The sequence below is a fragment of the Diplotaxodon limnothrissa genome, linkage group LG13 (assembly GCF_057381915.1).
Source record: "Diplotaxodon limnothrissa isolate DT_005_m linkage group LG13, D_limnothrissa_male_GT1.1, whole genome shotgun sequence".
NCBI lineage: Eukaryota > Metazoa > Chordata > Actinopteri > Cichliformes > Cichlidae > Diplotaxodon > Diplotaxodon limnothrissa.
The window spans coordinates 27,394,641-27,450,425 of record NC_140608.1 but is presented as its reverse complement, the minus strand read 5'-3'; the positions used below and the strand labels follow the sequence as shown (position 1 = coordinate 27,450,425).

At 40.1% G+C, this 55,785-nt stretch overlaps 2 protein-coding genes across 2 annotated transcripts; both read right to left on the bottom strand.

The window, feature by feature from the left end:
* Positions 1-18,911: 18,911 nt before the first annotated feature.
* On the bottom strand, positions 18,912-40,281 carry LOC146620400 (uncharacterized). The gene is made up of 8 exons (XM_085368947.1): positions 39,980-40,281; positions 31,932-32,077; positions 31,244-31,826; positions 29,774-30,338; positions 26,578-26,636; positions 26,388-26,484; positions 26,180-26,295; positions 18,912-20,091 (listed from the first exon to the last, which is right to left on the bottom strand). Exons 1-8 carry the CDS (start codon positions 40,181-40,183, stop codon positions 19,531-19,533), a joined length of 2,331 nt encoding a protein of 776 aa, XP_085225073.1. The 5' UTR covers positions 40,184-40,281; the 3' UTR covers positions 18,912-19,530.
* A 2,799-nt stretch (positions 40,282-43,080) lies between these two features.
* Positions 43,081-49,538, bottom strand: tslig3a (tRNA splicing ligase complex subunit 3A). Its single transcript, XM_085369594.1, has 8 exons — positions 49,425-49,538; positions 48,572-48,720; positions 48,196-48,330; positions 46,918-47,099; positions 45,388-45,468; positions 45,186-45,302; positions 44,196-44,363; positions 43,081-43,956 (listed from the first exon to the last, which is right to left on the bottom strand). The coding sequence occupies exons 1-8, from the start codon at positions 49,460-49,462 to the stop codon at positions 43,357-43,359; spliced, it is 1,470 nt and encodes a 489-aa protein (XP_085225720.1). The 5' UTR covers positions 49,463-49,538; the 3' UTR covers positions 43,081-43,356.
* Between the last annotated feature and the right edge of the window lie 6,247 nt (positions 49,539-55,785).

Here is a 55,785-nt window from a genome sequence, read left to right as displayed (position 1 = left end):
ACAGCGAATATCTACTGTGTATAAAATCACAAGAATTATAAACTCACTCAGTTTACATACTGAGTTGGTCCTCTGGAAGTGTTTTTGCGACTAAGCTTTTTTTCTAGGTCAGTGTTAACTGACTAAGAAAAAAACGAAATCTTATTTATTTTGTATGTCTTCACTTTATTTTCTTGGTATACTCTTGTATTCTTCAGCTATCTTTACCTGAGCTGTGGTAACGCACAAATTTTCCCACCATGGGATCAATAAAGTCTTATCTTATCATTTCAACCTTCTGATTATTAGCGAAAACGCCCCAAACGCCCTTAATTTGACGCGTGCACATTCGCACCTCCACGCGTGTCCAAGAAAAATCCATCGCGCCTCAAAATATGCAATTTTGAGGCGCGTGAACCGGAAATGTGGGAGGGATGTGGGAGGAAGTTGTGCCAGACCAGTATCTTTGCTAGATGGCAGCTGTCGAGCTAGCGTTTGAAGAGAGAGTCTCCTTTCTCTATGTACTGTGGAGAGCAGAACAGCGGCGTTAAGGACGTCCTCGCCGTACCTGGGTCCATCAGGTCCTCCAGACAGGTGAGCAGTTTGGTGAGTTTCACCACTTGCTCCAGGAGCTGCACCTGGATGACATTCGATTTCTGCGATATCGCCGTCTTTCCCTCGCCCAATTTGAGGACCTGCTGTCCCACGTTGGTCCAAGTATCGCCGCCTAGACACCAACTACAGGCGCTCAATCCCACCTGCAGAGCGCCTGTCCGTCTGCCTGAGGTTAGTAAAAGTATTTAATATGGTAGTCCTTTATTGATACCTGTGCTAATATATGCTAAACTATCGTTTATAGACATGCTATCAATGAATGCCGTCAGTGTTTACTGATAGCAAACTGTGGTACAGAGACGACTGTTTATAATATTTCTAGTGATACTCGAAAGGTCTCATCAAGTCCCGATTTAATTCGACTTATGCTGTTATCAGTGTTTGCAATGATAGCATGGCTGTGGTGTCACATCAATGTATGCTCTCAGTGTTTGCTGATATCAAACTGGTACGAGGACCACTGTGGGTTAATCTTTGTAGTGATACTCACTCCTTTTTATTTAGACCTGGGGCCCGTTCTTCGTACCTCGCTAAGTAAGTTAGCTGGATTTGATTGTTGACGATTTCGCGTGATCTTGGATCGTTCGGTTCCCCGAAGCTCATCCGGGACTTGCTGCCATAGCAACAGAGCCGTAAGCGTAAACCTGCTCGGGAGCAGGTTTACTTTATGTAAACAGGATTAGATCGCGGCCACGCAGGTATGTCCGCTTCATTTATACGAAAGCAACAGCGATATTCCACCACTGTTTCACCATAAATAAATAACATCAATATAACTAAAGATAATGCAGCACTTGATCCATTTATTGATTTCACACAGATACATACAGGTCATTTCCTAAAAAAGGGAAATGTACTATTAACATTCTATTACATGTATGTGATTATTACAGATGTAATTCATATTTCAGAGTAGTAATTGTAAATTACTTTGTGTAATCAAGATGAGAGACCACGGCTATAAAAGCGAAGGTGGATTTGGGAAGCCTGTCGCAGCCATGTCCTGTCCGTATACGCGAGCCACCCATTGCGGAAGGTGCAAGATTGATAAGGAGAGTCCTCAGTATATATTGCGGGATAGACAGGATCCTTTAGCTCAGCGCGACAGTGTGCTCATAGAGAGATATCGATATTCCCGTGAGGGTATTATTTACTTAACCAACTTGTTGACGAGGGGGTGCAGGACCACCACCTGTCTGTTTTTGCTCTGCCCTTTTCTTGGTTGCTGTTATGAACAAACAAACAGATTATTCCAGGGTCTCTTTCCAAGAGACTAAAAGCAATATAAGTGATAAATATTACCATTCTGTAGAATATTCTTATATTTCACTTTTACCTGTTCCCATGTTCTAGTGGGTCCTGTTGTGGCTCTAATGTGACAGAGGATAAAATATAACATATTATAATATAATATAATGTAATATAATATTGGATATTATAGTGTAATATAATAAATCTACCCTACCGCCTACTGGTGTTGGCCAGAGGGGCCGATGGCGCGATATGGCAGCCTGGCTTCTGTCAGTCTGCCCCAGGGCAGCTGTGGCTACAACTGTAGCTGCCTCCACCAGTGTGTGAATGTGAGAGTGAATGAATAGTGGCATTGTAAAGCGCTTTGGGTGCCTTGAAAAGCGCTATATAAATCCAATCCATTATTATTGTTATTATTAAATTACTTACGAGTTTAATTTGTCAGCAACTTCCTGCCAGCCCTCTCTCCTTGCTTTTGCAGCCTTTGCAGTGTTCCCTTGCGTTCTGATTAAACTCTGAAACTCCTGAAATCCCTCACTCAAGAGTTCTTGCTCTGCTGCCGAAAAATACAGAGCGCGCTCCTTCGACATTTTCGCCGACCAATCAGAGGGTTGCCGATCAATGTTTCTACTATCGATGCGTAGCCCCTTTTACGACACCCAGTGATCTCACATTACTTCATCCAGCTGTACTGATCGTCAACAGCAGGTGTGTTCGGAGAACCGGATTAGCGAGCTCACGGTTAGCGCGATGATTTGGTCTTGGATGTAGTAAGCGACGTACGAAGAACGGGCCCCTGGTTTAATTCTGGGATAGTTGAATATTTGTATATAATTCCTGCAGCTGTCAGACTCTATAGCAGGGGTCACAGCCTTTCTTAAAATTGAGAGCTAGATAAAATTGTGAACAGTTTGGTTCATCTTTAGTTACATGGTTCTATCTTGATAAGCTGTCTTATCACAGATTAATTTTTCAAAAATATTAATGATTTAAGCAAGGAAAGGGCTACATGTCAACATACAACTCTTTATTTCTATTAATGTCTTACTTCATTCCTACCTGATTGACATGTTTAGGAATTATGAGTGATTGGCTCACTGTAGTTGTGAAAGTTGCTACCAATCAAATTATGATATGTTAAAGTTAAAACCAAACACAACTGTTTAATATTATATCTAATATATATTATGTAATTATCCTTATAATTACAAAATGTTTTATGTAAGATTCATGTTTTGTAATTTAAATCTGACATCACAAAAGTGTTTTGGAATTTGAATAATGTATTTTGTAACTGCAGTACACATAATACTAATTTTGAACAATTTTGTCCAGGTTCCTTGTCACCGCGGACTCCTTCAGCACCAAGCGTTCAGTTTCAGAGTCGGTGTGTCCACGGTGAGCCAGATCACCCCCCAGGTAGCGACGGCCATCTGGGACTGTCTAGTGGACGACTCCATGGCTGTGCCTTCAACTGAAGACTGGCGGTCCATCACAGAGGGATTCCAGGAGCGCTGGAACTTTCCTCTGTGCTGTGCAGCTCTGGATGGGAAGCACGTCCAGACAAAGGCACCCCATATATCATATAGGAGACACACACATTGATATACACTAAATATTTATTTCATTTCTTTTTTTGTGGTACCCAAATTGATGCAGCTGCTTGATTTTGTTTAAACAATTATTGCACACTTTCTGTAAATCCAGTAAACTTCTTTTCACTTCTCAAATATCACTGTGTCTCTCCTGTATGATATTTAACTGACATTTTTATTGTAACAACCAACGATTTATACAGGAAAATAATGTCTATTAACAAGGTTGCCCAAACCTTTGCATCCCACTGTATTAGTATATTTTGTCATTAGTATAATATGAAATAAATTCTACATGTGTCAAGTCGTGTGTAGTAGGACATACGTGTAGTAGAACTGAGACATTAGTCATTATAAAAATTTATTTGAAATAATATTAAAATTCTCACACAGAAAAACATTAAACATAAAATATAAGTATTTACAGAGAGACAGGAATAAAAAGGACCAGCTGCTCTCAAGAGCAGGAACAAGGCTGAGGAGGAAATGCTCCATTGGAGACTGGTGTGGCCTCTTCAGGGACTCCAGGATGGCCAGCTCCACCGCCGATGGACCGTCCTGGGACCGTTGTTCCAGATCTACTGGCGTTTAGATCTACTGGCGTTTAGATCAACTGGCGTTTGCCACACATCTGTTCGACCAACGCCAGTTGATCTAAACGCCAGTAGATCTGGAACAACGTCCCTCATCTGCCTTGGAGCCGTCCTCCTTTGTGGGCCTGTAAAACAGCACAAAACACAAAGAAATGAGAAGACTGCTACTAGATTTTAATTTCAAGATCGAAAAAAACAAAAAAACAGGATATAATCAGATTGGTTGTAGATATTTAGTAAAGGTGATCACAAGGCAATCCCACCGACTAAAAAGCTATCAGTGCTTGCTGTACATCTGATGCTACAATTACATACCTGTGGTGCAGCAGCAGCAGCTCAGGGACTGGGGATGCTCTGCTGCAGAATCAGTTGGTTCTATCAATACAGTATTAAATGTTAACAGGTTGAATATAATAATCATAGAGTAGACAGTGGTCCCTCATTTATTGCAGCAGGGGTTCTCAGAATAACTAGCCCCTGGCCACGCACTTTATACACTTTTTTCCACACACACACATGAACATTGGTCACAGTTCTCACAATTGATTCTCAAAGTGCAAACCTTTGTAGATTGCAAAACGTAAAAGTATTATTATGCCGCGGTTTGTCTTCATCTGCCCGCCACTTTCGTGCGCCTTTTTCCCTCGCGGTGCAGGTGTCTATTTCCGAATGAGGCTCATAGTTATGGGTGTTTTTGTGCTGTTTTTTCTATCGGACGTGATGGTTATCAAAACCAAACGTGATAAATTTGGCAAGCGCAGGAGACACGACACGGAGGAGATTTGTCAATCAGGCTGCAGATTGCAATGCTGTACTGTGCAACAAAAAGAAAATGAAAAAGAAAATCAGCGAAAAAGCGAAGCAGTGACGGATGAACAGCGGGACCACTGTGTGCTGTTTATTAATAAACAATAAAATATATTCCTAAATGACAACATGCATAAAAGCAGAACGGTATTTGTACGTCAGTGGGAAAATAGCGGTGGCTTGCTAACTTTTGTGCGGCTTCCCCGGGTCAGTGAAAACTTTCAAAAGAGAAATGAATGAACTTACCAGGTTGCCCGTCTCTTCACATATCTTCCTCCAAGCTCGGTCCTTTATATTCCTGTCTCGGTACAGAAAGCAGCTGGTGTCGTACAGCTCCGGGTGGTTTGCTACTGCGTTGATTAGCCTTCCCTCCATTGAAGAATGAAGGGCTTTGGCTGGATCTGCCCCTTTGACCTAGGTCAGAGCACGTCACCAGGCTCCTGATTGGTTGTCGCGGTGCGATTTGACACTGGAGTTCAGATTTTTCCAACTGAGCGGTAGACGCGAAACGCGTGTATGCACAAAATGCAACACAAAAACTCACGCGCGTGTTTTTTTTCGCGAATCAAACGCGCTACACTGACACGCGTTTCACGCGTTTTGGCGTTTTCGCGATATGGCAAGCCATTAGTATGGCAAGCCATTAGTGCCAAAAATCGCCACTTTTCTAACCCGTTTGGTTAAGAAATGGCGTAAAAAACGCCGTTTAATTATTCAAAACGCCGAATAAAAGGGCGTTCTGTTCCGACAAACGCAGTTTTTTCCGACTCTCACGTGGCACCCTGAACGCACCATCCGAGTGACATAAAAAGCGGCATTCAAAGACAGACGGAAACGCCGTTTTTTCCGCCACTCGGCAGAAAACGCCGTTCAAAGATGCATAAAAACGGCGTTTCTTACGGCGTTCTGTGCCAGCTGTAACAGCGTTTAAAGCTGCGTTTTATTGAAATTATGCAGGGCACTCCCCATGGTTCCCTCATCCAATAACTTTCAACTCATTTCACCCAATCAAAGAAGAGGAAGTGCAGACCACACTAATGCATCACCGATTCACCTTGCTGCTAAGTGATTGCCTATTCGGTACCAGTGCTTGTTACCCACTATGCATTTTGATATGTTTAAAGCATGATCAAACAAGCAAACAACGGCATTCTTTTTGTGAAACAAGACCTTAACTGTGTGGCACATGGGTCCCTTGTTTACTTGAGGGATCAGCTATTAGCGCTGCGCTACCGCAGTGTAGCATCATGATGCTAACGGAGTCCTGGCTAACACCGCAAACTCCGGACATGAGTGTGGAGCTGCCCGGTTTCCAGCTGCTGCGGGCTGACAGGACGAGATAGCGGTGAGAGGAAAGGCAGTGTTTGTGAACGATGAGCTGATACTTAATTTAAAATATTGCATACATAAATCATATATATCATAAACTAAACTTGCGTAAACGTTACAGCAGCTGATAATGATAAACAACTATAAAACATTTACAGTAAAGAATTAGATGAAGAAAAAACGGTATAGTAGGTCTTGAAGTGGCTCAGTACAGTGCAGTGGACATAAAGTGATTTGGTGTGTGTTTGGTGTTGTGACAGTACACAGCTGAAAAAAAGTGTTAACATTAGAGAGCAGATCACTTTTCTCCAGACAGACTTTGTACAAACCCAGTTCTGAAAATACTAGTCTCCTGTGTAAAATGTAAAAAAAAAAAGAGAGAGAGAAGAAAGCAGTGATTTGCAAATCTCAAAGCCATTATTTATTCACACTGTAACATAGAAAATATGTCATGTGTTTAAACCTAGACTATGTCGTTAAAAATAACTCCTTTTGAATTTGATGGCAGTAATATGTTTCAAAACAGTTGGTATGGGGTGAGAAAAGGCTGGAAAAATAAGTGGTTCTAAAAAGAAACAGCTGGAGGGACATTTTAAAAGTAATTAGGTTACTTGGCAACAGGTCAGTAACATGATTCGATATTAAAATAACATTTCAGAGAAGCAGAGATGATCTGAAAGAAATGTGGGCAGAGGTTGGTCAATCTGCAAAAAACTCCATTAACAAATTGTGCCAAAATTTCAGAATAATGTTTCTCAGGGTTAAGTTGGGAAGACTTGAAATAGTGCATCCTCTGGAGGTATCAAAATATATTTTATCAAAAGATTCAGTGACTGGAGAAATCTCTTTGCAGAAACAATGAGGCTAAAAGCCATGATGTCAGTGATCTTCAAACGCTCATAGGAAAGTTATCATCATGGAGCATTAAACAGACATGATTCTATCATGGAAATCAGTGCATTTCCTGTATCCTTTTGGGCAACAGACCCGAGTCACACTTTTAGAGAAGTACCTGGTGAAGTGGATTGAGAGGAATATCCATAATGCATGGCAGTTTGTTTGTTTGATTCTTTTGTCCCCATGACAGAACAGAGAAAACCGACTCATAGTGTGTTAAAACATTTATATTTCTTTTTATTCAATCATCTTCCGGAAGAGAGAGACCCCTGCACAGTTCAAATGCCAGTTGCAAGAGCTCTAACATTAGAATCATAAGCTGTGCCTCATATAGGTGTTATTTTGGTACTTTCCATATAAGCAATGTTTCAGACTGTGTGACGTGCAAAGTTCCTCTTTTCTGTATCTTGTCTATTAATATGCCTGTGCACTACAACTTCCTGTTTTTTAGTCTGGCTGAGCACTTAGTTTGTGAGTCAAAAGTGGCCTTGCTCTACAAGCCTTCATTATTAAAGTACATAAAACAATCTAATGAGCAGATACACATTAAAAATATTTCTTTTGTCCTTAACAACAGGTAAACTAGTTATGTTATGTGCAGCGCTGTCATGTGCCACTGTCAAATTCGTGTAAGACATCCAGAGTACTCTGATGACATTGACAAGGACATCTCCAGTTTAAATGGGAAACAATTATTTCATGTTCTTGAGATTACTTATTTACATCACTTTTCAGAAAACGTACAGGGAGTGCAGAATTATTAGGCAAATGAGTATTTTGTCCACATCATCCTCTTCATGCATGTTGTCTTACTCCAAGCTGTATAGGCTCGAAAGCCTACTACCAATTAAGCATATTAGGTGATGTGCATCTCTGTAATGAGAAGGGGTGTGGTCTAATGACATCAACACCCTATATCAGGTGTGCATAATTATTAGGCAACGTCCTTTCCTTTGGCAAAATGGGTCAAAAGAAGGACTTGACAGGCTCAGAAAAGTCAAAAATAGTGAGATATCTTGCAGAGGGATGCAGCAGTCTCAAAATTGCAAAGCTTCTGAAGCGTGATCATCGAACAATCAAGCATTTCATTCAAAATAGTCAACAGGGTCGCAAGAAGCGTGTGGAAAAACCAAGGCGCAAAATAATTGCCCATGAACTGAGAAAAGTCAAGCGTGCAGCTGCCAAGATGCCACTTGCCACCAGTTTGGCCATATTTCAGAGCTGCAACATCACTGGAGTGCCCAAAAGCACAAGGTGTGCAATACTCAGAGATATGGCCAAGGTAAGAAAGGCTGAAAGACGACCACCACTGAACAAGACACACAAGCTGAAACGTCAAGACTGGGCCAAGAAATATCTCAAGACTGGTTTTTCTAAGGTTTTATGGACTGATGAAATGAGAGTGAGTCTTGATGGGCCAGATGGATGGGCCCGTGGCTGGATTGGTAAAGGGCAGAGAGCTCCAGTCCGACTCAGACGCCAGCAAGGTGGAGGTGGAGTACTGGTTTGGGCTGGTATCATCAAAGATGAGCTTGTGGGGCCTTTTCGGGTTGAGGATGGAGTCAAGCTCAACTCCCAGTCCTACTGCCAGTTTCTGGAAGACACCTTCTTCAAGCAGTGGTACAGGAAGAAGTCTGCATCCTTCAAGAAAAACATGATTTTCATGCAGGACAATGCTCCATCACACGCGTCCAAGTACTCCACAGCGTGGCTGGCAAGAAAGGGTATAAAAGAAGAAAAACTAATGACATGGCCTCCTTGTTCACCTGATCTGAACCCCATTGAGAACCTGTGGTCCATCATCAAATGTGAGATTTACAAGGAGGGAAAACAGTACACCTCTCTGAACAGTGTCTGGGAGGCTGTGGTTGCTGCTGCACGCAATGTTGATGGTGAACAGATCAAAACACTGACAGAATCCATGGATGGCAGGCTTTTGAGTGTCCTTGCAAAGAAAGGTGGCTATATTGGTCGCTGATTTGTTTTTGTTTTGTTTTTGAATGTCAGAAACGTATATTTGTGAATGTGGAGATGTTATATTGGTGTCACTGGTAAAAATAAATCATTGAAATGGGTATATATTTGTTTTTTGTTAAGTTGCCTAATAATTATGCACAGTAATAGTCACCTGCACACACAGATATCCCCCTAAAATAGCTAAAACTAAAAACAAACTAAAAACTAATTCCAAAAACATTCAGCTTTGATATTAATGAGTTTTTTGGGTTCATTGAAAACATGGTTGTTGTTCAATAATAAAATTATTCCTCAAAAATACAACTTGCCTAATAATTCTGCACTCCCTGTACATACAGGTCTAATTCAAAACTGCATACCTATTTTTTAATGCATGTTGAAAGGGCAAAAATATCCCTGAGATACTGTTAACATTATTAAATTTGAAGGCTATTATACAGTGGTATTAATTTAAACTGAACACAAAAGGATTTTGATCAAAGTTAATGTCTCCACTTGTTTCAAAAAAATAATTCTGTCATTTATTTGCTTTTATTATTTATTTATATGCCCTCCGCGGACCATCTCTGTAATGTGTGGGTGATTAGTGGCTCCGTGCACACTAAAGGCTGCACACAGGGACAAGGCGCACTAGGTTACGATCAGATCGGAGAGGTGATGAACTGTATGCCACTTTTTCATTGGCATACATTAAGTACAATGTTTTATTGCCTACAGTGGGACAGGTCACATACTGGGTGAAGGTGGGCAGTGTAGAGTCCAGTGAGACATGATTAAAGTCCCCTGATATTATAAGAAGAGCTGTCGGAGATTGCGTTTGGAATCTGCGGACCACAGAGATTCACAGGCTGCCTCCACGGATGCTAACGCTATCAGATGGGATTATTTTAACAAACCATTAACATTTTGGCTGATAACTATTTTTATTCTCCTGTAACTTTACTATATAAAGAGCTAAATCCTCCAAAGTTTCAGGAGTAATGCGTCATAATAAGAGGTGTTTGTGAACTAAAAATCAACAATGTGGGATACTGTTTCCTGTGATTTGGACAGTCCAGCGTGTGCTCCCGACGCAGGGGAAACAAATTCTGTCGGGGATACCTAGTTTGGCACGACACCTGTATACTGCCACTGTGACCGGGTTAGCGTCATTAGCTCCTCAATCATATCAGGGAGCAATCTCACATTTACAGTGATTACAGGAAGGAGAGATGGTGTGTAAGGTGTCCTTCTCGGGAGACATCACCCCCGTCTCTTTCCTCACTGGGGACGTAGGGTCTGTCTGCCGGTAGCGTAGCTGCAGGGCGCAGCGCTAACAGCTGATCCCTAACGTAAACAAAGAAGCCATGCACCGAGTGTCCAAATACGGGTGAAAAAAGTGGAGACAAAAGAAGAGAAAAGTCAACATAACTAGCACGAAGCGGTAATGCATGATGGCAGAATCTGATTGCTAAGACATAAGTTAAAGGTTAAGAAAAGTAAAGAGGAAAATAAGAAAGAAGCTAGCTCTGCTTATTACCTGTTAGCTGCCATAACATGTAACACAGTTAAGGTTTCAGAAAAAGTATTCTGTCGTTTGTTTGCTTGATCATGCCTTAAACACATCAAAATGCATAGTGGGATTATAATACAAGTCAATACTGTGACAAGCACTGGTACTGAATAGGCAATCACTTAGCAGCAAGGTGAATCGGTGATGCATTAGTGTGGTCTGCACTTCCTCTTCTTTGATTGGGTGAAATGAGTTGAAAGTAATTGGATGAGGGAACCATGGGGAGTGCCCTGCATAATTTCAATAAAACGCAGCTTTAAACGCCGTTACAGCTGGCACAGAACGCCGTAAGAAACGCCATTTTTATGCGGTAGCTCCAGCTCCAGAGAAATGAGTGAATATAGACTGCCAAATCATAACCAAAGAAGGAAGTCTCACCTCAGAAGCGATGACTAAAGTGCCAAAAAGTGCGAGCCAAGCAGTCTCCATCTGTGTAAATGCTCTTTTTTTAATATTCCCTGCACATATATGATTGTAACCAATAATAATTAGAAGAATTCGAAATATAGACCTATATAGACAGCAATGATCTGAGTCCGAGCTCAGCCATCCACATTCAGAAGATTTCAGTCTCTTCCTCTTCCTGATAATGTGTCTCTCACTCCCCGTGTATTTCTCACCCATACACACACACTGAAATTCAGACTTTAGCCACAGTTGTTTACTAAGAATCACTAAAAAAATCATATGAAACTGTTATGAAACAGCCTCAAAACCACCAGCATCTGGGCATCAGACACTGCATGCTCAGTGTTGAGCAGGCGACCACATGCCATATAGCATGTGTAGGGGATTGGGTTTGAGTCTGACCTGCGGTCCGTTGCTGCATCATCTCCCTCTCTTTCTCACCAGCTTTCTGTCTATATTCACTACTACACTATCCAATAAAGGTTTTAATCCTTTTTAAAATAATCTTAAAAAAAGAGAGACCAGATGATGTGTGCTCATTTTGGACTCTTTCTTAGTCAGATCTGAGTTACTTTATTTGTGGGGTCTCAGCTTTGTGTGAGGTGTGTCATTGCTGATCCCAGGGCATCAACCTGCTGGATCCTTTGTCTTTTAGAGATTTAGAAAAACTCAGAATTTATTAACATGGCTGTGCTTTTTGTTGATGTTTTTTAAGTTTAGTTTATAATCTTGGCCTCCTGTGGTGCACACTTCTAAAAGTTGTGTTTAGTTAAATTGATATCAGTAGAAAAACACAAGCATATTCTGCTTCGTGTGGCTCTTTCATACTTATACTTTATTGATCCCCGTGGGGAAATTCATCTTTGCATTTAACCCATTCACTCAGTGAAGCAGTGGGCAGCCATTGGGCGCCCAGGGAGCAGTGTGTAGGAACGGTACATCTTTGAACACTGTTTTCTGCCGAGTGGCGGAAAAAACAGCGTTTCCGTCTGTCTTTGAATGCCGCTTTTTATGTCACTCGGATGGTGTGTTCAGGGCGCCATGTGAGAGTCGGAAAAAACGGTGTTTGTCGGAACAGAGCGCCGTTTTATTCGGCGTTTTAAACAATTAAACTGCATTTTTTACGCCATTTCTTAACCAAACGGGTTAGAAAAGTGGCGATTTTTGGCAATTCATCTTTGCATTTAACCCATTCACTCAGTGAAGCAGTGGGCAGCCATTGGGCGCCCAGGGAGCAGTGTGTAGGAACGGTACATCTTTGAACACTGTTTTCTGCCGAGTGGCGGAAAAAACAGCGTTTCCGTCTGTCTTTGAATGCCGCTTTTTATGTCACTCGGATGGTGTGTTCAGGGCGCCATGTGAGAGTCGGAAAAAACGGTGTTTGTCGGAACAGAGCGCCGTTTTATTCGGCGTTTTAAACAATTAAACTGCATTTTTTACGCCATTTCTTAACCAAACGGGTTAGAAAAGTGGCGATTTTTGGCACTAATGGCTTGCCATATAGCGACGCAAATCTGCTTCCGAATTTTCGCGGGAGCCGCAATCGCAGGTCATCTCGCTTTTCCATTGACTTTACATGTAAACCTGACGCTGTGTTCGCGTCTATCGCGGTCGGTGTGAACACACCGTTAGGAATATGGGACGTGGTTTGTAAACTGAAACATGCTGAAATTAACAACATTTTTCCACATGTAGCTCCAATTTTGCAATATGATTGTTTTTTTTAATTAGTGTGTGCTCAGCAGCTAGTCTATACAGAATGGCTACCCATATGGAAAAGATATATATAAACCTTATAGAGTTTGTATCTGTCTTGCATGAAACTTGTATGAAAAGCATACAAGAGTGAAAACAGATATAAGATCCCTTGAAAAATTATATAAATGAAACTTGTATGTTTTGGATACTTACTAAAACAATATATGAAAGTAATGAGAAAGTGGCCACTTTCATGAGTAAATCATATAAGCCTTATATGATTCACTATATTGAAGTAAGCAAATCTTATGCAAGTCTTTTATAAGTTTTTTTCTATTTCTTTTCCGTATGGGTAAAGTTGGGTTTTGATTTTTTCATTTTTTATACATATTAACATTTATTTTATTCAAATTGGTATGTATTTAAATGGTTACACTAACACATTTCAGTCAATGTGCAAATCTACTGTTTATAAGGTTGGGGAAACCTGCAGTCAACTGAGACTGAAGAAGTCTGAAGACTTGGATGAGTGACAAAATGTTTCTCCCACTAAAAACGTTACGTCCAGATGAACAGAATCAAATTTTGGGGAGTTATGAAAATTAAAAAAAAAACATTAAATGAAAAGGTGTGTCCAAACCTTTGACATGTAGTGTATTAGTTCAGAGGTCCTAAATAACATGCTGTTTGGAATCATCACATCATTCCCTAAATCTCAACATGTTGTCATTACAAAAAATGGCAGTAAAAAAACAGTTTAAAAAAATAGCTCTATAATGCATTATTATTACTTTGACATTCAGATTAATCTAATGACTTTAAAGGAGAGGTGAGAAGTCAGACATGATATTTGAAATCTTCTTGCGATACTTTCTTTATGGTGACAACAGACACCACACTTGTAAGAATCCTAGTGTCTACGTTATAAAGTTTTCAGTCAATTTTCAACCAATTTTTCAATAAGTTAACCTTCAAGGCCTTGGTAGATGTGAGCCAAATTTTAACAGATTGTTTACTCGGCTTTTAAAAAGAAATGGTGCTGTCAAATTCAGTGAAACAAGTAACAAAATTCATTTATTTTACGTAACTTTAAACAGAATGGGCAGTAAGAGAAATGAGTGAATATAGACTGCCAAATCATAACCAAAGAAGGAAGTCTCACCTCAGAAGCGATGACTAAAGTGCCAAAAAGTGCGAGCCAAGCAGTCTCCATCTGTGTAAATGCTCTTTTTTTAATATTCCCTGCACATATATGATTGTAACCAATAATAATTAGAAGAATTCGAAATATAGACCTATATAGACAGCAATGATCTGAGTCCGAGCTCAGCCATCCACATTCAGAAGATTTCAGTCTCTTCCTCTTCCTGATAATGTGTCTCTCACTCCCCGTGTATTTCTCACCCATACACACACACTGAAATTCAGACTTTAGCCACAGTTGTTTACTAAGAATCACTAAAAAAATCATATGAAACTGTTATGAAACAGCCTCAAAACCACCAGCATCTGGGCATCAGACACTGCATGCTCAGTGTTGAGCAGGCGACCACATGCCATATAGCATGTGTAGGGGATTGGGTTTGAGTCTGACCTGCGGTCCGTTGCTGCATCATCTCCCTCTCTTTCTCACCAGCTTTCTGTCTATATTCACTGCTACACTATCCAATAAAGGTTTTAATCCTTTTTAAAATAATCTTAAAAAAGAGAGACCAGATGATGTGTGCTCATTTTGGACTCTTTCTTAGTCAGATCTGAGTTACTTTATTTGTGGGGTCTCAGCTTTGTGTGAGGTGTGTCATTGCTGATCCCAGGGCATCAACCTGCTGGATCCTTTGTCTTTTAGAGATTTAGAAAAGCTCAGAATTTATTAACATGGCTGTGCTTTTTGTTGATGTTTTTTAAGTTTAGTTTATAATCTTGGCCTCCTGTGGTGCACACTTCTAAAAGTTGTGTTTAGTTAAATTGATATCAGTAGAAAAACACAAGCATATTCTGCTTCGTGTGGCTCTTTCATACTTATACTTTATTGATCCCCGTGGGGAAATTCATCTTTGCATTTAACCCATTCACTCAGTGAAGCAGTGGGCAGCCATTGGGCGCCCAGGGAGCAGTGTGTTGGAACGGTACCTTGCTCAGGGGTACCTCAGGGTAGCCATTCAGTGGATTTGAGCCCCAACCGTCTGGTCATGGGGCCACCACTCTACCTACTGAGCTATCCCTGCCCCCTCTCATTTCAAAATGATGTTTTAGTTTTCCACCACTTGAGGATGCTGCAGGGCAGATCAGAAACTTGTACCCCCCTCCTGGACTAATCTTGCCACAAATCATGTATATTGTCTCGATACTGAGTTTAACATATATGGACACCCCAGTTTAAAAAAAATGAAAATGCTCTGGAAATTATTTCATGGTTCTGCCCTTACAGTATGTGACCCACCTGCCGCTGAGACACAAATGTAAGTACAACAGCTGCAAATTTAGGTCCGGGTAATGAGTAATATCATTAAGAAAAAGAAATGTTTCTGCTGTGTGATCTTTTAACTGCAAATAAGGTAATAGTTCGTTGTCTTTGTTTCAGTGTAATCTATCAGAATAGGAAAAACAGCAATGTGACTTGCAGTGTAAATTATTTATTTCATTTTATGCAGGTTAAATGTCGCATCTGTTCTGCATTTCTTACACAAAAAAGCACCTCATCAGTGTTTAGGCATTATAGAGCCAAACATGAAAATGAGGACACAAACATACCGAGAATGAACACAGGTCGGCCTATATTGACACTGAACAGCTTTATCATCATTTTTTTTTATTAATATGTGTTTTATTATTTTGAAATCAAGCATCTAGGAAGACTGTTCTGGACCAGGCAGTCCTGAATTTTATTATAAAGGACTGCCAACCCCTTAGTATTGTGGAGAGTGTCGGAGAGAAACATTCCAAGATCAGAGGATCCTTTAACGTACTGGGGGAATAGGAAGGCATCTAATCTGAACCTTTTCCACCTGGCTTTACAGTTTTTGTGTACCCCAGCTTCATCTATGCCTGTGAGTTTTCCAAAGCTGGAAAAACATTGGATAAACTTATTTTTCTGAATAGAAATTTATAATAAACTCTGTGTCAGTTACATTTAAATGAGTAATATTACATTCACAATACTTTCATTTTAATTTTCACTTAATGTCATTCACAATATATTTTAAAGATTTCTACAATATTTGAAATGTAAAAGATACAAAATGATTCCATGGAAAATACAATACCTTACAGTGTACAAGTATGACCAGGGGCCCGTTCTTCGTACCTCGCTAAGTAGGTTAGCTGGATTTGATTGTTGACGATTTCGCGTGATCTTGGATCGTTCGGTTCCCCGAAGCTCATCCGGGACTTGCTGCCATAGCAACAGAGCCGTAAGCGTAAACCTGCTCGGGAGCAGGTTCACTTTATGTAAACAGGATCAGATCGCGGCCACGCAGGTATGTCTGCTTCATTTATACGAAAGCAACAGCGATATTCCACCACTGTTTCACCATAAATAAATAACATCAATGTAACTAAAGATAATGCAGCACCTGATCCATTTATTGATTTCACACAGATACATACAGGTCATTTCCTAAAAAAGGGAAATGTACTATTAACATTCTATTACATGTATGTGATTATTACAGATGTAATTCATATTTCAGAGTAGTAATTGGAAATTACTTCGTGTAATCAAGATGGGAGACCACGGCTATAAAAGCGAAGGTGGATTTGGGAAGTCTGTCGCAGTCATATCCTGTCCGTATACGCGAGCAGCCCATTGCGGAAGGTGCAAGATTGATAAGGAGAGTTTCCAGAATTCAGCGTATATTGCGGGATAGACAGGATCCTTTAGCTCAGCGCGACAGTGTGCTCATAGAGAGATATCGATATTCCCGTGAGGGTATTATTTACTTAACCAACTTGTTGACGAGGGGGTGCAGGACCACCACCTGTCTTTTTTTTGCTCTGCCCTTTTCTTGGTTGCTGTTATAAACAAACAGATTATTCCAGGGTCTCTTTCCAAGAGACGAAAAGCAATATAAGTGATAAATATTACCATTCTGTAGAATATTCTTATATTTCCCTTTTACTTGTTCCCATGTTCTAGTGGGTCCTGTTGTGGCTCTAATGTGTAAGGGGATATAATATAACATAATATAATATAATGTAATATAATATTGGATAATATAGTGTAATATAATAAATCTACCCTACCGCCTACTGGTGTTGGCCAGAGGGGCCGATGGCGCGATATGGCAGCCTGGCTTCTGTCAGTCTGCCCCAGGGCAGCTGTGGCTACAACTGTAGCTGCCTCCACCAGTGTGTGAATGTGAGAGTGAATGAATAGTGGCATTGTAAAGCGCTCTGGGTGCCTTGGAAAGCGCTATATCAATCCACTCCATTATTATTGTTATTATTAAATTACTTACGAGTTTAATTTGTCAGCAACTTTCTGCCAGCCCTCTCTCCTTGCTTTTGCAGCCTTTGCAGTGTTCCCTTGCGTTCTGATTAAACTCTGAAACTCCTGAAATCCCTCACTCAAGAGTTCTTGCTCTGCTGCCGAAAAATACCGAGCGCTCTCCTTCGACATTTTCGCCGACCAATCAGAGGGTTGCCGATCAATGTTTCTACTATCGATGCGTAGCCCCTTTTACGACACCCAGTGATCTCACATTACTTCATCCAGCTGTACTGATCGTCAACAGCAGGTGTGTTCGGGGAACCGGATTAGCGAGCTCACGGTTAGCGCGATGGTTTGGTCTTGGATGTGTCATTTGATCTTGGATGTAGTAAGCGACGTACGAAGAACGGGCCCCAGGTCATTGAATCAGTCTGTTGTGAGTCTCAAGTAAGTTGTCCGCAATTATATTTAAGGTCCAGCAGGTGTCAGTATGGAGCAAAACAGCAACACTGTGTCGACACAGTATCGATACAGTTTGGGGAATGTGCTGAAATGTTTCACGAGGCCTCATCTACCCATCACTAGTAGTTAGTGAGCTGATACAAGACGGTGCTGGTGCGAATGGGGTGAATGTGGCATGTTGAATAGAGAGCTTTCAGTACCCTGGGAGGGTAGAAAAGCGCTATATAAGAATCACTCCACTTAACATTACTCAAAGCTTTGCAACACGGTCATATCTGGTGGCCAAAAATATGAACAGCTTGAATCTACATATCACAGTTTACTGCCTACTGTACAGAGTGGAGTTCACATTTCTGTCTGATATTGGCCCACCCTTGTGTGTGAAAAAAATGTTGTCTTTTTGTTTAATAAATAAATTAGATCAATAAACTTTCCGTATTTAAACATGTACCATGGTGTGGTCTTTCTTTTCTTGTGACTTCTTGATGTTGGTAAATACAATAGAAAAAAGATACATATGATATACCTATAATAATTTACAACAAAATATGGAGTGTGTTCCTCCATTTTTGGATGGCATATTCATCTCTGATAGATGAGCTTCGACTGCATTACATTAGACACAGGCAAAAGCCTTAGTATGTAAAAACAGTCAAACCAGTCAGACCTTTTTTTCTCCACAGACGTCAAGAAAAAATAACTTAGCTTACGAACTTAGTAAAGTAACTTTGAGTTACTTGTAGTTTCACTATTTCCAATTTGTACTAGAATTCTAAACTACTCTTTAGATGCAGGTTCTTTGCCATTTACCTGAATAAATTTGAACATTTCAGATATTAAAAACAAATTGTGGTAAATTTAAAATTAAATCAAACACGCATATGATCACTTCAAATGTATTGATACAATTCAAATTCCCTTTATTTATCCCCAAGGGGCAATTAAAAAGGCACAGAGACCACCACATAAGACATAGAACATAAAAGCATCAGTATAAAATGACCAATCATAGTTCAGATTCAATGATCAGTTCAATTACCAAGGAACTGAATGTGTGGGGAAGGAAGCAAGAAAAGGATGCAATACTGGGGTGGGAAAGGCTTACAGTTCAGATGTTGAAACGCTGTAGGGACATTAGTGACCCTTTTTTTTGTGTCCTACATCCTGGAAGCATAGTCTACATGTACTTCCTGATGGGAGCCACTCAAACATAATATCAAACATAAAATCAAGAAAGAAAACCCCAAAAACTAAGGAATAGTACACATTTGTTTATTTTACGTCTTTATTTGAGATCAAAATGAATACAAGATGTCAGATACATGTATACCTTTTCTAAAACTACAATGCTGTTGGTCCAATGAAATGAAAAAAATTTCTTACTGCTTATTTTCTTACTGCTTATTTTATTGAACATTTAATTAAAAAATAGAACCAAGATGTGATGCCATACCTGAAACGTGGCAGACTTTAATACAGTGCTGAAAACTGTGCAGAATGTGTAAAAGGAACAGACGTCTTGGAAAAGGTTTTTGTTTGCCTGTTTACTGAGGAACACATGAGAACATTTCATTCCACATGAGAATTAATTTGACCGAGCAAACACGCTGTCTGAAGTGGGGGAAAAATACCTGAATTAACTGAGAAAATTCAATCTTAGTTCTAAGTGAGGTAAAGACCACTGTACTAGATACACAAAGACAAAAGTAATACTAATCTTCTTTTAGAGAAAGACCACCAACAAACGTGCTTCCTAACATATCAGTCTATTCCTTCATACATGATGAATCACTCTGAGGTCTACCTTCCTCTTCTAATGACAGTAACAAAAAACAATTGGGTGGAGGAAAAGAAAGTGAGAAAACTATGTTAGAAAATCAGTCCAGAAATAAGCTGCTACCATCATCCCAGAGTTATATGACAAGGACAAAATAACACCTAAGACTTCTCCTTCTGTTTCTTATTCTTATTCTTATTCTTTTTCTCCTTCTCCTTCTTCTTCTTTTTCTTTTTATTCTTTTTTGTTTTAGGTGATTTTCCGTCATCATCAGTGCTATCACTGTATTCATCATTTTCAATGCTGCCTTTCTTTTCCTTGGATGATTCTAGGTCTTTCGCTTTAACTTTACCATGGCTTCCAGTGGCCTTCTCCTTGTCCACCTCCTCCTTGACCCTGATGTTAGAAGTTGAAGGTGTCAGTCCATCGGAGACTGTTATAAACATTCGCTCCTTTTTCATTTCCTCTTTCAAGAAGATGTTTTTATCTCTATCCTTGTGACTTTTGTGGTCATCATCATGGTATCGGCTTCTGAAATCTTTGCCATCCTTCCAATTCCGTAGATGGTCTGTGCTATTCCGGTGGTTTCCTGAATCCCCGCGGTAACCATAACCCCTGTGATCTCTCCTGTCTGGGGGGTCAGGGTGTCGATTACTGGAGGGACTGTAATGATGTGGGTGTCCTTTGATGTCTTTAGAGTGCCTGTCCGTCTGTTCTTTTGCCTACAAATACACGAGGGGGGATTGAACATAAACAGTTTTGGGATAAGTGTAAAGTTTTTTTCATTGTGAAAACAAAATTTTTAGATTCAAGCTTGTATATGCGGTTAGTTATATAACTGTAGTCAGAGGTTTATATACATTCATCATAGTATATTTTAGGCTTTTAATAATTTCTTAGAACTGCTCCTTTTCCAACTTTGATTCATTTAAACAACAAGAACTGGGTCCACAACTGGATTTTTTTTCTTTATTCCAAACAGGGTCAAAATTATACACACCCCTACTAAGTTTTGATTAAATGCCCCGTAGCAAGTTACAACTGACTTTTGGCAACCATCAACTAGTTTAGCGCATAATAACTGGATATCTGACCACTCTTCTTTGCAGATTGGGTTCGACCTACATTTTAAGCACAGTCCACAAATTTTCAGGATCCTTATCCTGTTGGAACACAGAGTTGTGTCCAGATTTTATCTGAGGGTGATGGTTTGGGTGTGCTTCTAGCCCCTTTCAAAGTAGTGACACATCTGGGTACTTGCAAAAAACAATTTGGATCAATGACCTTGGAATCTGTACTTGTTTAAAAATTACTCCAAGACATGTTCCAAGTTGGACATTTCTAATTATCTGTCTTAGATTTTCACTTGGCTGCTTGAACTTTAACCCTTGTTCTGAGCAATGTTCCCTCTAATTCTTTCTGTGTCTGAGCGAACACACAAACTCCCTGAGAGGCCCGTTGGACCACTGTGAGCAACAGCAGACGTGTGCACTGTGGTCACGCCAGCATCAAATCCATCCAAGTCACGTGGTTTATCAAAATAATCAAATTACAGCATTAAGCACAAAATCAATTGAACCTGCTTAGCTATACCATACCGTCACTGCCATTATATTATGCTGCTATTCATACTGTCATTATATTAATGCTGCTATCCTGTATATATCGTACTTACTATTGTTTGAGTACTTGCGATTATTTTATTGTACTTTTTATATTTTACATTTATATTTATTATTTATCTTGCACCAAGGGAGTGGCACTCCAATTTCGTTGTACTCTGTACAATGACAATAAAGGCTATTCTATTCTATTCTATTCTATTCTAAGTGCTTTAGCCCACTTACAGTGAAAATTTAAAAAAAATCTTGTTCATGACCTGTGTAGTATGTTAACACTATTGGAAACAACAAAACAAAACCAAAGTTTTACAACTTTGTTTTATTTTGTTTTTATAAAGCTCTGACTTGTATTATGAGTATGAGTCTGTGCTCTGGGAGAGAGTCCTGTCACTCTGTCTGCAAAATACAGTATATAATGGCCAATGTTGTGCAATTAATTATATAGTTACTTCTTCAAAAAAGTAACTGAGTTTTTCAAAAAACAAAGTTTTTTGCAGCGGTTTACCTAAAAATGCAGCCAAGGTGGTTTTTAAAATAAACATTTCAAACTATTTACAGAACAATCAGCTGTTCTGCATCAAATCTGATGCCACACAAATTATTTCTGCCACTCCAAAAAATAATTTCTGTCCACTATGAGATAAAGGAGAACAACAGCCTGATACCTGCAGGCCTAACAACAGGAGATGTATCACTGCTGTAACACCTGTAACATTCAGCAGTCGCTTCATTGTTCTGACACACACAACAAAACTATTGACTACACTACACACTGACTACACAAGATTTGCGCTAAACGTCGCAAATCTCTCACATCTCAAAACACCGCCGTCACTCCTAAAACTTCCTCCCTTCCTAAACAACTAAATGCCTTGTTGCCATATCATTTTTTGATTGGTCCACATCGTACATGTTTCCACCAATAGGAAAGGCGAGGGGCGCGGGGGTGGTTTTGTGTTTTGTTTTTGCTCACAGGGGGAGAGTGCTTTCGAGCGCTTTCCTTATAAAACACCGTTATTACTGTTTCTTTTTCCAGTAAATATAGACAACGATAGGATTCAAGAAAAAAACAAACATTGCATATTTTTATCATAACTCTGGTTTTACGTGTTTTCAGCACAGTTTAAAAACTGGTATAAAGTCCACACTTTTTCCGTCGATTGTTCCGTCTGTCCTGCTCACATCTCCAATGGTTGTTCACGTTGTCATTAACGTGGCTTCACTCCACATCAGCCACGCCGCTTTGCTAGCTAAAACACCGGTGTCGGCACATAAGGATGCTGTCATAGCCTGTCAACGACGTTGACTAGCTGCGTATACAGTGGGGCAAAAAAGTATTTAGTCAGCCACCGATTATGCAAGTTCCCCCACCTAAAATGATGACAGAGGTCAGTAATTTGCACCAGAGGTACACTTCAACTGTGAGAGACAGAATGTGAAAAAAAAATCCATGAATTCACATGGTAGGATTTGTAAAGAATTTATTCGTAAATCAGGGTGGAAAATAAGTATTTGGTCAATAACAAAAATACAACTCAATACTTTGTAACATAACCTTTGTTGGCAATAACAGAGGTCAAACGTTTACTATAGGTCTTTACCAGGTTTGCACACACAGTAGCTGGTATTTTGGCCCATTCCTCCATGCAGATCTTCTCGAGAGCAGTGATGTTTTGGGGCTGTCGCCGAGCAACACGGACTTTCAACTCCCGCCACAGATTTTCTATGGGGTTGAGGTCTGGAGACTGGCTAGGCCACTCCAGGACTTTCAAATGCTTCTTACGGAGCCACTCCTTTGTTGCCCGGGCGGTGTGTTTTAGATCATTGTCATGTTGGAAGACCCAGCCTCGTTTCATCTTCAAAGTTCTCACTGATGGAAGGAGGTTTTGGCTCAAAATCTCACGATACATGGCCCCATTCATTCTGTCCTTAACACGGATCAGTCGTCCTGTCCCCTTGGCAGAAAAACAGCCCCATAGCATGATGTTTCCACCCCCATGCTTCACAGTAGGTATGGTGTTCTTGGGATGCAACTCAGTATTCTTCTTCCTCCAAACACGACGAGTTGAGTTTATACCAAAAAGTTCTACTTTGGTTTCATCTGACCACATGACATTCTCCCAATCCTCTGCTGTATCATCCATGTGCTCTCTGGCAAACTTCAGACGGGCCTGGACATGCACTGGCTTCAGCAGCGGAACACGTCTGGCACTGCGGGATTTGATTCCCTGCCGCTGTAGTGTGTTACTGATGGTGACCTTTGTTACTTCGGTCCCAGCTCTCTGCAGGTCATTCACCAGGTCCCCCCGTGTGGTTCTGGGATCTTTGCTCACCGTTCTCATGATCATTTTGACCCCACGGGATGAGATCTTGCATGGAGCCCCAGATCGAGGGAGATTATCAGTGGTCTTGTATGTCTTCCATTTTCTGATGATTGCTCCCACAGTTCATTTTTTCACACCAAGCTGCTTGCCTATTGTAGATTCACTCTTCCCAGTCTGGTGCAGGTCTACAATACTTTTCCTGGTGTCCTTCGAAAGCTCTTTGGTCTTGGCCATGGCGGAGTTTGGAGTCTGACTGTTTGAGGCTGTGGACAGGTGTCTTTTATACAGATGATGAGTTCAAACAGGTGCCATTCATACAGGTAACGAGTGGGGGACAGAAAAGCTTCTTACAGAAGACGTTACAGGTCTGTGAGAGCCAGAGATTTTCCTTGTTTGAGGTGACCAAATACTTATTTTCCACCCTGATTTACGAATAAATTCTTTACAAATCCTACCATGTGCATTCATGGATTTTTTTTTTTACATTCTGTCTCTCACAGTTGAAGTGTACCTCTGGTGCAAATTACTGACCTCTGTCATCATTTTAAGTGGGGGAACTTGCACAATCAGTGGCTGACTAAATACTTTTTTGCCCCACTGTATATGAATGTGAATCGCATCATTGGCTCGACTATGGGATAAGGTGGCTGCCATACTGGAGCAGCCAGTCATTTACTAACACTAACACTGCAAAACAGAATTGTTAACGTATTTATTTTCATTTCAATTCAGGTTAGATTTCTTTTTGCGCAATGCAGATTTTCTGTGTGCAGAGACCGTGCCAGCAGTGCGCAACTGCGCACGCACGCAACTTAGGGGGAACATTGGTTCTGAGTATTGATCAGTATAATGACTGTTGTAAAACTAATTGTTTTTATGGTAGCAAAGAGAGGCTATCAGTCGTAGTCAATCATGAACAGTAATGAGAAGTCAATAGACTAGATTAGATCCGGCGATGGTATGCATTACAGTGCAGCCAGATCTGAGTTGAAAAGAGGCATCAGAGAGGCCAAGGCAGCGTACAAGAGAAGGATCGAAGACCACTTCAGCAACAACAACTCACGACAGGTATGGCAGGGAGTTCAGCACTACAAGCCCCTGCAATACCACGTTGACTGAGGGTAACGCGGTGCTTGCAGAGGAGCTGAACCACTTCTTCGCACGCTTTAAGTGAAGGGACCAGAGGCAGAAGCAGTAGAAACATTGGACAGCAGTAGCAGCCCAAGCCTCATAGTGCAGGAATATGAGGTGAGGCGCACACTGAGGGCAGTGAACCCCAGGAAGGCCGCCGGACCAGATGGGGTAACCACAAGGGTCCTAAAAGAGTGTGCAGACCAGCTGGCTGGGGTCTTCACTAAGATCTTCAACAGTTCACTGTCCCAGTCCTGCATCCCGCCGTGCCTAAAGTCAGCTACAATTGTCCCACTGCCAAAGCGTACTAACATTAGCAGCCTCAACGACAACTGACCAGTTGCTCTAACACCTGTTATAATGAAGTGCTTCGAGAAACTGGTCCGACGTCACATCATGTCCTGCCTGCCACCCACACTCTACCTGCTCCATTTCACATACAGAGCTAACAGATAAACTGAAGATGCCATTGCTACAACGCTCCACACCACCATCTCTCACCTGGAAGGAGGAAGTCTGAGCTGCAGCCTGTCAGCATCAACGGGGAGTGTGTGGAAAGGGTCTCCAGTTTCAAGTTTCTGGGTGTGCACATAGACACACCTAACACCTCTGTGGTTTTAAAGAAGGCCCAACAGCGTCTCCACTTTCTGAGAATCCTTAGAAAAAATGGACCTGAAGGAGGAGCTGTCTCCAGAGGGCACACAGCATCCTACAGGACTGCACACACCCAGGACACCGGGTGTTTAAGCTGCTGCCGTCCGGCAGGAGGTTCAGGCTGCTGAGGTCCCAAACAAATAGACTCAAGGACAGCTTTTACAACAGGGCAATAGCCCTGATCAATGCAAATAGCTGACCTGATTGGCTACCTCCCTGGACTTTTTTGGGAGGGAGGTAACAATGGTAAAAAAAACTAACAATAATAATATTTATATTTATAACAAGGTGCATTATAATTAATGTGCAATAATAACAGTGTGCAATACACATACACTTCTTTTTTTATTACTAAGTTAATATATACTTTTATTACTAACTAATATACTGTAGAACTTTTGACGCCACTCATTAAAATTTTTGAGTATATGCATATATTTGAGTCTATATGTATACTTTTGACCCTGTGTGGATGATAGAAAATCCTAAATAAATTCAAACTCGTGTATCCAATTCTTGTTTTTTAAAATCACTCAAGATATATGTTGCAGAATCAGTCTAACCTGGAAAAAGAACAGCTCAAAGAAATCACCAAAAAATCCAAAATTATCAAGACATGGTCATGATGAGTGTATGTAATGACGCAACTGTTCTGAGCTGTTTGATTTCCTTAGAAGGAAATTTGAAAGAAAGAAAATCGCAACTGGTGAATTGCACTGGCAAAAATGTTGGTGCAGGGCTACTCCATCTGGGGTTTTTTTCATAGAATTAATAGCTCCAGCAACATGCAAAGATACACACAGTGTGTTTTGGTGAGTAACATGAAACATAAGCACAAGTGGCATTAAAACCTTTAAATATGTAGTCATGAAGTTGAAGGGTTATGATCCTATTTAAATCAAATATAACTGAAAATCATTGAACATTTTTTTTCTGTATATGCAAGGAGCACGTTGACTATGTGAAAAAGATGTCAGCCAAGTTGAAATCGGTTACATACTTATCCTTTTATGTTTTTCAAAAGAATGTAGAGTATCATGTGCCTCATCCATAATGAGTTATGTACAATGGGTACTCACAATAGAGTTACTATGATGGCGGATAGCTGCATGGTTTTCAGCAGACTTCAAATCTCCAATGAACTCCTCACAGTTCTGGCAGTAAAAGCCAGTAACTGGAGTTATAAAACCCAGTCCTGCAAATGGAGAAGAAAAGTATTTAAGTGTAAGGAATATTTTAGACTGTGGGAGACAACAAAATGGAAATAAACAAAGAACACTACATTACCATCTTGTTTTAACAGTTCATCCAGTTCTTTGGCCAAAGACTCCATTTTATTTACTTTCTCTTGTTTCTCTCTCTTCCTTTCCTCACTGTCACCCTCCTGTGAAACACATTCGAATTTCAAAATAAGCGGGTGCTTTAGCATTTTTTCCTGTATCTCACTTCATTACACAAATGATGTTTGAAAATTCACCTTATGTTTATCAGATGCTTGAGATGCGCAGTCACTTTTTGTTCGTTTCTCCTTTGTAGCTGAAGGATCAAAGATTAACGGTAATTAATGTATAACTATGCTTTCACTAATAAAAGTATAAAAGAATAATAACAGAGGTCTAAGACATCAGACCAGGTGACATCAGCTGGGTAAATAGCTGTCATACAAGTCTCTTCGTTTCACACAAGCAGACTTTTGTGCTTGTTGCCATCCCTCAGGCAACAATAATGCTGGGCGTTCTATAAGTTTCTTCATGGCTGACCTAATGAAATTTAAAATGTTTTATGACCTCTTTCATTAAAAAAGAAAAAGAAAAAAAAATCACAACCACACCAGCAACACAGTGAAAGAATTTTACCTCGGTAAAAATCTAATGCAAAACGTGTGATAATTAGCAAATCATTATAGTTTAGTTACCCAGAAACTGGATTAAAAGAGAGTGAAGTATATATTTAAGCATGCGTATATATGCTTAAATATATACAAAAAACAATGGTTTACTTAAACCATTATTTTTTTTGGTCTTTCCCAATTCCCTTTCAGGATTTTTTTTAAAAAGGAAGCAAATTTCAGGGAGCCAGAAAATGCAGTTTCATGGATGCCTCCAAAAGCAACTCAATCTCCACAGACTCCCATATCAAAATGCCCAACTTCACTGCTTAAATAAAACTCATTACAGACTGCTACAAGAAAAAGGTCTGATCTTTATAATTTTCTCCCATTTTCCCCTTTCATGTCCACTGCAAAAGTTACCCTTTATGAGTCTATTTTAAAAAACTGATAATTTGGTAAAAATATTCTTGTTTTTACTTGATTTAAAGGGGATAAATTTACATATATATTTCCTATTTCATTCCTATTCATTAAACAAAGTGAAATAGCTTATTTTGTTTTAATATCAATGACTATGGCTAACAGCATGTGAAAATCAGAAATCCAGTACCTCAGACTTATAGAATATTTCCTCATATCAATCAAAAAGCATTTATAATACAGAAATGTCTAACATCTGAAAAGTATGCACATTTACAGTTGTAGTCACAGTAGTCACTTGAGTCTTAACCCTAACCCTTTTCCAATGTGGACTGATTGTACAACACCTTATATTACTTAAAACAAGAATTTGGTTCCTAAGTTTAAATTGATGGATTGTCTCTAATCTACAAAGTGCAAAAACTATATGTATGCTTAAATCTATACATTCACTTCACTATGTTTTAATAAGTGGTGCTGAGGGTTCTACAGAATCTTAACTTGACAAGGCTTTTACCTATTGACTTGTCAAAACTACCAGTTGACTACAATTGGTAGTTTCTCTTTTCCAGCATAAAAAGTTGGTTGCCAGCAGTCATGGTATTGACCGATGTCTAGAACACTGGAAAAGTCTAAGGAACTCTGTGAAGATCTATGATGGATAATTGTAGATTTACACATGCAGGGGATGTTTCACGGAGACATTTCTAAACAACTACACATTCCAGAATCATCAATTCAAACAATTATAAATAAGTACAAGTTATTTGGATATGTCAGCACAGCCAAGAATAAAAAGAACACGCAAACTGTCCCACTCACATGAAACAGTTGTACTGGTACATTGCACAAAGTGGCTGGAATAATGAAGGAGGACTACAACCTCCAAAATCTTTCCTCTTTTACATTTCCTCAGATCAGCAGCTAGAAGAAGACTAGTCAAATATCTAGCCAGGATTACGCCAGAAGCTTGTTAATGGGTACTAAAAGCATCAGGTCAAGGTGCAATTTGCTAAGGGACGGTTAACCAAATATTAGTGGGGACGTATATATTTGAGCCTGTATGTACAATGTTAACACAGTGTGGTTTAAAGAAAATTCAAAATAAATTTAAACTTGTGCACCCAATTCTTGTTTTTTAAAGTAATTAAAAATGTATGCTGTACAATCATTCCACCCTGGAAAAAGAAGAGTTCAAAGAAAACAGAAAAAAGGAAAACCAAGACTCTTTCACCAAAAGTTAAGCACGTGTTTAGGAGCCTGAGCACCCTTTACCTCGTCTGTATGTTATATAAATATAACAATGGCAGCGGTCCCCAACCCCTGGGCCTCGGACCGGTACAAGTCCATGAGTCGTTTGGTACCGGGCCGCAAGATTTGAGGTTTGGTTGTGAAATGTATGGTTTTCAGGGTTTTTATCGTTAACTCTGTTTCCCTGGGTCTTTTCCCGTGTTGTAGTTGTGTGTCTTATTTTGAAAGAAATATTTACGCGAGAGCAAGTGGCACAGAGGACTATGTTACTCTCAAATTTGTTGGAGCATTTCAGGAGGACGCTGCTAATAAAGTTACACAATTACACAGTGAATTAGTGTTTATTACTATATTTACAAAATACCACAGTTTTGTCTTGGCCTTTTCATTTTATTTTGTTGTATTTATCCGCGACACCTTAAAGGCCGGTCCGTGAAAATATTGTCTGATATTAAACCAGTCCGTGGCGCAAAAAAGGTTGGGCACCGCTGCTCTATGGGGTTAGCGTCAGATGAGTTAGCTGACCAATAACATGCTGTTAAATAAAGTAACAGTATGTTATTACTGTTTACTTTATAAACAGATCAGAAAATCATTTTAGTAATTTTGGCACTGTCGTTAGATAGAGGTCCTGTTGGTAAAAGAAACCAGCATCTCCATAACACTTGTGAGATAGTGCTGTACAATCTTCTGTACTGAAAATGGAGTTGATAAAACACAGTGGATCAATCACTACAAACACTGGAAGATGAAGCGGCACCACAAATTATCAGTAACTGTGGATACTGGACTTCAAAAAAACATGGATTCTGGGCATCTCCACTCTTCCTCCAATATAAAATCCAAATCCCTTCTGGTTCAAAAACAAAAGACGAAGTTAGCTAAATGCCAAACTCAAGTCCTGAAAACAGTAGTCCATTAACTAGTGCATCTTTTGAAATTATCTATGTTTATTTTAAATACACTGCATATGGTTTGTATTCACAGACAAGTCAAATAACATACAATTTCAGGTTTAAAATTTAAAAGTATGTTATGTGTAACTCATAATCTGCCATAATGAAGTAAATCAAACAACTGTTATCGTTAATAACACAAAATACTGAAAAAAATAGAACTCAGTAGCATGAGTAAACTATGCTGAATCTTTCATTTAATAGAAATCTCTCACCTTTGATCAGAGATTGCAGAGACTCCAGAGCCTGACGTACATTTGGGTTATTGAGTGCTGGCAATGCTAAAGTTGCTGCTGCTTTGTCTGAATTGACAAGTGTAGGAGATGATTCCTGCTCATTCTGACCCTGCGTCTTCACCTTGATCTCACTTGATGAACCCAGGCTTTTTAATATGGTCTTGATTTTCTCATATTCCATGTTGTCCAGATTGGAGTGGACTAAAGTTGAAGAAGCCAACTGCAGGGACTGATTTGGATCAAGAAGATGTCCACAACGAGTGGAAAGGGAACTACTCTCTTTCTGTAGTTTGGCCTTTTCATTAATCTGGGAAGCTGGTTCATTCCCATACAAGAAAGACTCTTCATCTTCAAGTTCATTAGCTTTCTGGTATGCAGCATCTTCTTGACTTTGTCCTTGAAGCCATGAGAAATCACCACCAACTCTTTCATGCGGAAGCAGCATGCTTTCCTTTTCCAGCATTGATAAACTGTCTTGACTGTCATGTTCCATGTGTGTAGGCTCATTAGATACACACTCAACTTTTTTGCCCTCATCTGGAGCCTGTGTAGAAGAAATCACAATTAGATACACTGAATTTGTGGCTGCTCACAATTATACTGCTCAGTTTAAAGGTTCAGGGCTAAAGCAATCAATTGTTCACCCACGAGCCTTTGTAGGTCAATGTAATTCTCATTTCAGCATAAATAAGTTCAGCATAAACACCAACTAAAAACCTCAAGCTCCAGTGCACTGTTACATGCTTTAACTTAAGACTAACATTCTTTCCTGGATCATATGGCCTATATTGAAACCTCGCCATTATAAACTATAGCTTTTAACATTTACAACTGCCAATGTCCGAGACGTCTATGTGCTGTGTTAAGAAATTTCAATTTAAGCTCCTATTAATTTAAGCTGCTATTATTTAAATATAATAGCAATTTGTAATAGTATTGTCCCAATGTAACATGCAGGGTAGATACAGCACATAATTTGTACAGGTTTCACTGAAAAGTCTTATTTTCCTAAAAACAGCTTCTGCAATTACAAGAATTTTACTTGACTTGACATATGCACTTCTACTTAAAGACATTTTACATAGAATTTGATAATTTCTTTATATTATAAATACATATATATATATAAATAATGCTGCTGAAATCTCTATCAATTACTAGTTACTTCCATACACAATGTCATTTTTAGATCAAGTTACATAAAGCATGTCAGAGAATTCTGTTTTGCACTGCAAGATTGTCTTAATTTAAAAACAAACAAAAAAATACACTAATTAATGACTTACAAATGCTAAATCATACTAGTACTTGGCAAACATTACTATAATGTTAGGGTTTGTTGTTGTGAACTCTTAATGTTGATTTTTTTATTACAATGCAGCTGGTTTCAATTTGGTCCAGCAAAACAATGATCTTAGCATAACTTGTGGAATAAGTAATAAGCTCTACCTTAATAGTGAGGATGATATCTTTGAGAGATGGCAGGTGATCTTCCAAATCTTGGCTGCTCATAACCAGCTTCAATCCTTCTAATAGACTATTTCCTGGCAGATTATTACTGCTGTTGACAGTGATGAGTCCGGGGCTCCTGTTTTTCTTTTTGCCTTTGCCTCGGCTCTTTTCACTACTGCTACTTCGTGACTTGGATCGCCTTGCTCGACTCTTGCTCCGTACATGACTTTTTTTCTCACTTCGACTGTTGCTCCGACTCCTACTGCGAGCCCTACTTTTGCTTCTAGCTCGACTCTTCCCACAGGCTTGAGTTTTGCTTCTTCCCCTGCTTCGGCTGCGTACTCTGCTTTTGCTTCGACCGCGACTCTTGGCTCGAGACCTGCCTCGGCTTCTGCTTCGACTACGGCTCTTGCTTCTAGGCACATGCTTCTGGAATTCACGGTCTGATTTGACTGCTTCTTTCAAGATACTAGCTGACTTAAATGCGTCAGCCAGGTTGTATGCCATGTTGCCTTTCAGATAGTTTGGGAGAGGTTTGTTGGCTGCAATGCATCTCAGGAATTCCTCACCAGCACGGTCACTGGAAACAAACATGTGTTACAAACAAAAGAATATTTTAATGCTGAAACTTTGACTTATACACACTATTTCAATGACAGAAACACACACAAACACACACACAGACCTATTATCTAGAGAATGACGTTCCACTGGAGGGGGATTCCACTGTGGTACCGGATGTGTTGATGGTTCAGCAGGAGTAACAATCTGCTGGCTTCCTCCCAAAGCAATTGGTGTACTACGGTCTATGGAGAAGCTGCTACAGTGGGGCTGAGAGCATTAAGATTTCATGTTATAGTGCTGTACAGGTTATAACTGCAGAAGATTATCTATGGCATTTTTTATTTTGTATGGAATAACTTCTAAAGAGATTTTAAATAGACATTTCCCAAATGATAGTATTTATCTAAAAATGGTCAAGCCCATGCAGTTTTGGTTTATCACACTAAATGATTGCACTTAGAAGGTTTTCCATTTAAAAACAAAAGATTAGCCATTTAAGTGGTCTGGTCACAACAGGTAATTATTAGCTTATTTTAGAATTTTTTTACAAAATCTTACAACAGCCTATGTTTGACCTGCCTCATCTTGCAACCCATAGTAATTTTGACAGTTTTTATTCTATGTAGAGCACAGAGTATAACTGTCACTATTGCTACAGAGTGGATTAATGCTTTTACTACTTGCGTCAAGTGTCAAGCCTGTCTTTTTTTTTGTAGACTGAAGCTGCATCCATACTGGAAACAATTTACACTGATGTAACAACCAGAGACCATAGAAAGTCGCGTCGAGCAAGTACGGGGAAAATAACAGCTGGTGACTCAAAGCGAACAGGACCCAAGAAACATCTCTCAACTTCCCGGCATTCTACTAAGTGACCAGTCGTCAGCTTCAAAGTAAATATGCAATGAGGGAATCGTTTCCAGTGTGACGGCAACTTAAGCTGCCAGGGTAAAATAATGTTCCAACTTTTGAGAGTATTTGCTCTAAACTATTCACTGTTTATTCTTGACAATATAAAACTTTAATTTTACGTTTCAGTTAGTCTGCATTTGTTCCATAACAACTGTGTCTTTGCTTATATAGTCTTTTACTTATCTTAATGTTAGAATAGCAAAGCTTTTACAGCAGATCTGAATGCAGTGAGTGGCTCCTTTTGGAGCTTTACATAGATGAGTACTAAGCAGTGAGGTTCTTCTTTTTGTGAAGAAGAATCAGTTATAGTTATAGTCAGTTAAAGTTTGTTTAGCTGAGTCAACCCTTGCAGTATTATCACCTGTGTAAGTCAAGGCAGGATTCACATCAATGCATTGCTTCCAACGTTTGACATAAGCTTTCCTGATGTTTGGGGGTAACTTTGCTGGCACAAATGTCATAGCAATAGTAACCAATCATCACAAGGCAAGCTAGCCAAGCTTTGATTAGCCTTTAACATCAGCAAAGGTGCCTTCCTCGGAGTAATTTTGTTCAAATACGACAGGGTGATTATTCACTGCAATGAATAACTTATTTCTTACATTTAGATGCCAAACTGCACAAATCACAAGTGAATAATCATGACTGTTGAATGTCTGCACTGGTGCTTCAGATCTTGAATGTCTCTCCACTTATAGTACAGACAAAGCAAAGCAATTGATCTGTAATTTAGATCAGCGATGCATGATGTTACCCAATTCAAGGCAAATAAGAGTGTTGAAGCCAGAAATTCATCCATGTGAATCCTGCCTGTCTCAGCATATCAGAGTTAGGATTTTGCAATTAAGATACAAGGCCCTAGCTAACCACCATGGAAATGTGAAACTTTTGGTCTACTTTAAAAGGTTCATGTTTCATTTTAAGATGAGGAAAATTCTTCATGGAGGAAACTCTGTATCACATCTTCTTGTTCAAATGCAAGTTCAGTAACATGCCTATTCATGAATTGCAGAGAAAAATAATCTCACCAGACTAATAATAATAATAATAATAATAATAAATTTTATTTGAAAGCGCCTTTCAAAACACTCAAGGTCACTGTACACGGTAGAATAAAAGCAACATAAAAGGATAAGACATAAACAAATAAAATAGCAGAGTGGAGAGGTTATGTGGGATAAGCTATTTTGTACAAGTGGGTTTTGAGTTTGGACTTAAAGAGTGAGAAGGAAGAGATATTTCTTAAATCAGGATTTAGGGAATTCCAGAGTCGTGGAGCAGAGCAGCTGAAAGTCCTGCTGCCCATGGTTGCAAGATGGGGGGAAGGGACGGAGAGTGAAAGGGAAGAAGAAGATCTGAGACAACGAGATGGGGCGGTGATCTTAACCAGATCAGAGAGATATGGAGGAGAGAGATGATGAATAGCCTTAAATGTGTACAAGAGTATTTTGAAATTGATGCGATATTTGACCGGGAGCCAATGAAGCTGCTGCAAGGCAGGAGTGATGTGGTGGACAGAAGGGGTCCTGGTGATGATACGGGCAGCAGAGTTCTGGACGCGTTGGAGCTTGTGGATGGATTTTTGAGTAAGACCAAAAAGAAGTGAATTACAATAATCAATCCGGGAAGTAACAAGGCTATGGACAAGAATTGCATTAGCATGTGGGGTGAGAAAAGGATGGAGACGATTAATGTTGCGCAATTGAAAATATGCAGACCGAGTAACATTATTAATGTGTGAATTGAAAGATAAAGTCGAGGATGACACCCAAACTTTTCACAGAGGAAGAAATGAAGACCGGTGAGTTATCGATAGTAATAGAGAAACTGTTGGTTCTGGATAATGTTAATTTAGTGCCCACCAAGAGGAGCTCGGATTTATTACTATTGAGTGTGAGAAAATTAGAAGAGAACCATGAATTTAGTTCAGCTAAACAGAGGGTAAGGGAGGATGGGGGAAGAGCAGAATCAGGTTTAGTGGACAGATAAAGCTGGGTGTCATCGGCATAACAGTGAAAATGGATATTGTATTTACGGAAAATATGTCCAAGCGGTAGAAGGTAGATAATGAAAAGAAGGGGCCCCAGGACAGATCCCTGGGGCACACCAGTGGTCAGAGGAAAGGGCTGAGAAGTAAAGGATTTGAGTTGAATGAACTGAGTGCGATCAGACAGGTATGATTTAAACCAGGCTAGTGGAGTATGGGAGAGACCGATAGAGGCTAGCCTACTGAGATGTATAGAGTGAGAAATAGTGTCGAAAGCAGCACTCAGATTGAGGAGAATAAGAATGGAAAGTAAACCGGAGTCAGCTGCCATAAGAAGATCATTGGTTATTTTTATAAGTGCTGTTTCAGTGCTATGGGAGGGGTGAAAACCAGACTGGAACTGTTCATACAGATTATTATTAGTTAAATGTGAGTGGGGTTGTGTGGCAACCAGAGATGGGCAGTAACGCGTTACTTGTAATGCGTTACTGTAATCTGATTACTTTTTTCAGGTAACAAGTAATGTAAGGGATTACTATTGCAAAAACGGTAATTAGATTACCGTTACTTTCCCGTAGGAACGCTGCGTTACTGCGTTACTAAAACCATGATTTTTTTTGCGAGAATGTCTCACGACAGTGACGTAAGCGAGTGCGCCGTTCGTGACAACAGCTGTGTGCAGATCAACAATGGATCACATATCGAGTGCAGAGAGAGTATGAGCGTGCAGCGTTTAAAGCGTGGAAGTACTGACCTTACTTTGAGTTTGATTCCATAAAAAGTGACAAAAACATTAGTGTCCGCTGTGCGTGGGAAGAAAACTTCTTTTTACAGCAAAAAAACCCCTAAACTTCCAAACAAGCACCGAGTAGCTACGACGTAATGGGAAACTCACAGAGAAACTCGCGGATTCTTCAACTGACCGCGGCACACCTGCACCAGGGTAAACCTCCGCCTGCCCCACTCCTGCTTTACAGGTGAAAATAGAGCAACAGGACCGCTGAGTCTTTGATTTTATTTATTTTCTGCTGTGTTTTACTTGCATCTATTCGAAAGAGTGAGTGTAAACACAAAAGCAAATTTTATTTTATGTGCTGGAATGTGCAGAAAATAGGTTTAAATGTTAAACTAATTTCTTCCAGTCAGAGAATGTTGCATATAATTAAATTTTTGCTTGATGCATAAAATTAAAAGATTAAAACTAATAAAACAAGTTTTAAAAAGAGACTTTTCCATTTGATTACATTTTGTATGATGGATTATGCAGAAAAAGTAGAATTGGGCTGAAAGATCTATGGCTTTATCACCTCTTCAGATTGTAAATCGTGTTTTTAAAAAGTAACTAAGTAACAATTACTTTTGAAAATAAGTAATCAGTAAAGTAACGGGATTACTTTTTTGGGGAAGTAATCGGTAATCAGTTACTGATTACTTTTTTCAAGTAACTTGACCAACACTGGTGGCAACTATTTTCTCAGGAATTTTAATAAAGTAAACAGTGCTAAGCATCAACATCACCTTTCAGGTCATTCTGAACAGAGTACATGCTGTAAAAAGTGACTGAACCACTGTGTGAATGACAACCTGCAGTTAGTGACTTTGAAGGGATGCAAATGGAGTAGCTGAGTCTCAATAAAAGCATAAAAAGCCAGCTCTACTCTAGTAACACTAGCTGATGTTTCTAAAGTAAAAATGAAATTGTTTAAAAAAAAAAAAAAAAAAAAACAGCACAGGACACAGGTTTTCTTTACTTTTTGAAAGGTTTTTGTACACATACATTTGTTATTTTGTCACAACATAACCAAGCAAATGAAGACACTGTGACAGGTTAAAAAAACAGAGCTCCTTAATTACCTAATGTAACATGTGCCACATACAATAAATATATCAAAATGCTATAAAAATCAGCCATGGCCATAATCGTGTGTGCTCACAATGGTAATCAGAATGGTGTTTAAATGCTTCCAAGGCTTCTTGAACTCTGGCTTGTACAATTACCGCATGTGACTATAAAACATGCAACTTCCAAAATGTTTCTTTAGCAAGACTTTTGGCTATTGTAAAACTAAACAAACTAAAATACACAATAGTTTCCTCTGATAAATGTAGGCACACAAACATACAACTTCCACCAAGTCAAACTGAGTAGCAGCCACAGATAGTACTGTTTTTTTCCTGCTGTACAAAGGAAGACAAATCTCTACATGAAGGCTAAAAATGACATGTTATATGTTTCTTAAGAAAAAAGTCATGAATCAGTACAACAACATATTTACTTGTATTTGCCCATTCCTAAAAGCAAATAAGGGACAATTCAAATCCCATCAATTCTTCAGTGCATCTTCAGGATTTAAAAATCCAATTCGATTTCATTTTAAAATGTTATCCTGCAAAATACGGGAAACAATGTAGAGTAAATAAACACTATCAGAAAATATATTATGTTCATAAAAATGTTTCACTGGTAACACAAAACAGAGACATAAACTAATGGTACAATCCTAAGAAGGGGATAACTAACTTCTCCATTACAAGTTTTCAGGTTACATAACAGTTTAACCTTATTACATGACATTTAAAACAGTACAGATGCAGTCCAGGTTCACTGGCTCAGCTGAACTCTTCACAGAGGGAGAATCACACTCCCGGTGAAGAATCTCACACAAACTACTGAAGATAAAGAGCTACTTGGGTTTTTACGCTAGATGCTCTTACTAACACATCCACAAAGGGATCTGTAGTGGCTGCATTTTGTTAAGATGGTTTCTGCTATCTAAAAGGGGATGAATGTCCCAGCATTAGAATGGTTTATTAATTTTATTCCTTAAAGTCAGATGATCTAAGTAGGATATGATGTTTGGCATAATTCCACATTTGATCTAATAATATCTAACAGCAGCAAGCTCATTCAACAGTAGCTTACACTGCTGACCTTATTGGTTGGGTCATGCTATCTAAATACTTCTTTTCCTGAGATCACCAACATTTTTCTACGTCAACTCAGACTGTTATTTCAACAGAACAGACTAATCAAAGTGAAGTCCAAACACTGACTTATAGCAACAAGAGACTCCCTGGAGATACACTTCATGACACGGCTCAGTTATTGTCATTAGCATTAGCAATTAACATACAGAGACACTATAAAACACTACAACTCACAAATGATCTAGACTGTTTTTCATCAGAAAAAAAAGTGCCAACTTACCCTTGTTGATGTGAAGCAGTTAGAGCAAATACTGATCCATACGGAACTGACAAATTAACCACAAAGCCAGCCGCTTGTCACTACTCCACAGCAGACAGAAAACGTTGCGTATGAATTGACCCAAAAGTAGCCCTCTCTAGCTAAGTACCATGTTAATATATACATACATATAAACATAAACAGTTGCTGATTAGATAGGAAGCTAGCAAGTACTAATTACTTTTACAGAAAAAAATGGATCAGCAGAAGACAGCAGCACCATTTCAACCATATCTTAGAAAGAAACAAACAGGTGGACTAGCATTTCTGTACTTTATCCGGGGGTTAAAAACCTTTAACCAATGCAAGACATAATTAAAGAAGATTAATTATGTCTGCAAGTTTGCAAGCATTCCGAGTTATTACGGCTGTTTTAGGGTTGATAACAGTGTATTTCTTATACCTTTTCTAAAATTTCTTTCCTTTCTCGTATGTCTTTCTACCAGCAACCTCTATAAATTTAAGAGGGTCATTTTTAGACAGCAGGTAACAAATGGAATGTTAGTAGTTATTTGCAGCCAGCTTACATTATTAAAAATGTATAAGGAATGTGACTACTTTTCAAAATTGAAACACAAGACGTTAATGTTTAAACATTTTTTTCTTAAGAAGACATTTTGATTTTCTTTACCATTTCAAAAACTACATTTTTTTAAATTTCATTCACTCTTTTGTCTAAAATGATGTTTAGTCTAGCAGAAATTTGTAGGCTATATACTGTATCTGTCTACATCATGGTTGTCAAACATAAGGACCAGGGAACAGAATTGGCTCGACAAAGACTCCAATCCAGCCCAGTGTGTCTTTGGACAGCGTAGATGCTAGACCTTTAACTGTATGTCCTTAACCTTTACAACTTACCGGATAAAAGTAATTAAGTAACAGAAACAATTAAATGACAGAAATTTTCCTGTTTTTTTCCACTATGTGCCTTAGGGTGGTAGGGAAAAAAATGGCTTTGATTAACAGAAGTCTTGCGTTTTATAATTAAAAGACAGTCTGGCCAGTGAGCTACCAGAATGTTTTCTGCATGTTTACACACTTATTTCTTGCCCACGCTGACGGATTTCTTTTATCATGTACAAAAACTGATACATACAGTTAAAATTGCACTTATTTGTCTTTTATTAACATATCTAAGGGATTTAATGTGTTTTTAAAGTTCTTTACATTGACAGAAAAGGGAGTGTCGCTGGCCATGCCTTGCAGGACAGTTGTTGTGATTTGGTGCTTTATAACTAGATGGGCGGAGCATGGACTGAATTGCATGTTTCGTATTTATACGTTTTGTTTGGAGGGAATATTTTACTTTCTGTTCTTGTTTGTTTCAGTATTAATATAGCTACTTTTAGGATTATTTCTTTTATATATTTGAGATGCACCAAATAGCACAAAAGACTTAACATTACGCCGAAGACTTTTTTTATGTCCACTGAAAGAGACATTATGATTCTTAACTTGCTTTTTGTTTTATTTTGTATTTGTTATTTGATCGAGTGTGTAAAACAGATAACGGCCTGTAAACACGGTTAGAGTGGAAAAAGAAGCCAGTTTCTCTTTGTTTCCCTCCCAACAATGTGTGTTTTATTTTTATTTAAATAAAATGTTTTTGTTTTTTTCTGAACTACATATGACTTTATGAATTCTCAAAATTGCTTTATGCATCGATCATATACATATATTAAATTTATTTCTAAATATGGTAGACCTAATAAGAAACGGCTACACATATTTGCAGTACAACGTTATGAAGCGTGAAGCCAAACGTTGTGTAGCGTGCTCGTGTCAGTCACGTGACTCGCATTTACCCACAAAAAACTGAGTTAGGATACAGAAACCAACCACTTCTTTCACAATGAGAGGTGCATGCTGTGCACTGAGGCCTCCCGCACATACAGGAGTGTCAGAGCTGTATCTCACAGTGGTCTATGAATTCGTACGCTAGCGTTATGGTTGCCAACTCCCTTTTCCCAATCATGTTACTTCACCACTAAGCTAGTACTACCTAGTCTTGGGTACGTACACGAACGAAATGCCCACTCGGCGGTCTGTTGTGGAGATAATCTCGTGCCGCGACCGGATATGGTCCACAGGGCCTGGGGGGTAAGTGTCCAGGAGGAGGAACAGAGCAGGGCCCTGTGGGTCTAAAAGGAGGGCCGTGAGGCGGTGGAGGTCCGAACGGCAGCGGTGGAGGCACCTGGCGAACAGGTTCACCCGGGCGATACATGTCTGTGTTCAAGAGGACACGTAACGCTGAATAAGAGAAGCTCTTTTCAACCCAGTGTGTGTTTAGGGTTTGCCGCTGCAATTCTCGCCGTCTGCAGCTTCCGCCGGAAAGACAACAAGTACACTTCCGGAGTAATCTTTTCAAAATACAGTCCACTATTTTTTGTTTTGGTCAGAGCTTAGACATTCACTAAATGTTTCAGACTATAACGTCATTTCCCAGTTTTCACCATAGGGATATTTAAATTATATACCCTGTATATAAACACAAAAATCCTTGACAATATACAACTCCTTAATTTAATGCAAGTGTTGTCTTGCATTAAATCAATGTCATGATGCAAGTAATTATTTTGTACTGTTATGGACATACTATGAATGTGTGAACCGCTTTGTTAGTAATTTATTTCGTGTACTTACTGCTGTGAACTTGTCTTGACGTGACAAGTATTTACTAGGCTATATAATTGTGAATTGGTGTCGGTCGGGGGGTTAGTGAGAGTATGTATTTCAAGTAGGAACCTCAAAACAGCTCCTTGAAGCTGGCTTCAGAAGCAGGTCAGTGCACAATTTTATGACGTCATTTTTAAAAACCATGGTAAATGGTAAATGGCCTGTATTTATATAGCGCTTTACTAGTCCCTAAGGACCCCAAAGCGCTTTACATATCCAGTCATCCACCCATTCACGCACCCATTCACACACTGGTGATGGCAAGCTACATTGTAGCCACAGCCACCCTGGGGCACACTGACAGAGGCGAGGCTGCCGGACACTGGCGCCACCAGGCCCTCTGACCACCACCAGTAGGCAGAGGGCCTACTCCATCAGGAGAGGAAGTGGATTACTCTTTTCAAGTAACGAGTAGAGTAAGGGATTACTATTGCAAAAACAGTAATTAGATTACCGTTACTTTGCCGTAGGAACGCTGCCTTACTGCGTTACTAAAACCGTGATTTTTTTTGCGAGAATGCCTCATGACAGTGACGTAAGCGAGTGCGACGTTCGTGACAACAGCTGTGTGCAGATCAACAGTGGATCATATATCGAGTGCGGGAGAGAGTGTGAGCGTGCAGCGTTTAAAGCGTGGAAGTACTGACCTTACTTTGAGTTTGATTCCATAAAGAGTGACAAAAACATTAGTGTCCGTTGTGTGTGGAAAGAAAACTTCTTTTTACAGCGGAAACCCCCCCCCCCCCCTAAACTTCCAAGCAAGCACTGGGAGTGCGCTATGACGTAATGGGAAATTCAGAGAAACTCGCAGATTCTTCAACTGACCGCTGCAGCTCACCTACACCAGGGTAAACCTCCGCCTGCCCCACTCCTGCTTTACAGGTGAAAATAGAGCAACAGGACCGCTAGTCTTTGATTTTATTTATTTTCTGCTGTGTTTTACTTGCATCTATTCGAAAGAGTGAGTGTAAACACGAAAACAAATTTTATTTTATGTGCTGGAATGTGCAGAAAATAGGTTTAAACGTTAAACAAATTTCTTCCAGTCAGAGAATGGTGCATACAGTTAAATTTTTGCTTGATGCATAAAGTTAAAAGATTAAAACTAATAAAACAAGTTAAAAAAAGAGACTTTTCCATTTGATTACATTTTGTATGATGGATTATGCAGAAAAAGTAGAATTGGGCTGAAAGATCTATCACTTTATCACCTCTTCAGGTTGTAAATCGTGTTTTTAAAAAGTAACTAAGTAATTAATTACTTTTGAAAATAAGTAATCAGTAAAGTAACGGGATTACTTTTTGGGGGAAGTAATCAGTAATTAGTTACTGATTACTTTTTTCAAGTAACTTGATCAACACTGGTGAGGACCTTAAGCTGACTGTTAACTCTGCTCCAGCTCTCTGCAAAACCGCTAGTCTTTTTACCACTGCTCAATATAAAGCATTCTATCATACTGTACAACAGCTTGGTAGGGAAACTACACAGCTGCTGTCAAACCGCTGGCAACCACCCCTCAGCCTCCTAGTAGATACCTCTATGGTATCAACTTGAAACTCCTACTGCTCCTCATTTTAGGGTTCTTGCACAAAGTTAGGTATCCACACTGTCAGCCCAGCATTACAGCAACATTGTAAAGGACGTTACCAATCCATTTTATCAGCCATCCTCTTTGCTGCCATTTGGAAGACAGCATAGGGCTCAAAAGACCTGCACTTCCAGATTCAGGAACAGGTTCTATTGAACAGCCATAACTGCACTTGGTTCTCATTTTGGCATCCTTCAAGCAAGTCATGAGATGCACTTGGCACAATTCCCTTTAAATTGTGCCTTGTCTTTAAAGCATTCAGGTCAGTTTTTATGGTAGTCTGTATCGTCTTAAAACAATTAAAATTATAATAGCATTTCTCTTAAGCATATTGCATACATAGGACTGCTATGCCATTTTCAACTGTTCAAGAGAGACAACAAATTTAACTGTATGTGTCGCACGAGACAGATTGCTATATTAGAATTAATCATTTCATCAAAGTGTGCCTAATAAAATGCCCAGTGAGTTTATAACTCTGATGTAAATAATTGGCAATGAGGGAATGTCCCCATCTGATGTAGATAATCAAGACCATTGAACCTGTGACACTCGTTTCAGCTTTTATTTCTCATTCACTCATCCATGCAAACCTTTCAACATCCATACCTGTATGCACACAAGCTTCCATTAGGAGTACAAGATAGCATCATTTTGTTTTTTTAAATAAGTAACAAAGGACTCTAGTCAGATTAACCGAAACAAAACTAAGACTGGAAAATGATGCTTTTTTCCCTTCAAGTCATTCTCATATTCACCAAAACTAGAAGAATTTCAAGAATCCTGTAATATCAGTGTGCACCTCTAATTTCAGATACAGCAAATGCACACACACTGAAATTTTAGGGACCTTTAGTTTTCGAAAAAAATGTCCACAATAAGGCTAATTAAGCAGAGTCCAACTTGTCGACTAACCACTTATAGCAGATCTATATGAAAACAACTGAAAACAAAGGGCCACTTTAGAACTGCCCTGAATAGAGACCATAACAGTCTGGTGAAAAATACTACCTGTGTTTCTATAACGTCAGCTTGTAACCATTATAATAGTTGAAGATCAGCTGATAAGGCATTTTAGATGAGTTCATGAACGAGAAGCAGTCGACGTGGACTCTGCTGTGCTGCCCTGCCTTCAGCTAGTATAATGTCTGCCTTGACTAAAGCCAGCCTGGCTATAATGCTGCCCACCATGCTGGAAGAACTGTTCAAACTGTCCTCCTTGGTTAAAATTCTGCCCCCCTCTTCCTCCCCAGCCCCCTCCTTGTCCTCCTCCTCCCCTTCCTCCTCTTCCTCTACCCCCCCGACCTCCTCGACCACCACCTCTGTCTTGGTAATGACCGCCATCATGGTATCCGCCGCCTCCTCCTCCATGGTAGTTGGGATCCTGGAAGCCTCCTTGGTGGTTTCCTCCATAACCTCCTCTTCCTCCTCCCCCGTGATGACCTCCTGCATCCTGATAGTAGCCCTGGTTGTAACTGCCTCTCCCTCTTCCACCTCCTCCTCTACTTCCTCTCTCCCCGTGTCCTCCTCCCCCGGCTCCCCTCTCATAGCCCCCACGGCCACCTTGAGAGCCGTGATCGTATCCTCCCCTGCCACCTCCGTGCCCACCGCCGCCATAGTGTCCTCCGATTTGGGGAGCATCTTGACGCTTCTGCCAGGTGGGCATCTCTGGAGGCGGAGGCTCAATCTCACACGGCCGACCTCCCCTGTCTGGTACTCGGCCCATCAGAACCTGAGGAGAGGAAATGTGCTGAAATCAAACAGTTGTGGGACGCTTGACCACAGCGCCACTAGACGTGACGCGTGGATGACCAGGAGAAACATTTCAAACTAAAGTTACTGTGCTGAGCTTTATATGTTTATTACCACCAAACAGTCAGTATTAAATCAACGCATTTTACACTGAAATAAAAACAGAGTAAAAGACATGAAAAGGAAGAAGGACAGGTGTCACTGCACTGATGAGCCCACCTTATTGATGGCACAGGCCGTCTTCTCTCTTATCTTGCCGCTGCTTGTGCGGAGGATCTTGGAGAAGTCTTGGCGAGCGGCAAGAAGATGAGCAACAGAGACTTTACTTTTGTTGGCAAGAGCTGAACGCAGTGGAGGGTAAACTTTACTCAACTTATCAGCATGTGTCTGAAGAGAGATGAGCACAATAAAGCCCATAATCCACAACAGGACAGTAACACATCTATTGTATTAAACAGTATTTTTCAAAGTATATGACTAAACACGAGACTCAGAATCAACAATCAACTGGCAGAATTATTTGAAAAGATGATTACTCTTTTCATCATTTTATAGCAGCTTATATTCCTCTGGATTTCAGGCTGTATCTCTTCAGGAAGCCTCTAGAGGCAGGAATTTCTCACCGTTTTATATTATTTTCAAATAATAATTACTTATGAAAAGTTGTGGTCCGGATGAAGTTATTACTTCAAGTCCACCTATTCTGCCTTTTCATATTTTCTGTCATATCTCCTGTTCAGATACTCATATTAAACATAACCAAAGTTTAAATGATGAGTCCAGCGTATGTACATGTGAGCCAAAAGCTCAGGCACAAACTCCTACTCCTGGCTCTATATGATGTCAGCGAGAGCATGTGGCCGTAATGTCGCACGCAGTTCTGTTTGTCAGCAAAGCAGCCACACCCACCAAATGAATGGTGACCTTACAGGAGAAGAGCCAAAATAGCTATTTTCAGATGCAGGACAAACTGACGGCAGCACAAACACCGGCAAAAGATAAATAAGGACTATTTTGGTTTTGGCCCAACATTTTTATAGTGAGAAGAACAACATTTAAGAGAGCAGAAGATTTTGTAGCTAACCCAATTAAGAACATTTGCTATGAAAGAGAGCAAAGAGCAGTACCTCTGTAACCCACAGTGCTCCTGTTTAAAAAGCTAGACACGTGCTTCATACTTGGTTAGGAGGATGCCACGTTGCTACGTACCTTTGCTCTATCGGACCAACCGAAGGACTGCACCGTCACGTCAAGACGTTTCAACAGCATCTTCCTTCTCACCTCATACTCATTCACTAGCGCTTGGTTTATAGCCTCAATTTTTTCCTAAGGTAAAAAGATTAAGAGAGAAGAAAGAGTCTTCACATACTATTCACTGACTGTTCTGCATTTCTCCACCATTTTTACTTACCATGTGCACAGGTCCAAGGGGCTTCTTTAACAACGGCTCCCCTACATGGTTTGGTGGAACTCGACTAAGGGCTTCTTTCAGCTGAAAGGAAAAAGAGAGCATGTGCAGATGTGTGCAAGTTGAATTGTAAAAGTATCTGCTTTCAAAGAAAAAACACTTTAGGAGGGCAGGAATCCTTTCCCTGACTTCAGATTGTCAGCCTCATGGTTGGTTGTTGCAAAACATTCATTTCTCTCAGTGTTGCTGGCAGGCAGCTCACATCCTTCCTTTGCTTTTAAGCCTACATTTTAAAACTCGTTCACTCATTGTAAGTTTACACACTTTCTAAAATGAACACGAGTACCATGCTTATACACCTGTTTTACACTAAATGTCAAAAAGAGTGAAAACAGTGCTGAGCAGTGCTTTCATGTAATATCAGTTTCTACCACAAGATGGTGCAGCATCCACTCATAATTCAACCTGAAGAGGAGGAGCACGGGGACATGACAAGTATCTATTCCAAATGATAAAAAGTCCACATGACAGCAGCTTTCTACAGCTTTGGAGATGAAAACAATGAGTGATGATGTTGATTGGAAGCCACAAAGCAATGGCTATATTAATAAAGTGCTAATGTTTCCCAAATGGACTTCTTCTTGTTTGTCATTTTAGACTAAATGCCCTGCATGTGATTACCTCAATTAGACTTACTTTGCTGTGGAATCTAAGAGCAAACCATACATTTTATTTTCTTCATGTTAGAGGGTGGGCAACTACACGAAATATTCTGGTAAAACACTGCCCCTTGGTAGTAATAGTTTGGGTACATTTTGCAGAGGTCAACAAAAAAAACCCCAATAACAAGAAGGCTTTGTATTTCTCTGTAACGGTAACGTGCAAAATTCATTATGAAATTCTGCCTCGGCCCTGAAACTTTAGCCATTTTATGTTTATTCACTGCAAAACAGTTATATTTTAATCATTTATCTCATATATGTGAAAACGAATAAATTAGCAGCAGTGGGAAATCTTTGGGTTGGGGCAGGCAAATGTTAAAGTCTGCCTAGAGTGCTGACACAGATGAGATGTTATCAGATAATAAAATATTAAATAATCATCATAAACATTTATAACCTCTCATCTCAATTACTGCAATGCACTTCTCATAGAGATCAGCCAGGCTTCCATTGCTCGCTTACGGCTGGTGCAAAACACGCTGCTCGATTTTTTTCTGGTGCAAGTGAGAGCACATCACTTCAAGTTTAGCATAACTTCAGTGGCTGCTCGTTTATGAATTCAAAATCCTTTTATTTGTCTTCATGTCTCTTAAAGGTTCTGCCCCATTTATCCGTATGAGCTGCTGCACCCTTTTGTCCCAGATGTTTTTGCTTGTTTCAAAGGTCAGAGGTGACCTTTACAGCTGCTGCTCCTTCACTCGTCGTTTTTAACTCTCACCCAGTGCGAGTTATCACAACACGATGTAATATGGTGTCGCTCTTTTTTAGAGACCCTACTTTATAGTGGACACCACCTCTGTGTCTAACTGACCTTCTTCTCTATGCCACTGAAGAACTGGAACATGGTGATGTTGGCTGGAGGCTTGGACATGCCCAGTGCCATGCAGATGCCCTTCAGTTCTTGGAACGCAGGGCTTCCAGACTCCTGGGCTTTCTTCTGAGGCTTGTTAACCAGGATCATCCTCGACGCCTCCAACTCAGAAACCAGAAAAGCTGAAACCCCCCAAAAATGAATTTGAGTAAATTCTTATTGCTTTGACAGTGAGATCAGGTTTCTGAAAGTCACATTTCAAACAAATCAGCTCCACTTGAGATTTACAAGTCGGCACTAATCTGTGTTTTGAGGCCAAGACAGTGAAGCAATACTCCACCTTCATTTACTTCCCTCTGAAAAACCGACTGGGAACTGCCCAAGTTAAAAGACACACAGAGTGTCAGGGTGAAAACTGTGGCGACAGCCATGGCTGCGTTCTGTCCAGACAGGTCAGATCCAGTATCCGCTGCTGATTTTCCTGCCATCATCAAACTATGTTCGTAGTTGTTCAAGCTCAGTTTAGATTTATTGCTCATGTTTGACTCCAGCCCTGCCACAGAATGGTGAAATGTCCACTGTACAGCACCTTTCACCTTATCACAGGTGTGAGAAGCAGTTAAGAAGATGGAAGGATGAACAGATTTTTGTAATTTGTCATTATGTTTTCCTGACCTGATTCTGACCTGAACTACAGCAAAAACATGAAGCCAGTGGACCTCAGTGTTTATAGTATAATTACTCAGTTTATGCGCTGATGAAGTCAGGAAATTCAGAGGATGACAACATGGGTGACTACAGTAATGCTGCATGAACACCAGCGACTGCACAGACAGATTTGCAGATTTATGGATCGTGTATGAGAGTAATCCACAGTGAAAGAAGTAAAACTAGATGAAGGCACCTACCAGAATAAAGACACTTCATTTCTAAATGCAGCATATTACTAGTAAAGCTGCCACACCTTCTCCAACCAACAGGTAAAACTGGACACCTGCTGAATGTATGAGTCCTTAAAACTCAAACACCAGTGGCACACCCACAGTGAATGTTTCACTTGTTTTGCCTGCAGTGAGAGCATAGTGCGCAAGACTCACATCTTTCCTCTCCTCTCACTTTTTTTTGCTTTCATCCACATTAGACATTTAAATACAGAAGACATGTTGACATTAGGTGGGCCTTTATCACAGCCTGTGTGTGTCTAAGCAGTTCATAGAAAGTGTCAGGTTTAAGTTGCTCTTTAAAGACAGGCGTGGTTATTAAGAGTGTTTTTCGTACTTATAAGCAGCAGGCAGTCTGTCCTGTTCAGGAACCTCTGGGTAATGTCTCCACTGGTGAGGACAGAGTATGGACAGGTGAGCTCTGACAGCAGGCCGCTCATCTCCAGCTGGAAGCCCTCTGCCTCACTCGGGCCTGGAACAAGAACAAAAAGCACTTTCTAAATGTTGGCTTTTAGATAAACAAGTTGGTTAGATCTCATTTCATTAACTCATGTATGATACCCACAATCATGGACTGGAATTGGAGGCCAGAAAATAACAAACACTGGAATAGATGTTCATTAATAATCTGCTGTACAACTATTCAACAATTATATTTTACATTTGTTAGCATCAGGAAGAGCTTCATGTCCTAGTGAATGAGCAGCGCTTACAGTTGGTAGCATGGACATTTTCCTCCAGCTTGCAGTAGAGTCTGAGTTCTGAGACGATCCAAGCACAGAGCTTGGTAAACTCGGGTGAAGCTGCTCCTCCGCTCACAGCAGATTCCAGAGCTCCTTCTTCCAACAGAGGGCCTTGGTACCTGCACTCAATCAATCCATCCATCACACACACACGCACGCACACACAAATAGAGCTCATATTAAAAAACAACAACAACAACAAAAATAAAAAAACACATAAAACCTCTCTCACTCTTGATGACGAGTAGAAATGAAGCCTGCTAAGAGAGCCAGAGCGTCTCCAAACAGAACCAAAGCACATTTTAAAATGTGGTTATTTAAGGACTCTCTTCTTACTGTCAGGCTTACATGAGGCAACGAAAGTGGCACGAGAGCCCCAGTGACTTGGGAGAACCTACTGGAAATTTCAGCGTATAAGAGATTAATCTGGAACCATCTTCTCTATCTTGTTTAGAAAACTGGTCTGAACTGGTTAATGCAAAATAATGTGTTGGAGCTATCCTCGTATGCATTTTCATGGCAGCAGCTGCTGCTGCTGACGAAGCCTGTAGCTTATCATGTCAAATCACTGTGTAGGCTCGATTTGCATGACTATGTACACACATCAATATGACACTCATAAGCAGCGATTTTAAATTTAAATAAATAAATAAATACACAACACCGCCCGAACGCTAGCTACCACACCAATTTAGCCGTTTAGCTCAAGCTATATTTGTATTGCGCTGGCTAAAATAGAAAAGAATGGGCAGGTCTGCTCCCTGGAGCGTGGCTAGGCACACAGTGTTTCCACAGCGGGATACATAACCGTATTTTCACTTACCCTAAATCTTCCAGAGAGACAAGAATGTCATTCTCCATCCTACTGTTCCCGAGTTATCTACTAAAATCACGAAATACAGATTCCACATCAGCCAGCTCAGCATACACGTTTAACTTCTTCTCCTTCTTCGTTGGATTCATTGGCGGCTGTGACCCCAACTTGGATCGAGCTTTTTTCCGCCACCTGCTGGACTGGAGCGCGATCGGTGACTGCGTTCGTGTTTTTTTCTTCGCTTTTTTACGGCAGCTTGCAGTCTATCAGTGTTGCACTACTGCCATCTCTTGGGTTATACTGCGACACTTCAATTTCCTTAGGAATTTCTTCTGGAATGACAACTGCCGCACTTGTTTAATTTTTGGATTTTTCGATCCATCTGTATAAATCTGCAAATAGTCACTGTACTTGTACCTGAAAAATCCTTTCCTCTTTCCCAACAATTTTCTAACACTTTCTTAACAGGATGACTTTTATTATGACCTTTCAAATGTATCTAATAATTAACTATTAACAGTTTTCTTCTAATATATAGTGGCATTTCACCTGATTCTACCCTTAAAGCACATATTGGCATTGTTTTAACTGACCCTAAGCAAAGTCTCAAAGGTGAGTACTTTTGTTTGCTTTGGACTGTTTAATTTTTGCTCCTTTCTTCTCAGGACCCCGGCTCCAGCTTCCCCTCCACGAAACTGGTTGTACTGGAGATGTATTCCTGTTAAAAGTTAGTTCTTCCTTCCCACTTTTACCAACTGCCCCAACGTTCCCGCTCTAACAACTGTAGAGTCTTTACTGTACGATATGAAAGTGTCGATCCTAGGTAAATACATCTGTACCGAACTGATTTGTTTGCACTCTAAAGGTTTTTTTTCTGTTGTTTTCATTTTTCACACCTTTTGCTTTGTTTTACATACTCACTGCCCAGTTTATTAGATATCATTAGTACCACATTGGACCCTCGTTCACCTTTAGAATTGCTTTCATTATTATAGATTCAGCAAGGTGGTGCTCAGAGATTTTGGTCCACATTGACATTGTTTCATTATGCAGTTTCTGCAGATTTGTAGACTGCACATCCATCATGCCAATCTCTTGTTTCAGTACATTTCAAAGGTGCTACCGGATTAAGATCTGGTGACTGTTGAGTCCATTTGAGTGTTGAACTCTGTTAAAAAAAAACCTTTTAGATTATTTGAGCTTTGTGATATGGTGCGTTATCCTGCTGGAAGCAGCCATTAGAGGGCTGGTCCAAATGTTCATAAAGGGATTAACACGATCAGAAACAATACTCAAGCAGACTGTGTTGCGCTGGCTAACAGCTTCAGTGCACCTTAGCATTCCCCAAGTCCTTTGGTGATGGCGATGAAGAGAGCAGCCTAACATCATTAAAATTTCCAGTAGGTGTTCGGATGGGCTGACGTGATGAATGTGCAAGTCATAATATTTCCCTAAATTTGTCACCCATCTGTACCTTCATAATGTTGTCCTTTTTCAGAGCTTGTTTAGCCAACAAGTACACCATCTGATTTTGTTCTTTGTCCCCGTGACTATCATTCTGTTATCCATATTAGTCACTTTAAAATGAGACTCAATGTTCAGATCAACAACAAGAAAAATCAAAATTACAAAGCGCAATGCAGCTCTGTCCAGATATTTATGGATTTATTGTATTTAATCAAATGCTCCAAATGAGCAGTTTTTAGATTTGTGAACAGGTTGCTTTGAATTGGGCGTATGGCAGTGTACTTTTAATACTTTATGATGTTGGTTAACGTTGGTGTTTGCTCTTCATTTTCCATTGTTAGACTGAGGGCTTTTGTGTCAACCACACTGTACATGAACAAAACTGGACTGCAGGTCTCTTGGTTCGGTTCTCAATCCACATGTTGTATTTGATGAAAATGAAGTTTGAAACAGTCGGGCCAACACATCTTGGTTTGTGTGCGTTATCACTGTTTCCAACTATGGACAGCAGGTATACTGCATGCTCATCATTTAAAGCAACACATAAACTACTACAGGATACTGAGGAAGTCCAATGAAGCACAAACACCAGATAATACAATTAAAGCTTGTTGACATAGTGTGGTGGGATTCACTAAGTAAAAATGAGGCTTAATCCATCCAGTATAAAAAAATATAAATATAAAAAATATAAATTGCAGATTGATCCAGCCTGGCCCACGATTTTGCTTTTTCCACAAGGTGCAGGACTTTTCCCCATACCTGCCTTTTGGGAAATGTAGTTCTTTTTCCATCCCCAACGTTCTGTCAACATTTTAGTGACGGCTCCGCCCACACCTCCAGAGCCACTGCTTTATCCACAGATACAGTACACAGGTCCAGTACACAGATACAGTAAACAGATACAGTACACAGATACAGTACACAGGTACAGTAAGCAGATACAGTACACAGGTCCAGTACACAGATACAGTAAACAGATACAGTACACAGATACAGTACACAGGTACAATACGCAGATACAGTAAACAGATACAGTACACAGATACAGTACACAGGTACAATACGCAGATACAGTACACAGATACAGTACGCAGGTACAGTATGCAGATACAGTAAACAGATACAGTACACAGATACTGTACACAGGTACAATACGCAGATACAGTAAGCAGATACAGTACACAGATACAGTACACAGGTACAATACACAGATACAGTACGCAGGTACAGTAAGCAGATACAGTACACAGATACAGTACACAGATACTGTACACAGATACAGTACACAGATACAGTATGCAGATACAGTAAGCAGATACAGTACACAGATACAGTAAACAGATACAGTACACAGATACAGTACACAGATACAGTAAGCAGATACAGTACACAGATACAGTACGCAGGTCCAGTACACAGATACAGTACACAGATACAGTACGCAGGTACAGTAAGCAGATACATTACACAGATACAGTACACAGGTCCAGTACACAGATACAGTAAACAGGTACAGTACACAGATACAGTACGCAGGTACAGTAAACAGATACAGTACACAGATACAGTACGCAGGTACAGTACACAGATACAGTACGCAGGTACAGTAAGCAGATACAGTAAGCAGATTCAGTACGCAGATACAGTAAGCAGATACAGTACACAGGTCCAGTACACGGATACAGTAAACAGATACAGTACGCAGGTACAGTAAACAGATACAGTACGCAGGTACAGTAAGCAGATACAGTAAGCAGATACAGTACGCAGATACAGTAACCAGATACAGTAAGCAGATACAGTAAGCAGATACAGTACGCAGGTACAGTAAACAGATACAGTACGCAGGTACAGTAAGCAGATACAGTACGCAGGTCCAGTACACAGATACAGTAAACAGATACAGTACACAGATACAGTAAACAGATACAGTACGCAGGTACAGTAAACAGATACAGTACACAGATACAGTAAACAGATACAGTACGCAGGTACAGTAAGCAGATACAGTAAGCAGATACAGTACACAGATACAGTAACCAGATACAGTAAGCATATACAGTACGCAGATACAGTACACAGATACAGTAACCAGATACAGTAAACAGATACAGTAAGCAGATACAGTACGCAGATACAGTACGCAGATACAGTAACCAGATACAGTAAGCAGATACAGTACGCAGATACAGTACGCAGATACAGTAACCAGATACAGTAACCAGATACAGTAAGCAGATACAGTAAGCAGATACAGTACGCAGATACAGTACGCAGGTACAGTAAACAGATACAGTACGCAGGTACAGTAAACAGATACAGTAAACAGATACAGTACACAGATACAGTACGCAGGTACAGTAAACAGATACAGTACGCAGGTACAGTACGCAGATACAGTAACCAGATACAGTACGCAGATACAGTAAGCAGATACAGTAAGCAGATACAGTACACAGATACAGTAACCAGATACAGTACGCAGGTACAGTAAACAGATACAGTACGCAGGTACAGTAAGCAGATACAGTACGCAGGTACAGTAAACAGATACAGTAAACAGATACAGTACACAGATACAGTACGCAGGTACAGTAAACAGATACAGTATGCAGGTACAGTAAGCAGATACAGTAAGCAGATACAGTACACAGATACAGTACGCAGGTACAGTAAGCAGATACAGTACACAGGTACAATACGCAGGTACAGTAAGCAGATACAGTACACAGATACAGTACGCAGGTACAATAAACAGGTCCAGTACACAGATACAGTAAACAGATACAGTACACAGGTACAGTACACAGGTACAGTACACAGGTACAGTAAACAGATTCAGTACATAGGTACAGTACACAGGTACAGTAAGCAGATTCAGTACACAGGTACAGTACGCAGATTCAGTACACAGGTCCAGTACGCAGATACAGTACAGGTACAGTAAGCAGATTCAGTACACAGGTCCAGTACACAGGTCCAGTACACAGGTACAGTACGCAGATACAGTACACAGGTACAGTACGCAGATTCAGTACACAGGTCCAGTACGCAGATACAGTACACAGGTCCAGTACACAGGTACAGTACACAGGTACAGTACGCAGATACAGTACGCAGATACAGTACACAGGTCCAGTACGCAGATACAGTACAGGTACAGTAAGCAGATTCAGTACACAGGTCCAGTACACAGGTACAGTACGCAGATACAGTACGCAGATACAGTACACAGGTACAGTAAACAGATTCAGTACACAGGTACAGTACACAGGTACAGTAAGCAGATTCAGTACACAGGTACAGTACGCAGATACAGTACACAGGTACAGTACGCAGGTACAGTACACAGGTACAGTACGCAGATACAGTACACAGGTACAGTACGCAGGTACAGTACGCAGGTCCAGTACGCAGGTACAGTACACAGATACAGTACGCAGGTACAGTACACAGGTACAGTAAACAGATTCAGTACATAGGTACAGTACACAGGTACAGTACACAGATACAGTACACAGATACAGTAAGCAGATTCAGTACACAGGTACAGTACACAGGTACAGTAAGCAGATTCAGTACACAGGTACAGTACACAGATACAGTAAGCAGATTCAGTACACAGGTACAGTACACAGGTACAGTACACAGATACAGTAAGCAGATTCAGTACACAGGTACAGTACACAGGTACAGTAAGCAGATTCAGTACACAGGTACAGTACACAGGTACAGTACACAGATACAGTACACAGGTACAGTAAGCAGATTCAGTACACAGGTACAGTACACAGGTACAGTACACAGATACAGTACACAGATACAGTAAGCAGATTCAGTACACAGGTACAGTACACAGGTACAGTAATCAGATTCGGTACACAGGTACAGTACGCAGATACAGTACACAGGTACAGTAAGCAGATTCAGTACACAGGTACAGTAATCAGATTCGGTACACAGGTACAGTACACAGATACAGTACACAGGTACAGTACACAAGGTCCACTACCCAGATACAGTACACAGGTACAGTACGCAGATACAGTAAAGAGGTACAGTACACAGGTAGAGTACACAGTCCAGTACGCAGATACAGTACACAGGTCCAGTAAGTATATTCAGTACGCAGGTACAGTAAGCAGATACAGTACACAGGTCCAGTACGCAGATACAGTACACAGGTCCAGTACGCAGATACAGTACACAGGTACAGTACGCAGGTACAGTACGCAGATACAGTACGCAGGTACAGTACGCAGATACAGTACACAGGTACAGTACGCAGGTACAGTACGCAGATACAGTACGCAGGTACAGTACGCAGATACAGTACACAGGTACAGTACACAGAAACAGTACACAGGTCCAGTACGCAGATACAGTACACAGGTCCAGTACGCAGATACAGTACACAGGTACAGTACGCAGGTACAGTACACAGATACAGTACGCAGGTACAGTACGCAGATACAGTACACAGAAACAGTACACAGGTACAGTACACAGATACAGTACACAGGTCCAGTACGCAGATACAGTACACAGGTACAGTACGCAGGTACAGTACGCAGATACAGTACGCAGGTACAGTACGCAGATACAGTACACAGGTACAGTACACAGAAACAGTACACAGGTACAGTAAACAGATTCAGTACACAGGTCCAGTATACAGGTACAGTACACAGGTCCAGTACACAGGTACAGTAAGCAGATACAATACACAGGTCCAGTACACATATATAGTACACAGGTCCAGTATACAGGTACAGTACACAGGTCCAGTACACAGGTACAGTACACAGGTACAGTACACAGGTCCAGTACACAGGTACAGTAAGCAGATACAATACACAGGTCCAGTACACATATATAGTACACAGGTCCAGTATACAGA

Bases quoted from the DNA above. Each gene is read 5' to 3' on its own strand.
- LOC146620400 (XM_085368947.1), bottom strand. From the start codon at position 40,183: ATGTATCGCCCGGGTGAACCTGTTCGCCAGGTGCCTCCACCGCTGCCG. The intron at 26,485-26,577 runs GTGAATTTTCAA...TGTGTTTCACAG, and splicing joins AAGCATCTGATAAACATAAG to GAGGGTGACAGTGAGGAAAG. The intron at 26,296-26,387 runs GTAATGTAGTGT...CTCCATTTGCAG, and splicing joins TGAACTGTTAAAACAAGATG to GACTGGGTTTTATAACTCCA.
- tslig3a (XM_085369594.1), bottom strand. From the start codon at position 49,462: ATGGAGAATGACATTCTTGTCTCTCTGGAAGATTTAGG. The intron at 44,364-45,185 runs GTACGTAGCAAC...ATCTCTCTTCAG, and splicing joins GTTGGTCCGATAGAGCAAAG to ACACATGCTGATAAGTTGAG. The intron at 43,957-44,195 runs GTGGGCTCATCA...TCCTCTCCTCAG, and splicing joins CGGCCTGTGCCATCAATAAG to GTTCTGATGGGCCGAGTACC.